The 66,600-nt window shown below is 45.4% G+C and overlaps 6 protein-coding genes, 3 non-coding genes and 1 pseudogene across 12 annotated transcripts; 8 read left to right on the forward strand and 2 right to left on the reverse strand.

Annotated features, from left to right (window-relative positions):
* Positions 1–2,230: 2,230 nt before the first annotated feature.
* On the reverse strand, positions 2,231–2,337 carry LOC135531472 (U6 spliceosomal RNA). Its single transcript, XR_010454008.1, has one exon. It is a non-coding gene; the product is annotated as a U6 spliceosomal RNA (small nuclear RNA).
* Positions 2,338–5,709: 3,372 nt separating this feature from the next.
* LOC135531464 (uncharacterized) lies at positions 5,710–9,282 on the forward strand. Its single transcript, XM_064959499.1, has 10 exons — positions 5,710–5,746; positions 6,456–6,473; positions 6,566–7,028; positions 7,112–7,202; positions 7,301–7,483; positions 7,576–7,682; positions 7,773–7,856; positions 8,337–8,515; positions 8,661–9,111; positions 9,192–9,282. Exons 3-9 carry the CDS (start codon positions 6,566–6,568, stop codon positions 9,102–9,104), a joined length of 1,551 nt encoding a protein of 516 aa, XP_064815571.1. The 5' UTR covers positions 5,710–5,746; positions 6,456–6,473; the 3' UTR covers positions 9,105–9,111; positions 9,192–9,282.
* On the forward strand, positions 9,220–11,161 carry LOC135531468 (uncharacterized). Its single transcript, XM_064959506.1, has 5 exons — positions 9,220–9,513; positions 9,628–9,685; positions 9,733–10,434; positions 10,524–10,736; positions 10,828–11,161. The coding sequence occupies exons 1-5, from the start codon at positions 9,220–9,222 to the stop codon at positions 11,055–11,057; spliced, it is 1,497 nt and encodes a 498-aa protein (XP_064815578.1). The 3' UTR covers positions 11,058–11,161.
* A 273-nt stretch (positions 11,162–11,434) lies between these two features.
* LOC135531465 (uncharacterized) lies at positions 11,435–13,191 on the forward strand. The gene is made up of 2 exons (XM_064959500.1): positions 11,435–12,091; positions 12,183–13,191. The coding sequence occupies exons 1-2, from the start codon at positions 11,478–11,480 to the stop codon at positions 12,694–12,696; spliced, it is 1,128 nt and encodes a 375-aa protein (XP_064815572.1). The 5' UTR covers positions 11,435–11,477; the 3' UTR covers positions 12,697–13,191.
* Positions 13,192–15,568: 2,377 nt separating this feature from the next.
* Positions 15,569–20,344, reverse strand: LOC135531469 (zinc finger matrin-type protein 4-like). The gene is made up of 6 exons (XM_064959507.1): positions 20,316–20,344; positions 17,652–17,713; positions 16,659–16,738; positions 16,470–16,562; positions 15,945–16,110; positions 15,569–15,816 (listed from the first exon to the last, which is right to left on the reverse strand). The coding sequence occupies exons 1-6, from the start codon at positions 20,342–20,344 to the stop codon at positions 15,569–15,571; spliced, it is 678 nt and encodes a 225-aa protein (XP_064815579.1).
* Positions 20,345–35,119: 14,775 nt separating this feature from the next.
* Positions 35,120–35,226, forward strand: LOC135531473 (U6 spliceosomal RNA). Its single transcript, XR_010454009.1, has one exon. It is a non-coding gene; the product is annotated as a U6 spliceosomal RNA (small nuclear RNA).
* Positions 35,227–42,519: 7,293 nt separating this feature from the next.
* Positions 42,520–42,626, forward strand: LOC135531474 (U6 spliceosomal RNA). The gene has a single exon (XR_010454010.1). It is a non-coding gene; the product is annotated as a U6 spliceosomal RNA (small nuclear RNA).
* Positions 42,627–51,582: 8,956 nt separating this feature from the next.
* On the forward strand, positions 51,583–51,646 carry LOC135531475 (U6 spliceosomal RNA; annotated as a pseudogene).
* Positions 51,585–55,458, forward strand: LOC135531467 (uncharacterized). Of its 4 annotated transcripts, none has more exons than XR_010454006.1 (10): positions 51,585–51,907; positions 52,622–52,636; positions 52,729–53,194; positions 53,278–53,368; positions 53,467–53,634; positions 53,724–53,830; positions 53,921–54,004; positions 54,113–54,129; positions 54,467–54,645; positions 54,791–54,925. XR_010454006.1 is itself a non-coding variant. In XM_064959504.1 (10 exons), the coding sequence occupies exons 3-9, from the start codon at positions 52,729–52,731 to the stop codon at positions 55,232–55,234; spliced, it is 1,539 nt and encodes a 512-aa protein (XP_064815576.1). In that variant the 5' UTR covers positions 51,585–51,907; positions 52,619–52,636; the 3' UTR covers positions 55,235–55,241; positions 55,326–55,458. The 4 variants fall into 4 exon arrangements, 3 of the variants coding, with proteins under 3 accessions (XP_064815576.1, XP_064815575.1, XP_064815577.1); XM_064959504.1 differs by lacking the exon at positions 54,113–54,129 and adding an exon at positions 55,326–55,458 and having other exon boundaries at positions 52,619–52,636; positions 54,791–55,241; XM_064959503.1 differs by lacking the exon at positions 54,113–54,129 and adding an exon at positions 55,326–55,458 and having other exon boundaries at positions 54,791–55,241.
* Positions 55,354–59,355, forward strand: LOC135531470 (uncharacterized). The gene is made up of 8 exons (XM_064959508.1): positions 55,354–55,647; positions 55,764–56,225; positions 56,336–56,567; positions 56,658–56,870; positions 56,962–57,299; positions 57,587–57,846; positions 57,987–58,223; positions 58,330–59,355. Exons 1-8 carry the CDS (start codon positions 55,354–55,356, stop codon positions 58,850–58,852), a joined length of 2,559 nt encoding a protein of 852 aa, XP_064815580.1. The 3' UTR covers positions 58,853–59,355.
* Positions 59,356–66,600: the final 7,245 nt, after the last annotated feature.

The following is a 66,600-nucleotide window of genomic DNA, read 5'->3' on the forward strand; positions in this document are numbered from 1 at the left end:
GCAACCTGGCCCAGCCAAAGATACCTATAACCAACTCCCCGTTTAGTAGTGAGAGAAGCAGAATAGAGCGACACAGAAGAGTAGTAGAGACAGAGAGAGGAGAGAGAACTAGAATGAGAGAAACAGAGGGAAATGGTAAGGAGAGCGACAGAGAACTAGAGATTCATATGTGGCCTGGCTGTGGTTGGAAGGGCGGGGTGACTGTTTCAACTTTCATGTTGACACATTGCCAGTGTGGTTCAATAAGAGTTTTTAAAACTGGTGGTGGGGGGAGAATGAGAAAAGGGGAGAGAAAATGGGGAGACAAAAAGAGAAAGAGAGAGTGAGAGACAAAGGAAGGGAAAGAAAATTAGAAAAGGGGAGGGAGAGAGAAAAAGGGGGAGAATGATGAGAGAAAAGGGAGAGGAGAAAGAGAAAAAGAGGGAGAGAGAAGGGGGATGTCATTGGATTGGCTGACTGTTTTTTATTTTATTTTTTATTTCACCTTTATTTAACCAGGTCGGCTGGTTGAGAACAAGTTCTCATTTACAACTGCGACCTGGCCAAGATAAAGCATAGCAATTTGACACAGACAACAACACAGTTACACATGGAATAAACTATAAACAAGTCAATAACACAGTAGAAAAAAAGAGTCTATATACATTGTGTGCAAAAGGCATGAGGAGGTAGGCGAATAATTACAATTTTGCAGATTAACACTGGAGTGATAAATGATCAGATGGTCATGTGTAGGTAGAGATACTGGTGTGCAAAAGAGCAGAAAAGTAAATAAATAAAAACAGTATGGGGATGAGGTAGGTAAATTGGGTGGGCTATTACCGATGGACTATGTACAGCTGCAGCGATCGGTTAGCTGCTCAGATAGCAGATGTTTAAAGTTGGTGAGGGAGATAAAAGTCTAACTTCAGTGATTTTTGCAATTCGTTCCAGTCACAGGCAGCAGAGAACTGAAAGGAAAGGCGGCCAAATGAGGTGTTGGCTTTAGGGATGATCAGTGAGATACACCTGCTGGAGCGCGTGCTACAGGTGGGTGTTGCCATCGTGACCAGTGAACTGAGATAAGGCGGAGCTTTACCTAGCATGGACTTGTAGATGACCTGGAGCCAGTGGGTCTGGCGACGAATATGTAGCGAGGGCCAGCCGACGAGAGCATACAAGTCGCAGTGGTGGGTGGTATAAGGTGCTTTAGTAACAAAACGGATGGCACTGTGATAAACTGCATCCAGTTTGCAGAGTAGAGTATTGGAAGCTATTTTGTAGATGACATCGCCGAAGTCGAGGATCGGTAGGATAGTCAGTTTTACGTTTTACTAGGGTAAGTTTGGCGGCGTGAGTGAAGGAGGCTTTGTTGCGGAATAGAAAGCTGACTCTAGATTTTATTTTAGATTGGAGATGTTTGATATGAGTCTGGAAGGAGAGTTTACAGTCGAGCCAGACACCTAGGTACTTATAGATGTCCACATATTCTAGGTCGGAACCATCCAGGGTGGTGATGCTAGTCGGGCGTGCGGGTGCAGGCAGGGAACGGTTGAAAAGCATGCATTTGGTTTTACTAGCGTTTAAGAGCAGTTGGAGGCCACGGAAGGAGTGTTGTATGGCATTGAAGCTCGTTTGGAGGTTAGATAACACAGTGTCCAAGGAAGGGCCAGAAGTATACAGAATGGTGTTGTCTGCTTAGAGGTGGATCAGGGAATCGCCCGCAGCAAGAGCAACATCATTGATATATACAGAGAAAAGAGTCGGCCTGAGAATTGAACCCTGTGGCACCCCCATAGAGACTGCCAGAGGACCGGACAACATGCCCTCCGATTTGACACAAATCTGGTTAGCTTCTGGAGGTTCTTGAATGTGTTCTAAAATTAAAAATAATAGCGATACCGTATCACATTGGGTGAGGCAGGTTACCGGAAGGTATAATCTAATAAATAATCAAAAGGAGATCGAAAATAAAATTGAAATATATATATATACGAAAAATACAAAAGTACACGAGACGCGAACAAAACACGTCTTCACTGCTACGCCATCTTGGGAAATTATCACTGTTAGTGATAACACCAATGTATGCAATAGCGCTATGTGGCCACCAGATGGAGGTATTGGATCAAAATTAACATGAAGTCACTGTCATTATGGCACAATTTCCAATGGGATTTAAAACATTTTCTTATGGTTAATACTAGGAGGAAGATGGATGTCGCCCCTTATATATAGGGGTAAAAGGGGTCAAAATAAGGAACGCTTCACGAATTTGCGTGTCATCCTTGCGCAGGGGCCATGCTAATCTTCTCTGTATCGTTCCAATTTTAGTATATGTGCTGCCGAAGCGAGCACAATACAGACATCGGAGAGGCCCTCATATATAGAGCACAACCCCCCTGACGTTTCGGATCCTGGTTGGGGTCAAACAGACCTTCAGAGGCTCAAAAACCACCCATAGAAGGTTCCCACAGGATATTGTATAGACATGAAACTGGTAGGGATAATAATGGCTACCTTGTGTGTTGTAATGTTCTAACCTCTGCCTCAGAGTTGCAACGTATGCTGGGTGATATGCGAGTACACTGTCCCGTCTAGGACGTTGATAGGGTAGAACATGATGACGTAACAAAAGCCCTCGCACAAAACCCCACCCACTCACTGAAACCCGACACGCTCTGGGGCTGCATTCACTAAAGGTCCTCATGCATAGACGTAGCAGGAAATGTTGTGAAGCCAACCTCAAAAATACCCTAACATGGGGACTTTAAAATCGTGTACCTTACGTGAATATGTGCTATTTGGTAAGATGGCAGGGTAGCCTAGTGGTTAGAGTGTTGGACTAGTAACCAGAAGGTTGCAAGTTCAAACCCCTGAGCTGACAAGGTACAAATCAGTCGTTCTGCCCCGAACAGGCAGTTAACCCACTGTTCCCAGGCCGTCATTGAAAATAAGAATTTGTTCTTAACTGACTTGCCTGGTTACTTAAAGCTTTAAAAAAGACAGAAAGTGATCAGTGATCAAATGTAAAAACTGCTGTTTTGTGACATTTTGACTTTAGTTATAGATGTAGAGACATTTAATTGATTATTATAAGGAATGATTCTAGACTAAAATGTAGTGTAATAAGCTTTTGGACTCCTCCCCCTGCTGGTTTTAGTTGCTCTTCCCCTGGACTTTGTTCCCCACCCTTCCCCCGCTCTCTGCAACCTGGCCCAGCCAAAGATACTTATAACCAACTCCCCGTTTAGTAGTGAGAGAAGCAGAATAGAGCGACACAGAAGAGTAGTAGAGACAGAGAGAGGAGAGAGAACTAGAATGAGAGAAACAGAGGGAAATGGTAAGGAGAGCGACAGAGAACTAGAGATTCATATGTGGCCTGGCTGTGGTTGGAAGGGCGGGGTGACTGTTTCAACTTTCATGTTGACACATTGCCAGTGTGGTTCAATAAGAGTTTTTAAAACTGGTGGTGGAGGGAGAAAGGGAGAAAGAGACAGAAGGGGGAGAGGGAGAATGAGAAAAGAGGATAGAGAGAAAATGGGGAGACAAGAGAAAGGGAGAGTGAAAGACAAAGGGAAGGAAAGAAAATTAGAAAAGGGGAGGGGGAGAGAAAGAAAGGGGGAGAATGATGAGAGAAAAGGGAGAGGAGAAAGAGAAAAAGAGGGAGAGAGAAGGGGGATGTCATTGGATTGGCTGACTGTTTTTTTAAATATTTTTTATTTCACCTTTATTTAACCAGGTAGGCTAGTTGAGAACAAGTTCTCATTTACAACTGCGGCCTGGCCAAAATAAAGCATAGCAGTGTGAACAGACAACAACACAGAGTTACACATGGAGTAAACCAATAAACAAGTCAATAACACAGTAGAAAAAAAGTCTATATACATTGTGTGCAAAAGGCATGAGGAGGTAGGCGAATAATTACAATTTTGCAGATTAACACTGGAGTGATAAATGATCAGATGGTCATGTGTAGGTAGAGATACTGGTGTGCAAAAGAGCAGAAAAGTAAATAAATAAAAACAGTATGGGGATGAGGTAGGTAAATTGGGTGGGCTATTACCGATGGACTATGTACAGCTGCAGCGATCGGTTAGCTGCTCAGATAGCAGATGTTTAAAGTTGGTGAGGGAGATAAAAGTCTCCAACTTCAGTGATTTTTGCAATTCGTTCCAGTCACAGGCAGCAGAGAACTGAAAGGAAAGGCGGCCAAATGAGGTGTTGGCTTTAGGGATGATCAGTGAGATACACCTGCTGGAGCGCGTGCTACAGGTGGGTGTTGCCATCGTGACCAGTGAACTGAGATAAGGCGGAGCTTTACCTAGCATGGACTTGTGGATGACCTGGAGCCAGTGGGTCTGGCCACGAATATGTAGCGAGGGCCAGCCGACGAGAGCATACAAGTCGCAGTGGTGGGTGGTATAAGGTGCTTTAGTAACAAAACGGATGGCACTGTGATAAACTGCATCCAGTTTGCTGAGTAGAGTATTGGAAGCTATTTTGTAGATGACATCGCCGAAGTCGAGTATTGGTAGGATAGTCAGTTTTACTAGGGTAAGTTTGGCGGCGTGAGTGAAGGAGGCTTTGTTGCGGAATAGAAAGCTGACTCTAGATTTTATTTTAGATTGGAGATGTTTGATATGAGTCTGGAAGGAGAGTTTACAGTCGAGCCAGACACCTAGGTACTTATAGATGTCCACATATTCTAGGTCGGAACCATCCAGGGTGGTGATGCTAGTCTGGCGTGCGGGTGCAGGCAGGGAACGGTTGAAAAGCATGCATTTGGTTTTACTAGCGTCTAAGAGCAGTCGGAGGCCACGGAAGGAGTGTTGTATGGCATTGAAGCTCGTTTGGAGGTTAGATAACAGTGTCCAAGGAAGGGCCAGAAGTATACAGAATGGTGTTGTCTGCGTAGAGGTGGATCAGGGAATCGCCCGCAGCAAGAGCAACATCATTGATATATAGAGAAAAGAGTCGGCCTGAGAATTGAACCCTGTGGCACCCCCATAGAGACTGCCAGAGGACCGGACAACATGCCCTCCGATTTGACACAAATCAGGTTAGCTTCTGGAGGTTCTTGAATGTGTTCTAAAATGAAAGATAATAGCGATACCGTATCACATTGGGTGAGGCAGGTTACCGGAAGGTATAATCGAATAAAAAATCGAAAAGAGATCGAAAATAAAATTGAAATATATATATATATATATACCAAAAATACAAAAGTACACGAGACACCAACAAAACACGTCTTTACTGCTACGCCATCTTGGGAAATTATCACTGTTAGTGATAACACCAATGTATGCAATAGCGCTATGTGCCCACTAGATGGAGGTATTGGAACACAATTAACATGAAGTCACTGCCATTATGGCACAATTTCCAATGGAATTTAAAACATCATTTTATGGGTAATACTAGGAGGAAGATGATGTCCCCCCTTATATATAGGGGTAAAAGGGGTCAAAATAAGGAACGCTTCACGAATTTGCGTGTCATCCTTGCGTATCTGGAGCTCATTCTTCTCTGTTTCAATTGTTTCAAATACCCTCCTCCAATGTTTCAATTGTTTCAAATACCCTCCTCCAATCAGAGCTTTTGCTTGTTTCAAATTGGAGAAAGAGAGCAAAAACCCACCAATGAAAAGTCTAGCTTGTTTCAAATGTTTTTCAGCCAATCATCACTCTCCGAAAGTCCTGGAACGTAACTTGACCACACAAAAAATATTTTCCGGCAGCCTTTGTTTGATCATACCTACCCTGTGAGTATCTGTGGTAATTTCGTTTAATTTGCAAATAAATCCACATCAAGGACTATAAATGTGATGAAATATGACATTAACACCTCTAGCCAACCGCATTTTTTTGACTACAGAGGCTACCCGAACTGTGTAATTTAACAACGTCTGTAGATCGCTAGCTACTGTAGCTCTAGTATAGTGTGCTGCATGCTGTGCGCAGGCAAGTTAGCATTGTCTATCAAATATTTTTCTGACAGAAATTGATAATATCCTATGTGTATATATATATATTGCAAAGAAATTAAAATAATCAACTAGTAAAATGTGATGAAATATGACAATAACACGTCTAGCCAACCGAATTGTTTGACTACAGGAGCTACCCGAACTGTGTAATTTAACATCATCTGTAGATCGCTAGCTACTGTAAACAAGGTTTACAAAAAAAAAAAAAAAACTATAAAACCTTAGCTAACATCTATATCAACTCAAACTTGGAATTGTATACTGTTTAATTGTCTATTTTTCTTCGTTTTTTGATGGCATGCGTTTGAAGTGTATGTAGTTGGATGCATTGTATTGATGGTCATTGGGGGCAAACGTGTCTTTCTATGATTTTAACTAAACTGAATTTAACTGCATATGAGCTAATAATCAACCTAACCCGGCACCCCCCCCTCCACACCACTGATATTGTCCTATACCCCCCTCACTGCTGTCCCCCTCCTAGCAGACCTATCAAGCAAACGTAAGTTCCTTTATATGTATCTAATATGGTTATGCTGTTACTTGTCACTGCACTCCTCAGTCATGATAATAGTATTTTTCTTCCCTCCTAAGATGGAAAATCCTAGTTTCCGGTTCACGCCCTCACAGGAGTTGGTCCTCAAGTCCACACCGCAGGCAGTTAAAGTGGCCGCTGACGGCCCCCCTGCTTCTGCTGCCCAGGGCCCTGTGAGGGCTAAGAAGTGGGAGGAAGTGGAAGCAGAGGCTCGAGCCCGTGTCGTCTCCGAGGGAGGTGACCCCGGTGCAGAGATGGTCGTCCTGAGCCGGTGCGCGGTTCAGTTCGGCAAGTACCGTGGTCAGACCTTCAAGTGGATGATGGAGAACGACGTGGGCTACATGGTGCACCTGGTAACGGTGCATCAGAAGGAGAGGGAGCGAGAGGGCAGTGTTTCCCAGCATCCCCTGATGGCCAACAAGGACGCCTTGACTCGCTATTCGTGCGCCTATCCGGCCTTCTCTGAGATGGTCAGGTTCAACCGGGCGCACGAGGAAGCTGAAGTCCTGTCCTCCCAGCCAGGTGAGTTTGTTTAATTCTCCTCATTGTATGTAAGATGTAACTCTTTTGCTCTGATAGTTAATTGGTTCCCGTGCTTATTTCAGGCCAGGAGGGCAAGGCCCTTGTCGGCATCGGAAAGTACAAGTGGGACACGCTGCAGGACCTGTATGAGGCTACGGGTGCAGACAGGATAAAGTAAGGGGCGAGCGTCTTCTGTGTTTTCTATGTTCATGTCAGTGTTTTTTATGCAACATTTTACATCTGAAATGTTCCCTCTGCTGTGTCTCACACAGATATGTCAGGAGCATGAGGACGCAGACACCCCTTTATCCTGGGAGTGCGATGGCCGCCTTAATTGATTACATTCAGCGCAGAGACCGGGAGGGGGTAGCTGCTGTGGCCAGGCCCGCCGCAGCCAGCACCATCCCCGCCAGTAATACCCCCGTCAGTAACACCCGGCCCAACAGTGCGGCTACGTAAGTGTTACATATCTTTTTAAAGGAAAATATAATTCTACTTGTTCCACACAGTTGGAAATGGTGACATATTTGCTGTTTTGTTTTCAAAGGCCTCTTGGTCCTGCGATCTCTGCGTTCCTTTCAAGGCGCTCTCTCGCCCCAGGCGAACTGCAGGCGAAGATGAATAAACTCATTGCTTCTCAGCCTGCAGTTCAAGGTGAGTGTCTAGTTTCACATGTAAGATAAAAATAAAAATGTTTCGATAAGCTGTGTAGCTCACAATCCTTTCTCTCTCCACGTGATATAGGGGTGTCTTTCCCTCGACCAGCACTGCCACCAACAGATATATCAGACGCAGAGCTGGTCAAAGCAGCTGCTGACACAGACACATGTATGTTTTTACATCACTATTAATTGACATAGTACATTTGATAATTATTCAGTTCAAGTTTTTGCTGACATGTATTAAAGTGTTTTAAATATTTTTCCCTATCATCAGCCCAAGGAAATGTATTGGTAAGAGTCATCTGGGTTTTAGAGGAGAGTCACTGCATGTATGCACTATTAAATATCTTCCCTTGCCACTGTAGCTGTCATCCTGTATGTGGCTGTCATCCTGTATGTCACGTAATCATGACTTTCTATTTTCCATTTTAATCACTAATTTCATGTACGTTTTACACTCAAACTTGACCAACACTCATTTAATTATTTTGTTACATCCTATCACTGATTGATATTCATCTGGGCATGTTGGAATTGTGCTATTAACTTAAGTCACTGCTATCTACATTTACATACATATGTCTGTTCATTCATGGAAGCATTTATTCATTAATTTAACCTATATATTTCTGTATCACTGCAAAAGCCGTTGCCCTACAGCTCCACCCATCGCTCCCTCGGCCTCTGCCTCCAAATGACCGAGCCCCGGTCCCTGCCCTGGTTCCTGACCCGGCCCCTGCTCCTGCCCTACTAGGGCGGAGCGAAGAGGAGGATTTGCCCCGGCAGTCCTTCCTGCCTCCAAGGCCCGCCTCAGAAAGTGCTGAGGTAAATTCATCAACTGTAATTACTCCACATTGTTGAGATATTAAACATTGGACACAGTTGTCTTGTCTCCTGCATACTCTGTCCCTGTCCGTTTCTCTGAAACATTACCATCCCTTCTCCCCCATCACTCTCTCCTCTCACTCAGCTGCTGCTTCCAGAGAGTTGGCGTTCATCTCTCACCAAGGAGCAGCAGCGGTGGATCGGCCGCACGCTGTTCACCAGGGATAGCTTTGGGAGGTCGACACTCACCACTGACCTGGTCACGTGGTGGAACCCTCCCCAACCACGGCCGATCTACAATCAGCCACCCGCATCCCCGAGCCCTTCTTCGCATGTCAGCTGTTCCTTTGGATGCCCGTACGCATGTGGGCATACAAGCTGGCATGCCCCCAGTCTGGGTGCAGAGGCACACTGTGCCAGGCTGGGCTCTACAAGACCATCCGGAGGGTCTTGGACATCGACCGCTGGTATCTCATGGCCACTGAGTACCTGGAATGCGGCCGGTGTAAGAAGAAGGTCGCGGGGTGGTCACGGGACCTTGTCAGTCAGCTGGACGCTCGGCATCGCTGCCAGTTTCCAGCAATATTGACATACAAGTAAGTTCACAAGGTTTTGTTAGTTAGTAATGAAGTTAAATGAATGCATGTCATTCATATGCTTTTCTCTCTCTCTCTAGGCTGTCCTGTGACCTGCGGGTTGTGAGGATGCTGAGGTCGCGCACTTTGGGGAACAGTGCGTCACAGACCTACAGCAAGCTGTGTGAAAGTCACAGCGAGTCCTGGATGCGGTGTTGTATACGGTACCTCGGGGAGTGCAAGCAGTTTCTGGCCTTGGGCATTGGGCGGCAGTTCACTGATCCACCGGAGATGCCCCCGGTGCCCTCACCCGTCTTGCTTCTGACAGTCTACAACCATGACGTGCTATCGCGGCTGGACGAGGTGAAGGCCAGGGTCACCTCCGTCTTTGGGACCATCTTAAAGATGGACTCTACCAAGAAGGTGAGTTTTCACTTAAAAATGTGAAGATGAGTCATCTGATTTTTTTGTATATTTTTTTGATATCTATATGTAAATAATGTCTTTACCTTTCTGTCTTTGTGTATTTGTCTCCAGGTGACTAAAAAGCTTGCGGGTACCGCTGCAGACACGGCCGCCTGGGTTACCAACGTCGGTAACGAGCATGGGCAGGTCCTCGTCAGTGTCCTCACTGCCGCTGAGGGCGAGGGCCTGCTCCCCATGGCGGCTGGTCTCATGGAACGGTACCGGCTGGCCGGGGTGGCGCCCCCCCCCAGCTCATGTACGTGGACCGAGACTGCTGCTCCAGCTTCGGCGGATCAAAGACAGCTGCCATGTTCAATGACTGGGACCAGCTGGTGGTTCGGCTGGACATCTGGCACCTGATGGGGCGGTTCGCGTCAGGCGTCACCACTGAGAGCCACCAGCTCTACGGTCCCTTCATGCGGCAGCTGTCAGCCTGCATCTTTGAGTGGGATGCAGGCGATGTCCGCCGACTGCTGAAGGCCAAGAGGTCTGAGATGGAGAGGAAGCACGGGATGGTCGGCCTCACCGAGGCAGAGGTTTCGAGGAAGATCGGCAGGAAGGAGATGGCACTTCACTGCCGGCGTCGTACGCGTGGAGCTGCGGCGACCGAAGTCCTTCTCCTTGACCTCCTCGAGACCTTCAACAGCGAGAAGGGGGTCGACACCCTGGGCATCCCGTTGCTGGACTCCATCCGCATTCAGGCGATCTGGAAAGAGCAGAGACGCCACCTCCACTGCATACAGGACCCACCCGGTGTACAGCTGTACACCGAGACCGGCAAAATCACCAAGGGCGGCGTGATGTTGCCGGTTTATCGCTGCGCACGGGGCTCCACATCCTTGGAGTCATTCCACCTCCACCTCAACCGGTTCATCCCAGGTAATTGTCATTGTGGAGCTTAAAGTCATGCTTAATGTTTAATGTAACAGCAACAGCTCTCCCACCCTAATCGTGCATTGTTCTCTCAGGTACCAAGGCAAATGCAATGCATTTCCAGGCATTCCTGTTGGATGGACTGGTGAGGTGGAACGAGGACCGTGCGCGGGCGGCAGTGGAGGGAAAGAACAGGAAGCCCCTGCTCTCCTACAGTGGCCACCTGCAGCACATCCTTAACCTTAACAGCCAAATTGTGCTTGGCAAGGAACAGGTTAAGGACTACACCAAGCCTAGCGAGTACACAGGTTAGTCAAGTAAGAGAATGAACATTTACATCGGTTTCATTAATTACATCCCATTAACACTTCTCTACTCTGCTTTTAATTTATTTTATAGGGGAACTCCTCGGAGTGGAGTACCTGTACTCGCAGACTGGCAGAGTGCTGCAGGATGTCAGCGCGGACCCTGACCTTCCGGAAGAGGCAGCCGCCGTCGAGCAGCTCGACGAGGAGGACGAGGGCTTTCAGGAGGAGGATGTAGACCAGACAGTCCACATCCCCCATGTCCCTCCTATGAGCGCCCCGTCCTCCAGCTCAGCGGCACCTCTTGTCAGGGGGACCTGCTGACGCACCCAGGTCTGGGCCATCCAGTCCCACCGCCCCTGAAGACGGAAGCTCTCCTGAGGCCCCTGGTCGACACAGTTCTCCTCACCCTGACCACTCCTCTGATTCAGAGGTAATTATATTTGACCTTTAGTGTTGGTAAAAAAATACATGCTATTGCAACCTCTTTTAAATAAGGAATTGAGACAAACTCAAGACAAGTTTGGGGTGTTTAATAACAAGGATGCCATCAGCTGAGTGCAAACATTTTAGAATGCTCACAACACAAGAGTTTAATTTTAAAAGAATCCATCAGTGTTATTTTCTGTTAGTTACACAATGTAAAATAACATCTATTTCCTTTGTAGAAACATCTTAAGTGTTACCCCTAAATGTAGGACATTATCTCTTTATCTTCAGGAGGAGACTAAAGGTCCTGATGCAATGCCAGGCGACCAGCATGTCCGCAGGCTTGCCAGGGCCTTGGTGGGGGTGAGGAACCGTCAGGGGTTGTCGGACCGCAGGGTAGACGGTCTGGTGGCACTGTGGCTGGTGCTGCCAGACTTCGACAAACAGCGCTTGATCTACCCTGCCCGACACCAGGAGAGGATCGTTCAGGGGCGGTTCAAAACAACGAATGGGAAGTCGTCCATTATCCTAGGAAAAGACTCTCTCCAACGGTATGTTGTTAGTGTTCATGTCCTCCACCTTACTATTTTATTGCCTGCCTCTACATTAAATGCATATGAAGGTCAGGCGATGGCTATCATTTTTCAATGTTCTCTAACTATTTATCTCCTCTGTTTCAGTTGCCTTCTCGGACTCAACTCGGGCCCTGCAAATTGGCCAGGCACCAGCCGTTTGGTGGAGGCCATTTGCAGTCAGCTCTGTCAAATCCATCCCAGCGCCACGCAGTCTGCCGGTGTCAAGAAGAGCAGGTGGGCGCTCATTCTGGCAGACTACGTGGGCATCAGGGAGGCAGTGCTGAACAGCCCGAGGTTGATGGCCCAGACCAACCTTCAGCTCTTTGAGCTGAATCAAAGGACCATTAGTCAGTGGTAAGACATTAACTTATGGACGACTTGTTGGAAGACTTGTGACTAATGACAATCTGAGTGACAGCTTGTTTGTTTTCTCTCCCTGTTTCAGGTATTCCCGGCGTCAGAAGGAGAGGGAGAGGATGGTGCTGCAGCAGGGAATGGGGCTCGCTGCTGCCCCCAGCGTCACCACCCAGCCCCTCCCTGCAGCCAAGCCCCTCCACTTCAAGCAGGAGGGAATCAGGGCACCCTTCCCTTTCCCTACGTCACCCTCCCCCCGGTCCCACGCCAAACCATCCAGCAAGGAGAGCCCGCCCACGCGCCCATTCTGCCAGCCCACCTGGAGCAACAACCCCCCGCACTTCCCGGCCCCTCCCCAGCCCAAGGACCACAGACGGGCTGCTCTTCACCTCCTCCAGTGTCAAGGACAACGGCTTGGAGGAAGAGGATCGCGGCGGACACAGAGGAGGGGACAGCCGGGAAGAGAAGGCAACGTGAGCATTACGTCTGCTCCAAATGCGGATTGCCGAAGCGACGGGAAACGGGCCACAGCCGCTTTGGCGGCGTGGCGTTCTGCTCTGTTGCTGCTGGGGGTAAGGACGTGGCCCAGTGGCTGGCGGAAATGAAGGACGCTAAGGGGCGAGGTGAAGGACACTGAGCCACTAGCTGGGTGGTCGGACATTTTTATTTGTAAATAGTTCACTGTTCCCCTCTACCTGGACCGAGACCTTGAGCGCGGTGTAGAGGCTTGTGTGTGTTGAGGACCCTCAGAGCTATATTGTCTATAAGACTACTGGTAGGGTAACCCATGGCAGTTCTGAGGCGAGACACCAGACTAACATCGGTCCGTTCCCAAACAAAATCCTGTAAAAAAAAATAAGAGGATAGACATTACAATATACAGATATAAATCAAACATGATTTATCAACACATCTTCAGGTGAAAACTCAACTTCTTGGTAGACTAGCTTACCTTTTGCAAACATTTCTGTCCACATTTCACTATAGAGATTGCTTACATTTATTTAATGTTTATTGGATTTACATTGCAATAATTATCTTGCATTTCATCATGTTTCCCTATGTATACTCTGGTTCATCATTAAAACTCCTAGACTGTGCTTCTGTGTCTGTCTTCCTGTTTAGACCTGGTGCTCAAAGCACATCGCTACTTAATATGCATTGTTGACATGCCCCCTGCAAACTCCTCCTCTCACCCAGCAACACCCCCCATTTCCCCTCCTCCTTGGACAGAGAAGAATAGGCAATATATGAGACGGGCATTCTTCTCTGTTCCAAATGTTGGATTTTCCATCTTGAAGGCAAGGAAAATACTATTATCATGACTGAGGAGTGCAGTGACAGCATAACCATATTAGATACATATAAAGGAACTTACGTTTGCTTGGAGGAGGACAGCAGTGAGGGGGGGGGGGGGGGTATAGGACAATATCAGTGGTGTGGAGGGGGGTGCCGGGTTAGGTTGATTATTAGCTCAGATGCAGTTAAATTCAGTTTAGTTAAAATCATAAAAAGCCACGTTTGCCCCAATGACAATCATGTTGTCACATATCATACAATGCATCCAACTACATACACTTCAAACGCATGCCATCAAAAAACGAAGGAAAATAGACAATTAAACAGTATACAATTCCAAGTTTGAGTTGACAGATGTTAGCTAAGGTTTTATAGGGTTGTCAGCAGTCAAATAAACGTTTGCGTTTTTGTAACCCTTGTTTACAGTAGCTAGCGATCTACAGACGTTGTTAAATTACACAGGGCAGCCTCTGTAGTAAAGAAATGCGGTTGGCTAGACGTGTTATTGTCATATTTCATCACATTTATAGTCATTGATGTGGATTTCCTTGCAAATTAAGCAAAATTACCTCAGAAACTCACCGAGTAGCGTCAATGGCTGACAGAAAAAGATTTTGTGATGAAGTGACGTGAGGAAAATTTCAGAGGAAGATGATTGGCTTAACTTTTGGAACAAGCTAGGCTCTTCATTGGTAGATTTGTGCTCTCTTTCTCCAATTTGGAACAAACTGAAGCATCTGATTGGAGGAGAGGACAAATGGAACATTTGGAACAGAGAAGAATGCCCGTCTCAGTCCATCTTGTCTGAGATGTATTTGTCTCTGTCGGCGTGCATCTAGGTCAAATAAATCATCTATATTTAAATATTTTATTTGGTCGGTCAAGGAGGTATGTCAGGGTATGGTAAGGTGGGCCACGCCCCCTAAATCCACCACAACACCGGTCCTGTAATCATACTTTATATAATCTTAGACCCTGAGCCTAGCTACACCTGCCATAACCTTTGACCCTAGTTTGACCTCTAATCTCCCAAACCTCTGACCTCTAACAGCTGACCTCTAACATGTGTTCTGTTTCATATCCAAATGATCAGTCAGTTGTTCCAGAAGTCGTGCCCTGGCTGTATTCCTGACCTCTAACCCCTGACCTCTAATCCTTGACCTCTAACCCCTGACCTCTAACCTGTGTTCCGGTTGCTGTCCAGGTTATCAGCTAGTTGTTCCAGTAGTTGTCTCCTGGCTGTATTCCTGACCTCTAACCTGTGTTCTGGTTGCTGTCCAGGTTATCAGCTAGTTGTTCCAGTAGTTGTCTCCTGGCTGTATTCCTGACCTCTAACCTGTGTTCTGGTTGCTGTCCAGGTTATCAGCTAGTTGTTCCAGTAGTTGTCTCCTGGCTGTATTCCTGACCTCTAACCTGTGTTCTGGTTGCTGTCCACGTTATCAGCTAGTTGTTCCAGTAGTTGTCTCCTGGCTGTATTCCTGACCTCTAACCTGTGTTCTGGTTGCTGTCCAGGTTATCAGCTAGTTGTTCCAGTAGTTGTCTCCTGGCTGTATTCCTGACCTCTAACCTGTGTTCTGGTTGCTGTCCAGGTTATCAGCTAGTTGTTCCAGTAGTTGTCTCCTGGCTGTATTCCTGACCTCTAACCTGTGTTCTGGTTGCTGTTCAGGTTATCAGCTAGTTGTTCCAGTAGTTGTCTCCTGGCTGTATTCCTGACCTCTAACCTGTGTTCTGGTTGCTGTCCAGGTTATCAGCTAGTTGTTCCAGTAGTTGTCTCCTGGCTGTATTCCTGACCTCTAACCTGTGTTCTGGTTGCTGTCCAGGTTATCAGCTAGTTGTTCCAGTAGTTGTCTCCTGGCTGTATTCCTGACCACTAACCTGTGTTCTGGTTGCTGTCCAGGTTATCAGCTAGTTGTTCCAGTAGTTGTCTCCTGGCTGTATTCCTGACCTCTAACCTGTGTTCTGGTTGCTGTCCAGGTTATCAGCTAGTTGTTCCAGTAGTTGTCTCCTGGCTGTATTCCTGACCTCTAACCTGTGTTCTGGTTGCTGTCCAGGTTATCAGCTAGTTGTTCCAGTAGTTGTCTCCTGGCTGTATTCCTGACCTCTAACCTGTGTTCTGGTTGCTGTCCAGGTTATCAGCTAGTTGTTCCAGTAGTTGTCTCCTGGCTGTATTCCTGACCTCTAACCTGTGTTCTGGTTGCTGTCCAGGTTATCAGCTAGTTGTTCCAGTAGTTGTCTCCTGGCTGCGTTCCGCCGGTGCTTCTTCCCCTCGTTGTGCTGCTGGGCCATCGCTGGGTTGTTGAACCATGCCCCACACAGGAAGCACGACCTACACGCTGTGTTGCCATTGGTCACTAGCCAGGTAATGGGAGGGGCTGGGGGAGGCAGGATTGGCAGAGGGTGCGTGTCGGATGAACTGGGGGAGGAGTCTGTGACACAGGAAATAAGGATTCATATAAATTCATATATGTATTCATGAAACATGTTTATTAAGGAAAGTGTGTGTGTGTGTGTGTGTTTATTGGAAAGTGTGTGTGTGTGTGTGTGTGTGTGTTACCTGTGGGAGGGGTAGTAGAAATAGTAGGTGAGGAGCCCAACACTCGTTTGACGCTCTTAGCATGAGTCTTTCCCTGGTAGTGGGACTGGGCCACTATGGCTGAGGTAAAGAACATGTTACACAGACTACAACAATTGTTATCATCCACAGCTGTCTCCTCACTATCCTGGAGGAGACAGAAATAGGAGAGAAAGAGAGAGAGGAGAGAGAGATGTGTGTGTTTGTGTGAGAGAGATTCAACCTCCCCAATTCATTGCAGAGATCAAAGGAAGCTGAGTTTTATCTGCAGACCCACAGGACTGCTGGACCAGTGCCCCCCATGGGGACAGAGCGCTTTGACTGTACACACACACACACACACACACACACACACACACTGCACGTAGACGTACAAAGAGTTGGCCTAGCAGAGGTAACATTCTGTCTGACTGACTGTTAGTTGGCCTGGCAGAGGAAGAGGTAGAGAAACAGAGAGAAGGGATGCGAGAAAGAGACAAACACTGACACACACACACACAGACGTACAGCGTTGTCAGGTCTCAGTCTCTTGGAGGGAGGTCCTCCGTCCTCAGGGTGAAGCATGTAGAAGAGACGGACCTTGTTAGCATGTTTCTTACTCTGGAGGACAAGAGACAAGACAAATGAAACTGTTACAGGGTATTTACAGGTGTGTGTGTGTGCGTGCGTGCGTGCGTGCGTGCGTGTGAGACTAACCTCGTAGTGTGCCTTGCGTTGAGACTCTGAGATGAGTTGAGCATTGCAGATGTTACAGTAGCTCTCTGTGAAGAGACCACCATCAGACAGACAGACAGAAAAAGGAGATGAGAAGATAGATAACAACAACTATTTTATTCCCTTCAACCTGTCTCCTCTTCTCCCCTCTAGTCTGAGTTGTATCCCCTCTTCCCTCTAGTCTGAGTTGTATCCCCTCTTCCCTCTAGTCTGAGTTGGATCCCCTCTTCCCTCTGGTCTGAGTTGTATCCCCTCTTCCCTCTGGTCTGAGTTGTATCCCCTCTAGTCTGAGTTGTATCCCCTCTTCCCTCTAGTCTGAGTTGTATCCCCTCTTCCCTCTAGTTTGAGTTGTATCCCCTCTTCCCTCTGGTCTGAGTTGTAGAGTTGTAGAGAGAGAGGAAGAGAGAGAGAGACGTAGAAAGAGAGAGATAGAGAGAGAGAAATATAGGAAGAGAGAGCATGCAGAGAAAAGGAAGTGCAGAAGAGAGAGAGAGACAGAAACACTGGTTGCATTTCTACATCTAAGTACTGCATATACCACATGATACAACACTGCATATACCACATGATACCACATTGATACACTCAAGTTAACCTTAAATGAGTCCCCCTCTCCCTCCATCTCTTATGATGTACTCACCTTCTGTTCTCTCCAGTCCAAACACCCAATACCGGGGAAGTTTTAGACAAGAAAAACTAAGAAATATAAACGTTTAGATTCCAAAGCTCTGACGATAGCTTCTGGTGTTCTTGTATGTAAAATCAATTGCATTTGGTTGTTGAATTAACAGCCTCTGCTCGCTCGCCTCTCGGTGTGCCGTCATTCGCCGTGAGCCGGAGCGTTTTCAGCCAGCCGTTTTCTCCCCATGGCAGTTAGAAATGCAACGGACCCGGACACGTCACCCACGAGAGACGGTCCTCCGTGTCTGCACAGTAAAGCTGTCCGTTATTACTAACACTGCAGCTACCACGCACCAGCTGACGTGCTCCCGGTATCACAAACAATGCAGATGGTGAGCTGCACGCCATAGACACAGCTGGACACACAGAGACAGAGAGACACAGACACAGAGAGACACAGAGACAGAGAGAGAGACACAGAGAGAGAGAGACACAGAGACATAGAGACACAGAGACAGAGAGACACAGAGACAGAGAGACACAGAGACACAGACAGAGAGACACAGAGACAGAGAGACATAGAGACAGAGACAGAGAGACACAGAGACAGAGAGACAGAGAGACACAGAGACAGAGAGACAGAGAGACACAGAGAGAGAGAAATAAATCATCTGATTTTTCTGTATCTCCTCTCCTGATAAAATCACGATTTGTGAAGACGTTTTCACTCAAGATAAATATTTTAAAAAGGGCAAAGTTATTTGTCTCCTCTTCACACAACCGACCCATTCAAAGCGGCATGTGTGACCCTACTGTGCCTTTGGCCAGCCCAGCAGCACTGCGTGATTCTCAGAGGCGTGCGTGTCCTGTTTGTTCAAAACATTATGAACACTTGCTCTTTCCATGACAAAGACTGACCAGGTGAATGTTAGGGTGGCAAAGTAGCCTAGTGGTTAGAGCGTTGGACTAGTAACTGGAAGGCTGCAGTTCAATCCCCCGAGCTGACAAGGTACAAATCTGTCGTTCTGCCACTGAACAGGCATTAACCCACTGTTCCTAGGCTGTCATTGAAAATAAGAATTTGTTCTTAACTCACTTGCCTGGTTAAATAAAGGTTAATATTTTTTTTGTTTTAAATACTCCCTTATTGATGTCACTTGTTAAATCTACTTCAGTGTAGATGAAGGGGAGGAGTCAGGTTAAAGAAGGATTTTTAAGTCTTGAGTAAATTGAGACATGGATTGTGTATGTGTGTCATTCAGAGGGGGATGGGCAAGACAAAAGATTTAAGTGCCTTTGAACGGGGTATGGTAGTAGGTGCCAGGCACACCGGGTTTGAACTGCAACGCTGCTGGATTTGTCACAGTTTCCCGTGTGTATCGTGCATGGCCCGCCACCCAAAGGACATCCAGACAACTTGACACGACTGCCAAGTTTGTGTATATGCCATATGCTAACCAATATTGGGGCAGGCTGCATTCAGCTATGTAGGTAGTTCATTTACTTTCTCTCTTTCCCCAATCGAACATGCTGCTACATGCTGCCTCACAGCACACGCCCACAAGTGAGTCACAATGGGCGGCCTAAGACAAACGCGGCAATGTACCGCTATTTAGTGTTGGCCAGTCGGATTTTATTGCGGAAGCGATTACTTTTCTCTCGCAGCTGGCAGGCAGGAAGGCATTATTTGCTAAAAACAAATACTTTCCCAAACATTTATACAGTACAGAACATCGTCAACTCAATAACCTCGATTTGAGAAGCGAATACAGTTGATTGACTTCATAACAAGAAGACTGTGAAAACTGTCTGCACGGGTGTGTGTGACGCGTCTCTTCCTCCATTTCAGATCCTATCGTGTTGACGATCGCTAGCTAAGGTTTTTAACACTTTCCCCGCTAGTCAGGTTGGCCTAATGTTGCATTTCTGGCCTTTTTATTATTCATGGGGGGGCATTTCATCAGTACATTGCATTTATGGAAAGCATGCATGCAAAGTTATGTAGCATTTGATGCATGTCAGTGTAACGGATGTGAAACGGCTAGCTTAGTTAGCAGTGCGCGCTAAATAGCGGTTCAATCGGTGACGTCACTTGCTCTGAGACCTTGAAGTAGTAGTTCCCCTTGCAGAGGCTTTTGTGGAGCGATGGGTAACGACGCTTCGAGGGTGACTGTTGTTGATGTGTGCAGAGGGTCCTTGGTTCGCGCCCGGGTATGGGCGAGGGACGGTCTAAAGTTATACTGTTACATCAGATCCACATGGGCAAATTAGATTCAAATAATGCATAATTGCCATCATTGTAAAGTAGTCTTGCATCATTTAAAAAGGGATTGAATACCTATATAACAATGCAATACATTACAGGCCCATATGCATGTGTGGATTGAAATGCAAGAGAAATATCATGATTTTCACATCATTAAACTAACACATGATAGATGTATTATATGATCAACACTGTTTTATTGCAGCCTGGTTGTAAGTCTCTGTAATGTTACAAGGAGTGGAATGTTCGCTAAACAGACTACAGCCCAGACTAGTTCCATTCACGACATAAGCACGATTTTCATAGCTTTGGGTGTCCAAAAGATAATGAGTTCACAACTTTCTCCAAATGCAGATAAATGCTGGCTTCAAGCCAACATCAAGTAAGTTAGGTACCGGTGTTGTGCCGAAAATCCCCCTGCCAGAATCCACCCCCGCCTTCTAATTTCCTTAATTTTGTGGTTTGAGTCAAATGCTTTCGGTGACACACATCAGAGTCAAATAGTTTCTATAGAACAAACTTCACGTCAGAAAAGGCAACCGAAATGAATAATGAATGTATGTGTGTTATATTAAACATAGAGGAGGGAGTAAAATGTTGGCAAGCAATAAACATTTCAGGACAACTATGTCTGAATTATTATCCTTACACTTTAAAAAATACTAGTTGAATAAGACATGGGAGAGATGACGAATTTTGGCGAAGAGATTTATTTATAGACTAATACAACAATCAGTAGCGGATTTAGGTACAGGCGACATGGGCAGCCGCCCAGGGGCATCTTGCCCGGGGCAACACGATGCGGGGCGGGCGCTGAAGGGGGGGTTCGCCCAGGGCGACATACAAGCTAGAACCGCCACATACACTTGAAACAAATAGCCAAACTGAAAACTGCAGACAAAACTGCTTTCTGCTACTAAGATCAGTGAAATGTAGACTAAACTGACTGAGTGAAGAGCAGAAATGTCAGCTAACAAGCAAGTCACAGTAACGAGGAACGCGAAGGGGGGGATTCTGTCAGAGGGGAAATTTTCGACACAATACCTGTGCAGAAGCAAAGGCTACGTATGTATTGCAGGTATAACATATACTTTATTTATAACATATACTTTATTTCACCGAAAATCCCTAATTTATTCTAATGAATTGTTTTAATGTTATTTTGAGATGTGTTACACTACTTTCAAGAGTGAACTATTGTACTGTATTTATTTTCTACATTGTGTTAATGCTGTGAGGTCATCAACGGGAGCCATGCTTTTACTCCTCTGTTTGCTCAGAGCCTGATGAGGACAGGTATGTGTTATGTTCGCTCCGCTCTTTTTAATGCACATGTAAGCAAATGTCCCAAAAAAGACAACCGAAAATTATATCGTCATTGATTTGGTGTTGCGCTACTGTTTTTAGGAATATATATATTAGTGTGAATGGGGATAATGTTTGACTGCAACTTTGCAAGGTTTGCCCAGCCACCGTTACCTTTGCGGGTCTCTCAGGTGCAGACAGACAGCGTGAGTTTTCTGACAGGAATTCTGCACTCTTGTATTTTATCAGGCTAATATAGTTGTGTATGGCAGTCCAGGCGGCAGCATCAAGCTTGGCGTTGTATTTGTATCCATTCCATGCAGGTATGTTGTGAAAAGTGACGATTTGATATGTAATGTTTAATGTGCTAATTAGTTAGCCGTTGTTCATTTTGTTACTTATCTAGGCATGTCAAAATGGCGTTGTTGCCTCATTAGTATACATACCTCGGGTATAATGGTACAATAGTACACTAAGAAATATTTAGCATTTATTAGCTAATTATTCCTGTACAACATTTATAAAATTAAATGTGAGTATTTTTAAAATATGAACACGTACATTTTGTACAATGCATTTTTAGTTGTTGACGTGAGTTAGCTCAGAACGTGAAGAAGAGAGGCTAATATAGTTGTGTTTGGGAGTCCAGACAGCAGCACCAACCTTTGTCTTGTATTTGTATCCATGCAGTCACTAAAAGAGAGACAACCGGCAGACTCGTGTCCAGAGACTTGTCTTCCACCTACACCTCACCAGAACACAACGCAGAAAGGTACAGGACTGTACAGTGCCTTTAACACGTGCATGATAGGGAGATGGGGCCAGAGGTTGCATTGCATTACAACTTCTCTCTTTAACCCCTCTCTTTTCTCTCTTCCCTCTAACCTCTTTCTCCCTCCCTCCCATTTTCCTCTTTTTCTCTCCCTCTCTCTTTTCTCTCCTCTCTTTACTCTCACTTTTCTCTCTCCTTTCTTTCTCTCCTTTCTTTCTCTCTCCTTTCTTTCTCTCTCTCCTTTCTTTCTCTCTCTCCTCTTTCTCTCTCTCCTTTCTTGCTTCTTTTTCTCTCCTTTCTCTCAAATTCATTTTTTCCCAATTCAAGCTGCTTTATTGGTATGAAAATCATTGTCACTTTTGCCAAAGCAACAATGTATATAATATACATTGTAATACAATTATAAAAGATAACAAATAGTAATATAAAATGGTAGTAAATGATAATACAAAATGAAATACAAAAATAACAAGGTAAGACAGTAGTAGAAATATAAAAATAAAAGCTAAGCATGGAAAATGAAACTAAAACTAACTTATTACTAAATAACTAATGTTCACCATTACATCAGTAGTACTACTACCATCATCATTACTACTACTACTACCACCATCACTACTACTACTACCACCATCATTACCACCACTACTACTACTACAACCACCATCATCATTACCACTACTACTACTACTACAACCACCATCATCATTACCACCACTACTACTACTACAACCACTATCATCATTACCACTACTACTACTACCACCATCATCTTCACTACTACTACTACTACTACTACTACCACCATCATCATTACTACTACCACCACCATCATTACTACTACTACTACCACCAACACCATCATTACTACTACTACTACCACCACCACCACCATCACTACTACCACCACTACTACTACCACCACCATCAACATCATCACCTATGAGTATTTGTAATTTTTCCTCTGGGTTTAATTAGTTAATAAATGGGATAAATGTAGTAATTTCTGTGAATAATGAATCTCTTGGTGAGGAACATTTATCACAGTAAAGGAGAAAGTGCATCTCCGTTTCTACCTCCCCTGTTGTGCAGTGACCACATCCACTTTGGGTTGCCATGTCTGTTCATGTCTATTACTACTACTACCACCATGTCTGTTCATGACTACTACTACTACTACTACTACTACTACTACTACCACCATGTCTGTTCATGTCTACTACTACTACTACTACTACTACTACTACTACCACCATGTCTGTTCATGTCTACTACTACTACTACTGCTACTACTACTACCACCATGTCTGTTCATGTCTACTACTACTACTACTACCACCATGTCTGTTCATGTCTACTACTACTACTACTGCTACTACTACTACCACCATGTCTGTTCATGTCTACTACTACTACTACTATCACCATGTCTGTTCATGTCTACTACTACTACTACTACTACTACCACCATGTCTGTTCATGTCTACTACTACTGCTACTACTACTACTACCACCATGTCTGTTCATGTCTACTGCTACTACTACTACTACTACTACTACCACCATGTCTGTTCATGTCTACTACTACTACTACTACTACTACCACCATGTCTGTTCATGTCTACTACTACTACTACTACTACTACCACCATGTCTGTTCATGTCTACTACTACTACTACCACCATGTCTGTTCATGTCTACTACTACTACTACTACTATTACTACTACTACTACTACTACTACCACCACCATGTCTGTTCATGTCTACTACTACTACTACCACCACCATCATCATCACTACTACTACTACCACCATGTCTGTTCATGACTACTACTACTACTACCACCATGTCTTTTCATGACGACTACTACTACCACTACTACTACTACTACCACCATGTCTGTTCATGACTACTACTACTACACCATGTCTTTTCATGTCTACTACTACTACTACTAACACCATGTCTGTTCATGTCTACTACTACTACTACCATCACTACTACTACTACCATCATCATTACCACTACGACTACTACTACTACTACCATCACTACTACTACTACTACCACCACCATCATTACTACTACTACCACTACTACTACTACTACTACCACCATCATCATCACTACTACCATCACCACCACCATCATCATCACTACTACTACTACCACCACCACCATCATCATCACTACTACTACCACCACCACCATCATCACTACTACTACTACCACCACCACCATCATCACTACTACTACTACCACCATCATCACTACTACTACCACCACCACCACCATCATCACTACTACTACCACCACCATCATCACTACTACTACCACCACCATCATCACTACTACTACCACCACCATCATCACTACTACTACTACCACCATCATCACTACTACTACCACCACCACCACCATCATCACTACTACTACCACCACCATCATCACTACTACTACCACCACCATCATCACTACTACTACCACCACCATCATCACTACTACTACCACCACCACCACCATCATCACTACTACTACCACCACCACCACCACCACCATCATCACTACTACTACCACCACCATCATCACTACTACTACCACCACCATCATCACTACTACTACCACCATCATCACTACTACTACCACCACCACCACCATCATCACTACTACTACCACCACCACCACCATCATCACTACTACTACCACCACCATCATCACTACTACTACTACTACTACTACTACTACTACTACTACTACTACTACCACCATGTCTGTTCATGTCTACTACTACTACTACTACCACCATGTCTGTTCATGTCTACTACTACTACTACTACTACTACTACTACTACTACCACCATGTCTGTTCATGTCTGCCGGTTTCTATGTCTATGTCTTTTCTACCACCACCACCATCATCACTACTACTACTACCACCACCACCATCATCACTACTACTACTACCACCATCATCACTACTACTACCACCACCACCACCATCATCACTACTACTACCACCACCATCATCACTACTACTACCACCACCATCATCACTACTACTACCACCACCATCATCACTACTACTACTACCACCATCATCACTACTACTACCACCACCACCACCACCATCATCACTACTACTACCACCACCATCATCACTACTACTACCACCACCATCATCACTACTACTACCACCACCATCATCACTACTACTACCACCACCACCACCATCATCACTACTACTACCACCACCACCACCATCATCACTACTACTACCACCACCATCATCACTACTACTACCACCACCATCATCACTACTACTACCACCACCACCACCATCATCACTACTACTACCACCACCATCATCACTACTACTACTACTACTACTACTACTACTACTACCACCATGTCTGTTCATGTCTACTACTACTACTACTACCACCATGTCTGTTCATGTCTACTACTACTACTACTACTACTACTACTACTACTACCACCATGTCTGTTCATGTCTGCCGGTTTCTATGTCTATGTCTTTTCTGTGTTTTCATTACCACTGAAAAGTGCCCAAGTTCTGCCCTACATGCATTAGTTGGTGTATTTCTCTGGATTTGAAGAATTGTCTGACATAATTCTGCATGTAGGGTTTCAATTGGATGTTTGTCCCACATTTCAAAGTCCAGTTTATTGAGTGGCCCCCAAACCTCACTTCCGTGAAGAACTATTGGTAGGATGACACTGTCTGATATTTTGGTCCAAATTCTAATTGGGATGTTGATTGAGAATAATTTCATTTTTATTGCATACAATTCTCTGCAGGCTTTTTCTTTGAGTGCATTCACTGCCATATTAAGGTTCTGTTGAAGACCTTCTTTGGTTTGTGATTTTGTGAAAATAATTATGTTCTATGTTTTTGATTTTTATTGCACACTTGTTTTCTGTGTCCATACATTTTATTAAGTCAAACGCCTTACCACCAAGCCCACTTTAGAGAATTGTGTAGAATAGCCCTTCGTGCCAAATAGAATCAAACGCTTTTTTTTCAGCATTTAATTTCTGATGTTATCTAGACCACAAGCCTTCTTTGATTTTATAGATTTGAGCTTTTCATTTAGTTATTGTTGGGTTATTGGGCCATTTTTAATGGATTTAGGTTGTTTTTAATGACTGATTCAAGGATGTTCAATTTTTCTTGAATTTCTAATTGGTTCTGTTGTCTTTTTGTGGGTGTTTTTATAAAGATGATCAAAATACGTTTTTCAAATTCCTTCATCTTGTATGGCTAATTCTTGCGGCTTTGTCGTGCTTAAATTGTTCCACATGTTTCAGAACTGATTTTGTTCAATTGCGCTTTCAATTTCGTCGAGAGTGTCTTGTTGGTATAATTCAATTTATTGCGTTTCAGTGTATGTTTCTACGGCTGCAGTTTCAAAGTATTCATAGCGTAGCTCTGGGTTGTTTTGCTGCTTATGCTTTTCATTTGACATTTGTATCAGGTGTTTTCTAATTGTTTTACATTCATTGTAAAACCATTTTTCAGAAACATTTTGTTTTTTGTTTCTGATGTTGCATTTCTTTGGTTTTCTCAAATTTGCTTCTGATGTTGCTTTTTGGACTCTGCAGTGGATGTTTTGAGTAGCTGAATGGACACCTTCTTTATTGTTTTGGTATCGTGAGTTATTGAAGAACTGTGTAGAGTTCAATGTTTCAATGAATCTCTGCACTGTTTTGAGCCCATCTGTACGATTGGTTTATGTTGTAGAGTTTATTGGGCTGTTTTTTTTAATGAATATTGCCGGTTAATTTCTTCAGAAACACGTTGATCCGACAATGGTGTCTGTGGTCTGACAGTGAATGCACTAATGGAGGAGGGGTCAATGTCAGTGATGGCATAATCGACTACACTTGTCCCAAGAGCTGAGCAGTAAGTGAAGGGACCTAAAGAGTCCCCTCTGATTCTACCATTAAGCATGTACAGGCCCAAGGCTCGACAGATGCACTAACTCCTTCCCATTTTTGTTCAGTATTTGGTCAGGACTGTTTCTATTTATAAGAGGGCTACTGTACAAGGAGGGGTGTCCAAATATGTGGTGGTTACCTCCCTCATCAGTGTAGTCAGGCTCAGAACCTGTTCTCGCATTGAAATCTCACTTCTGCCTGAAATGTAATGATTTCTGTCTGGAGATTGTCAAAAAAACTGGTCGTCATCATATGGTGAATCTGAAGGAGGAGCAGAAGCTGCACATATGTACACATCATTGTCACAATAGATTGTACCTTTGTTAAGTTTGAGCCAAATGTGAATGGTACCTTTTTTAATTTCATTCAGTGCTGCTTAAGCCAAATGATGATTCCACCCGAGTCCCGTTTAACATGTTTATGTTTGATTGATGGTAGTAAACTTTCTCTATAGCCTGAGGGACACTGAGTATCTGTGTCTCCACGACACCATGTTTCCAGTAGGATTATGATGTCCTCCTGTCCCTTGATGTTTTTAATCCCTTCTGGATTTGTTGTTTTATAACCAAAATGTGAAGAGTATAGGCCCTGGATATTCCAAGAGCTGATAGTTAATGATCTCATTTATAATAAGTGATATTCACTGGTTTGAGTAAAGTACATTGAAAATAAATCCAAAATAGTTATATATATATATATATATATACCATTACATATAATTATTATAATACCAGTGCCAATAAATAAAGAATAGTTGTAAACAAATGAATAAGAATGGAATAAGATTGTACTTGTTTTTGTGTGCAATTGTTACGGGATTCTTCTGTCGAAAGAGAGGCGGACCAAAACGCAGCGTGGTTATTTATAAACATCTTTAATAAAGATGATAACTGAACAATATACAAAAACAAGAACAGTGAAAAACCAAAACAGCCCTATCTGGTGCAACAAACACAGAGACAGGAACAATCACCCACGAAATACTCAAAGAATATGGCTGCCTAAATATGGTTCCCAATCAGAGACAACGATAAACACCTGCCTCTGATTGAGAACCACTCTAGGCAACCATAGACTTACCTAGAATACTATACTAAACACAACCCCATTAATCTACAAAACCCCTAGACAAGACAAACACATAATCACCCATGTCACACCCTGGCCTAACCACAATAATGAAGAAAACACAAAATACTAGGGCGTGACAGCAATGCAAACTGCAACACTGTGTGTGATTTAAAGGGTCTGTCTTGCCCAGTAGTCTGCATATTAGATGCAGTAGTTGGCACACCTCTCTTCTCTGATTGTTCTGGGTGTCTTTTGCCAGAGGTTACCTCAGCATATATAGGCTGATGATCTGAATGATGCATGGTGTGGACTGCATCATGTGGTGTACTTCTCTGAAGGACAGAGTTCTGCCTGATCCTAGAGTGGTGGTCTGTGCTGTGTTGTGACGGGTCTGGTCCAGTAGAGCTGTGTTGTGATGGGTCTGGTCCAGTAGAGCTGTGTTGTGATGGGTCTGGTCCAGTAGAGCTGAGTTGTGATGGGTTTGGTCCAGTAGAGCTGAGTTGTGATGGGCCTGGTCCAGTAGAGCTGAGTTGTGATGGGTTTGGTCCAGTAGAGCTGTGTTGTGATGGGCCTGGTCCAGTAGAGCTGTGTTGTGATGGGTCTGGTCCAGTAGAGCTGTGTTGTGATGGGTCTGGTCCAGTAGAGCTGTGTTGTGATGGGTCTGGTCCAATAGAGCTGTGTTGTGATGGGTCTGGTCCAATAGAGCTGTGTTGTGATGGGTCTGGTCCAGTAGAGCGGTGTTGTGATGGGTCTGGTCCAATAGAGCTGTGTTGTGATGGGTCTGGTCCAGTAGGGCTGTGTTGTGATGGGTCTGGTCCAGTAGGGCTGTGTTGTGATGGGTCTGGTCCAGTAGGGCTGTGTTGTGATGGGTCTGGTCCAGTAGAGCTGTGTTGTGATGGGTCTGGTCCAGTAGAGCTGTGTTGTGATGGGTCTGGTCCAGTAGGGCTGTGTTGTGATGGGTCTGGTCCAGTAGAGCTGTGTTGTGATGGGTCTGGTCCAGTAGAGCTGTGTTGTGATGGGTCTGGTCCAATAGGGCTGTGTTGTGATGGGTCTGGTCCAGTAGAGCTGTGTTGTGATGAGTCTGGTCCAGTAGAGCTGTGTTGTGATGGGCCTGGTCCAGTAGGGCTGTGTTGTGATGGGTCTGGTCCAGTAGAGCTGTGTTGTGATGGGTCTGGTCCAGTAGAGCTGTGTTGTAATGGGTCTGGTCCAATAGAGCTGTGTTGTGATGGGTCTGGTCCAGTAGAGCTGTGTTGTGATGGGTCTGGTCTAGTAGAGCTGTGTTGTGATGGGTCTGGTCCAGTAGGGCTGTGTTGTGATGGGTCTGGTCCAGTAGGGCTGTGTTGTGATGGGTCTGGTCCAGTAGGGCTGTGTTGTGATGGGTCTGGTCCAGTAGAGCTGTGTTGTGATGGGTCTGGTCCAGTAGGGCTGTGTTGTGATGGGTCTGGTCCAGTAGGGCTGTGTTGTGATGGGTCTGATCCAGTAGGGCTGTGTTGTGATGGGTCTGGTCCAGTAGGGTTGTGATGGGCCTGGTCCAGTAGGGCTGTGTTGTGATGGGTCTGGTCCAGTAGAGCTGTGTTGTGATGGGTCTGGTCCAGTAGAGCTGTGTTGTGATGGGTCTGGTCCAGTAGAGCTGTGTTGTGATGGGTCTGGTCCAGTAGAGCTGTGTTGTGATGGGTCTGGTCCAGTAGGGCTGTGTTGTGATGGGTCTGGTTCAGTAGGGCTGTGTTGTGATGGGTCTGGTTCAGTAGGGCTGTGTTGTGATGGGTCTGGTCCAGTAGAGCTGTGTTGTGATGGGTCTGGTCCATTAGAGCTGTGTTGTGATGGGTCTGGTCCAGTAGAGCTGTGTTGTGATGGGTCTGGTTCAGTAGAGCTGTGTTGTGATGGGTCTGGTTCAGTAGAGCTGTGTTGTGATGGGTCTGGTCCATTAGAGCTGTGTTGTGATGGGTCTGGTCCAGTAGAGCTGTGTTGTGATGGGTCTGGTCCAGTAGAGCTGTGTTGTGATGGGTCTGGTTCAGTAGAGCTGTGTTGTGATGGGTCTGGTTCAGTAGAGCTGTGTTGTAATAAGCCGTATCTGGCTCTTCTCTCCTGGGGGGAAGAGCGGGGGAGAAGAGAGGGGGAGAGGGGGGGTGATGGTGTGTGGGTCACTGCAAGTGTTGCATCCTTTAGGTCCTTGGCAAAGGTTCTGATACTGTCCTGATCAAGATGATCTCTCATTCTCTCTCCCTTTTTATCTCCTTCTCTCTTTCCATCTCTCTCACTTCTCTCTCTCCCTCTCTTTTTTTTCTCTCTCTCCCTTTTCTTTCTCTTTGTCTCTTTCTTTCCCCCTCTTTCTTTCTCCCTATTTTTCTCTCCCCCAGTCTTTTTCTTTTTCTCTCTTCCTTTCTCTCTCCCCATTTTTTCTTTCTCTCTTTTTTGGTCTCTTTCTCCCTTTCTCCTCCTTTTTGTCTTTACTTTTTTTTTCACCCTCCCTTTCCCTTATGTCTCCCTCTTTTTCTCTCACCCCTTTTCTGTCTCTCCATTTTTCTCTCACCACTTTTCTGTCTTTCTCTCATTTTTCTCTGCAAGTGTTTGTGGCTCTCTTCTGCAGTTCCTTGTCACTGCACTGCATTCTCTCTTTTTCTCTCCCTTTTCTCTTTCTCTCCTCCTTTTTGCCTCTCTCTTCCCCTTTTTTTTATCTCACCCTCCTCTCTTTCTCTCCATTTGGCTCCTTTTCTCTCTTTCTCCCCTTTTTGTGTCTCTTCCTTTCTCTCTCCCTCCTTTTCTCATTTTCTCTGCAACAAGTGTTTGTGGCTCTCTCTTTCTCTCCCCCCTCCACATCTTTTTCTTTCTCCCTTTTCTCTCTCTCTCCCTCTTCCCCCTATTTTTCTCTCTCCCCTTTGTCTCTCACTTTTTCTTTCCACCTATTCTCTCTCCCTCACTTTTTATCTCTCCCCCTTATTGTCCCCATCTCTCCCTTTTTTATCTCTCCCCCTTATTGTCCCCCTCTGTCTTTTTTCCTCTCTCCCCCTGTCTTTCTCCCCTTTCTCTCCCCCTGTCTTTCTCCCCATTTCTCTCTCATTTTTCTCTGCAGCAAGTGTTTGTGGCTCTTTCTCTCACTTTTTTCCTCTCCCTCTTTTCTCTTTTTCGCTCCCCTTTTTCTCTGCAACCTGTGTTTGTGGCTCTCTTCTGCAGTTCATTTTCTCACTTTTTTCTCTCTCCCTTTTCATTTTCTATCGCTTTATCTCCCCCCTTTTCACTTTTTCGCTCTTTCTCACTTTTCCTCTTTCCCTTTTTCTCTTGCCCATTTGTCTCTCTTTCTCCATCCCTCTTTTCTCTCCACCATTTTCTCTCGCCTCTTTTCCCCCTTTTCTCTCTGTTTATGGTTCAGTCTCCTTTTTTCTCTCCTGCTTTCTCTCTCTGCCTTTTCACATTCCCTTTCTCTCCTCTCCCCCTCTTTCTCCCTTTTCTCTCTGCGCCCCATCTTTCTCCCTCTTTTTCTCCATCCCCCTTTCTCCTTTTTCCCCTTCCCTTGCTCTTTTTCTTTCCCTCTTTTCTCTTTCTCTCTCCCCTTTCTCTCTTTTTCTATCCCTCTTTTTCTCTCTCACTCCCCATTTTCTCTCTCCCTTTTTTCCCTCACTTTTTCCCTTTTTCTTTCCCTGTTTTTAACTCTTACACTCATTTTTCTCTTTTTGTCTCCCATTTTCCTCTTTCTATCCATCTTTTTTCTCTCCCCTTTCTCTCTCTCTCAAATCAAATCAAATTTATTTATATAGCCCTTCGTACATCAGCTGATATCTTAAAGTGCTGTACAGAAACCCAGCCTAAAACCCCAAACAGCAAGCAATGCAGGTGTAGAAGCACAGTGGCTAGGAAAAACTCCCTAGAAAGGCCAAAACCTAGGAAGAAACCTAGAGAGGAACCAGGCTACGTGGGGTGGCCTGTCCTCTTCTGGCTGTGCCGGGTGGAGATTATAACAGAACATGGCCAAGATGTTCAAATGTTCATAAATGACCAGCATGGTCGAATAATAATAAGGCAGAACAGTTGAAACTGGAGCAGCAGCACAGCCAGGTGGACTGGGGACAGCAAGGAATCATCATGTCAGGTAGACCTGGGGCATGGTCCCAGGGCTCAGGTCCTCCGAAAGAGAGAAAGAAAGAGAGAAGGAGAGAATTAGAGACTTAGATTCACACAGGACACCGAATAGGACAGGAGAAGTACTCCAGATATAACAAACTGACCCTAGCCCCCCGACACATAAACTACTGCAGCATAAATACTGGAGGCTGAGACAGGACGGGTCAGGAGACACTGTGGCCCCATCTGAGGACACCCCCGGACAGGGCCAAACAGGAAGGATATAACCCCACCCACTTTGCCAAAGCACAGCCCCCACACCACTAGAGGGATATCTTCAACCACCAACTTACCATCCTGAGACAATGCTGAGTATAGCCCACAAAGATCTCCTCCATGGCACAACCCAAGGGGGGGCGCCAACCCAGACAGGATGACCACATCAGTGAATCAACCCACTCAGGTGACGCACCCCTTCCAGGGACGGCATGAGAGAGCCCCAGTAAGCCAGTGACTCAGCCCCTGTAATAGGGTTAGAGGCAGAGAATCCCAGTGGAAAGAGGGGAAAGAGGGGAACCGGCCAGGCAGAGACAGCAAGGGCATTTCGTTGCTCCAGAGCCTTTCCGTTCACCTTCCCACTCCTGGGCCAGACTACACTCAATCATATGACCCACTGAAGAGATGAGTCTTCAGTAAAGACTTAAAGGTTGAGACTGAGTTTGCGTTTCTGACATGGGTAGGCACACCATTCCATAAAAATGGAGCTCTATAGGAGAAAGCCCTGCCTCCAGCTGTTTGCTTAGAAATTCTAGGGACAATTAGGGGGCCTGCGTCTTGTGACCGTAGCGTACTGTATACTTCTGGCCCTTCCTTGGACACTGTTATCTAACCTCCAAACGAGCTTCAATGCCATACAACACTCCTTCCGTGGCCTCCGACTGCTCTTAGACGCTAGTAAAACCAAATGCATGCTTTTCAACCGTTCCCTGCCTGCACCCGCACGCCAGACTAGCATCACCACCCTGGATGGTTCCGACCTAGAATATGTGGACATCTATAAGTACCTAGGTGTCTGGCTCGACTGTAAACTCTCCTTCCAGACTCATATCAAACATCTCCAATCTAAAATAAAATCTAGAGTCAGCTTTCTATTCCGCAACAAAGCCTCCTTCACTCACGCCGCCAAACTTACCCTAGTAAAACTGACTATCCTACCAATACTCGACTTCGGCGATGTCATCTACAAAATAGCTTCCAATACTCTACTCAGCAAACTGGATGCAGTTTATCACAGTGCCATCCGTTTTGTTACTAAAGCACCTTATACCACCCACCACTGCGACTTGTATGCTCTCGTCGGCTGGCCCTCGCTACATATTCGTGGCCAGACCCACTGGCTCCAGGTCATCCACAAGTCCATGCTAGGTAAAGCTCCGCCTTATCTCAGTTCACTGGTCACGATGGCAACACCCACCTGTAGCACGCGCTCCAGCAGGTGTATCTCACTGATCATCCCTAAAGCCAACACCTCATTTGGCCGCCTTTCCTTTCAGTTCTCTGCTGCCTGTGACTGGAACGAATTGCAAAAATCACTGAAGTTGGAGACTTTTATCTCCCTCACCAACTTTAAACATCTGCTATCTGAGCAGCTAACCGATCGCTGCAGCTGTACATAGTCCATCGGTAATAGCCCACCCAATTTACCTACCTCATCCCCATACTGTTTTTATTTATTTACTTTTCTGCTCTTTTGCACACCAGTATCTCTACCTACACATGACCATCTGATCATTTATCACTCCAGTGTTAATCTGCAAAATTGTAATTATTCGCCTACCTCCTCATGCCTTTTGCACACAATGTATATAGACTTTTTTTCTACTGTGTTATTGACTTGTTTATTGGTTTACTCCATGTGTAACTCTGTGTTGTTGTCTGTTCACACTGCTATGCTTTATTTTGGCCAGGCCGCAGTTGTAAATGAGAACTTGTTCTCAACTAGCCTACCTGGTTAAATAAAGGTGAAATAAAAAATATTTAAAAAAACAGTCAGCCAATCCAATGACATCCCCCTTCTCTCTCCCTCTTTTTCTCTTTCTCCTCTCCCTTTTCTCTCATCATTCTCCCCCTTTCTTTCTCTCCCCCTCCCCTTTTCTAATTTTCTTTCCTTCCCTTTGTCTTTCACTCTCCCTTTCTCTTGTCTCCCCATTTTCTCTCTATCCTCTTTTCTCATTCTCCCTCTCCCCCTTCTGTCTCTTTCTCCCTTTCTCCCTCCACCACCAGTTTTAAAAACTCTTATTGAACCACACTGGCAATGTGTCAACATGAAAGTTGAAACAGTCACCCCGCCCTTCCAACCACAGCCAGGCCACATATGAATCTCTAGTTCTCTGTCGCTCTCCTTACCATTTCCCTCTGTTTCTCTCATTCTAGTTCTCTCTCCTCTCTCTGTCTCTACTACTCTTCTGTGTCGCTCTATTCTGCTTCTCTCACTACTAAACGGGGAGTTGGTTATAAGTATCTTTGGCTGGGCCAGGTTGCAGAGAGCGGGGGAAGGGTGGGGAACAAAGTCCAGGGGAAGAGCAACTAAAACCAGCAGGGGGAGGAGTCCAAAAGCTTATTACACTACATTTTAGTCTAGAATCATTCCTTATAATAATCAATTAAATGTCTCTACATCTATAACTAAAGTCAAAATGTCACAAAACAGCAGTTTTTACATTTGATCACTGATCACTTTCTGTCTTTTTAAAGCTTTAAGTAACCAGGCAAGTCAGTTAAGAACAAATTCTTATTTTCAATGACGGCCTGGGAACAGTGGGTTAACTGCCTGTTCGGGGCAGAACGACTGATTTGTACCTTGTCAGCTCAGGGGTTTGAACTTGCAACCTTCTGGTTACTAGTCCAACACTCTAACCACTAGGCTACCCTGCCATCTTACCAAATAGCACATATTCACGTAAGGTACACGATTTTAAAGTCCCCATGTTAGGGTATTTTTGAGGTTGGCTTCACAACATTTCCTGCTACGTCTATGCATGAGGACCTTTAGTGAATGCAGCCCCAGAGCGTGTCGGGTTTCAGTGAGTGGGTGGGGTTTTGTGCGAGGGCTTTTGTTACGTCATCATGTTCTACCCTATCAACGTCCTAGACGGGACAGTGTACTCGCATATCACCCAGCATACGTTGCAACTCTGAGGCAGAGGTTAGAACATTACAACACACAAGGTAGCCATTATTATCCCTACCAGTTTCATGTCTATACAATATCCTGTGGGAACCTTCTATGGGTGGTTTTTGAGCCTCTGAAGGTCTGTTTGACCCCAACCAGGATCCGAAACGTCAGGGGGGTTGTGCTCTATATATGAGGGCCTCTCCGATGTCTGTATTGTGCTCGCTTCGGCAGCACATATACTAAAATTGGAACGATACAGAGAAGATTAGCATGGCCCCTGCGCAAGGATGACACGCAAATTCGTGAAGCGTTCCTTATTTTGACCCCTTTTACCCCTATATATAAGGGGCGACATCCATCTTCCTCCTAGTATTAACCATAAGAAAATGTTTTAAATCCCATTGGAAATTGTGCCATAATGACAGTGACTTCATGTTAATTTTGATCCAATACCTCCATCTGGTGGCCACATAGCGCTATTGCATACATTGGTGTTATCACTAACAGTGATAATTTCCCAAGATGGCGTAGCAGTGAAGACGTGTTTTGTTCGCGTCTCGTGTACTTTTGTATTTTTCGTATATATATATATTTCAATTTTATTTTCGATCTCCTTTTGATTATTTATTAGATTATACCTTCCGGTAACCTGCCTCACCCAATGTGATACGGTATCGCTATTATTTTTAATTTTAGAACACATTCAAGAACCTCCAGAAGCTAACCAGATTTGTGTCAAATCGGAGGGCATGTTGTCCGGTCCTCTGGCAGTCTCTATGGGGGTGCCACAGGGTTCAATTCTCAGGCCGACTCTTTTCTCTGTATATATCAATGATGTTGCTCTTGCTGCGGGCGATTCCCTGATCCACCTCTAAGCAGACAACACCATTCTGTATACTTCTGGCCCTTCCTTGGACACTGTGTTATCTAACCTCCAAACGAGCTTCAATGCCATACAACACTCCTTCCGTGGCCTCCAACTGCTCTTAAACGCTAGTAAAACCAAATGCATGCTTTTCAACCGTTCCCTGCCTGCACCCGCACGCCCGACTAGCATCACCACCCTGGATGGTTCCGACCTAGAATATGTGGACATCTATAAGTACCTAGGTGTCTGGCTCGACTGTAAACTCTCCTTCCAGACTCATATCAAACATCTCCAATCTAAAATAAAATCTAGAGTCAGCTTTCTATTCCGCAACAAAGCCTCCTTCACTCACGCCGCCAAACTTACCCTAGTAAAACGTAAAACTGACTATCCTACCGATCCTCGACTTCGGCGATGTCATCTACAAAATAGCTTCCAATACTCTACTCTGCAAACTGGATGCAGTTTATCACAGTGCCATCCGTTTTGTTACTAAAGCACCTTATACCACCCACCACTGCGACTTGTATGCTCTCGTCGGCTGGCCCTCGCTACATATTCGTCGCCAGACCCACTGGCTCCAGGTCATCTACAAGTCCATGCTAGGTAAAGCTCCGCCTTATCTCAGTTCACTGGTCACGATGGCAACACCCACCTGTAGCACGCGCTCCAGCAGGTGTATCTCACTGATCATCCCTAAAGCCAACACCTCATTTGGCCGCCTTTCCTTTCAGTTCTCTGCTGCCTGTGACTGGAACGAATTGCAAAAATCACTGAAGTTAGACTTTTATCTCCCTCACCAACTTTAAACATCTACTATCTGAGCAGCTAACCGATCGCTGCAGCTGTACATAGTCCATCGGTAATAGCCCACCCAATTTACCTACCTCATCCCCATACTGTTTTTATTTATTTACTTTTCTGCTCTTTTGCACACCAGTATCTCTACCTACACATGACCATCTGATCATTTATCACTCCAGTGTTAATCTGCAAAATTGTAATTATTCGCCTACCTCCTCATGCCTTTTGCACAAAATGTATATAGACTCTTTTTTTCTACTGTGTTATTGACTTGTTTATTGTTTGTAACTGTGTAACTGTGTTGTTGTCTGTGTCGAATTGCTATGCTTTATCTTGGCCAGGTCGCAGTTGTAAATGAGAACTTGTTCTCAACTAGCCTACCTGGTTAAATAAAGGTGAAATAAAAAATAAAATAAAAAACAGTCAGCCAATCCAATGACATCCCCCTTCTCTCTCCCTCTTTTTCTCTTTCTCCTCTCCCTTTTCTCTCATCATTCTCCCCCTTTTTCTCTCTCCCCCTCCCCCCTTTTCTAATTTTCTTTCCCTTCCTTTGTCTCTCACTCTCTCTTTCTCTTTTTGTCTCCCCATTTTGTCTCCCCCTTTTCTCATTCTCCCTCTCCCCCTTCTGTCTCTTTCTCCCCCCACCACCAGTTTTAAAAACTCTTATTGAACCACACTGGCAATGTGTCAACATGAAAGTTGAAACAGTCACCTTCCAACCACAGCCAGGCCACATATGAATCTCTAGTTCTCTGTCCCTCTCTTTACCATTTCCCTCTGTTTCTCTCGTTCTAGTTCTCTCTCCTCTCTCTGTCTCTACTACTCTTCTGTGTCGCTCTATTCTGCTTCTCTCACTACTAAACGGGGAGTTGGTTATAAGTATCTTTGGCTGGGCCAGGTTGCAGAGAGCGGGGGAAGGGTGGGGAACAAAGTCCAGGGGAAGAGCAACTAAAACCAGCAGGGGGAGGAGTCCAAAAGCGTATTACACTACATTTTAGTCTAGAATCGTTCCTTATAATAATCAATTAAATGTCTCTACATCTATAACTAAAGTCAAAATGTCACAAAACAGCAGTTTTTACATTTGATCACTGATCATTTTCTGTCTTTTTTTTAACCTTTATTTAACCAGGCAAGTCAGTTAAGAACAAATTCTTATTTTCAATGACGGCCTGGGAACAGTGGGTTAACTGCCTGTTCGGGGCAGAACGACTGATTTGTACCTTGTCAGCTCAGGGGTTTATACTTACATTTACATTTAAGTCATTTAGCAGACGCTCTTATCCAGAGCGACTTACAAATTGGTGAATTCACCTTCTGACATCCAGTGGAACAGCCACTTTACAATAGTGCATCTAAATCATTAAGGGGGAGGGGGGGGGAGAAGGAATACTTATCCTATCCTAGGTATTCCTTGAAGAGGTGGGATTTCAGGTGTCTCCGGAAGGTGGTGATTGACTCCGCTGTCCTGGCGTCGTGAGGGAGTTTGTTCCACCATTGGGGGGCCAGAGCAGCGAACAGTTTTGACTGGGCTGAGCGGGAACTGTACTTCCTCAGTGGTAGGGAGGCGAGCAGGCCAGAGGTGGATGAACGCAGTGCCCTTGCTTGGGTGTAGGGCCTGATCAGAGCCTGGAGGTACTGCGGTGCCGTTCCCCTCACAGCTCCGTAGGCAAGCACCATGGTCTTGTAGCGGATGCGAGCTTCAACTGGAAGCCAGTGGAGAGAGCGGAGGAGCGGGGTGATGTGAGAGAACTTGGGAAGGTTGAACACCAGACGGGCTGCGGCGTTCTGGATGAGTTGTAGGGGTTTAATGGCACAGGCAGGGAGCCCAGCCAACAGCGAGTTGCAGTAATCCAGACGGGAGATGACAAGTGCCTGGATTAGGACCTGCGCCGCTTCCTGTGTGAGGCAGGGTCGTACTCTGCGGATGTTGTAGAGCTCGAACCTACAGGAACGGGCCACCGCCATGATGTTGGTTGAGAACGACAGGGTGTTGTCCAGGATCACGCCAAGGTTCTTAGCGCTCTGGGAGGAGGACACAATGGAGTTGTCAACCGTGATGGCGAGATCATGGAACGGGCAGTCCTTCCCCGGGAGGAAGAGCAGCTCCGTCTTGCCGAGGTTCAGCTTGAGGTGGTGATCCGTCATCCACACTGATATGTCTGCCAGACATGCAGAGATGCGATTCGCCACCTGGTCATCAGAAGGGGGAAAGGAGAAGATTAATTGTGTGTCGTCTGCATAGCAATGATAGGAGAGACCATGTGAGGTTATGACAGAGCCAAGTGACTTGGTGTATAGCGAGAATAGGAGAGGGCCTAGAACAGAGCCCTGGGGGACACCAGTGGTGAGAGCGCGTGGCGAGGAGACAGATTCTCGCCACGCCACCTGGTAGGAGCGACCTGTCAGGTAGGACGCAATCCAAGCGTGGGCCGCGCCGGAGATGCCCAACTCGGAGAGGGTGGAGAGGAGGATCTGATGGTTCACAGTATCGAAGGCAGCCGATAGGTCTAGAAGGCTGAGAGCAGAGGAGAGAGAGTTAGCTTTAGCAGTGCGGAGCGCCTCCGTGATACAGAGAAGAGCAGTCTCAGTTGAATGACTAGTCTTGAAACCTGACTGATTTGGATCAAGAAGGTCATTCTGAGAGAGATAGCGGGAGAGCTGGCCAAGGACGGCACGTTCAAGAGTTTTGGAGAGAAAAGAAAGAAGGGATACTGGTCTGTAGTTGTTGACATCGGAGGGATCGAGTGTAGGTTTTTTCAGAAGGGGTGCAACTCTCGCTCTCTTGAAGGCAGAAGGGACGTAGCCAGCGGTCAGGGATGAGTTGATGAGCGAGGTGAGGTAAGGGAGAAGGTCTCCGGAAATGGTCTGGAGAAGAGAGGAGGGGATAGGGTCAAGCGGGCAGGTTGTTGGGCGGCCGGCCGTCACAAGAAGCGAGATTTCATCTGAAGAGAGAGGGGAGAAAGAGGTCAGAGCACAGGGTAGGGCAGTGTGAGCAGAACCAGCGGTGTCGTTTGACTTAGCAAACGAGGATCGGATGTCGTCGACCTTCTTTTCAAAATGGTTGACGAAGTCATCTGCAGAGAGGGAGGAGGGGGAGGGGGATTCAGGAGGGAGGAGAAGGTGGCAAAGAGCTTCCTAGGGTTAGAGGCAGATGCTTGGAATTTAGAGTGGTAGAAAGTGGCTTTAGCAGCAGAGACAGAGGAGGAAAATGTAGAGAGGAGGGAGTGAAAGGATGCCAGGTCCGCAGGGAGGCGAGTTCTCCTCCATTTCCGCTCGGCTGCCCGGAGCTCTGTTCTGTGAGCTCGCAATGAGTCATCGAGCCACGGAGCGGGAGGGAGGACCGAGCCGGCCTGGAGGATAGGGGACATAGAGAGTCAAAGGATGCAGAAAGGGAAGAGAGGAGGGTTGAGGAGGCAGAATCAGGAGATAGGTTGGAGAAGGTATGAGCAGAGGGAAGAGATGATAGGATGGAAGAGGAGAGAGTAGCGGGGGAGAGAGAGCGAAGGTTGGGACGGCGCGATACCATCCGAGTAGGGGCAGTGTGGGAAGTGTTGGATGAGAGCGAGAGGGAAAAGGATACGAGGTAGTGGTCGGAGACTTGGAGGGGAGTTGCAATGAGGTTAGTGGAAGAACAGCATCTAGTAAAGATGAGGTCGAGCGTATTGCCTGCCTTGTGAGTAGGGGGGAAGGTGAGAGGGTGAGGTCAAAAGAGGAGAGGAGTGGAAAGAAGGAGGCAGAGAGGAATGAGTCAAAGGTAGACGTGGGGAGGTTAAAGTCGCCCAGGACTGTGAGAGGTGAGCCGTCCTCAGGAAAGGAGCTTATCAAGGCATCAAGCTCATTGATGAACTCTCCGAGGGAACCTGGAGGGCGATAAATGATAAGGATGTTAAGCTTGAAAGGGCTGGTAACTGTGACAGCATGGAATTCAAAGGAGGCGATAGACAGATGGGTAAGGGGAGAGAGAGAGAATGACCACTTGGGAGAGATGAGGATCCCGGTGCCACCACCCCGCTGACCAGAAGCTCCCGGGGTGTGCGAGAACACGTGGGCGGACGAAGAGAGCAGTAGGAGTAGCAGTGTTATCTGTGGTGATCCATGTTTCCGTCAGTGCCAAGAAGTCGAGGGACTGGAGGGAGGCATAGGCTGAGATGAACTCTGCCTTGTTGGCCGCAGATCGGCAGTTCCAGAGGCTACCGGAGACCTGGAACTCCACGTGGGTCGTGCGCGCTGGGACCACCAGATTAGGGTGGCCGCGGCCACGCGGTGTGGAGCGTTTGTATGGTCTGTGCAGAGAGGAGAGAACAGGGATAGATAGACACATAGTTGACAGGCTACAGAAGAGGCTACGCTAATGCAAAGGAGATTGGAATGACAAGTGGACTACACGTCTCGAATGTTCAGAAAGTTAAGCTTACGTAGCAAGAATCTTATTGACTAAAATGATTGAAATGATACAGTACTGCTGGAGTAGGCTAGCTGGCAGTGGCTGCGTTGTTGACTTTGTAGGCTAGCTGGTAGTGGCTGCGATGTTGACACTACACTAATCAAGTCGTTCCGTCGAGTGTAATAGTTTCTACAGTGCTGCTATTCGGGGCTAGCTGGCCAGCTAGCAGGTTGATTGCGTTACGTTACCTTAAAAGAACGACAATAGCTGGCTAGCTAACCTAGAAAATCGCTCTAGGCTACACAATTGTCTTAGATACAAAGACGGCTATGTAGCTAGCTAGCTACGATCAAACAAATCAAACCGTTGTACTGTAATAGTTTCTACAGTGCTGCTATTCGGGGCTAGCTGGCTAGCTACGTTAAAAGAACGACAATAGCTGGCCAGCTAACCTAGAAAATCGCTCTAGACTACACAATTGTCTTAGATACAAAGACGGCTATGTAGCTGGCTAGCTACGATCAAACAAATCAAACCGTTGTACTGTAATGAAGTGAAATGAAAATGTGATACTACCTGTGGAGCGACGCGGAATGTTGACCGGGTAGTTGAAGTTCAATTCGGTAGAGGTTGGCTAGCTGTTGGCTAGCTAGCTAGCAGCATCTCCTACGTTAAGGACGACAAATAGCTGGCTAGCTAACCTCGGTAAATTAAGATAATCACTCTAAGTCTACACACTCTAAACTACACAATTATCTTGGATACGAAGACAGCGAAGACAACTATGTAGCTAGCTGATACTACGCTAATCGAGTCGTTCAGTTGAGTGTAATAGTTTCTACAGTGCTGGTGGACAGTGGATGTTAGCTAGCTGCTTAGCTAGCTGCTGGGCAGATACGTTAGGACGACGAAATACGATAATTATGCAATTATCTTTGCAATTATCTTTGCAATTATCTTTGATACAAAGACGGCTATGTAGCTAGCTAGCTAAGAAGAAATTGCTAAGATTAGACAAATCAAACCGTTGTACTATAATGAAATGTAATGAAAACCTTCTGGTTACTAGTCCAACGCTCTAATCACTAGGCTACCCTGCCATCTTACCAAATAGCACATATTCACGTAAGGTACACGATTTTAAAAGCCCCATGTTAGGGTATTTTTGAGGTTGTCTTCACAACATTTCCTGCTACGTCTATGCATGAGGACCTTTAGTGAATGCAGCCCCAGAGCGTGTCGGGTTTCAGTGAGTGGGTGGGGTTTTGTGCGAGGGCTTTTGTTACGTCATCATGTTCTACCCTATCAACGTCCTAGACGGGACAGTGTACTCGCATATCACCCAGCATACGTTGCAACTCTGAGGCAGAGGTTAGAACATTACAACACACAAGGTAGCCATTATTATCCCTACCAGTTTCATGTCTATACAATATCCTGTGGGAACCTTCTATGGGTGGTTTTTGAGCCTCTGAAGGTCTGTTTGACCCCAACCAGGATCCGAAACGTTAGGGGGGTTGTGCTCTATATATGAGGGCCTCTCCAATGTCTGTATTGTGCTCGCTTCGGCAGCACATATACTAAAATTGGAACGATACAGAGAAGATTAGCATGGCCCCTGCGCAAGGATGACACGCAAATTCGTGAAGCGTTCCTTATTTTGACCCCTTTGACCCCTATATATAAGGGGCGACATCCATCTTCCTCCTAGTATTAACCATAAGAAAATGTTTTAAATCCCATTGGAAATTGTGCCATAATGACAGTGACTTCATGTTAATTTTGTTCCAATACCTCCATCTGGTGGCCACATAGCGCTATTGCATACATTGGTGTTATCACTAACAGTGATAATTTCCCAAGATGGCGTAGCAGTGAAGACGTGTTTTGTTCGCGTCTCGTGTACTTTTGTATTTTTCGTATATATATATATATTTCAATTTTATTTTCGATCTCCTTTTGATTATTTATTAGATTATACCTTCCGGTAACCTGCCTCACCCAATGTGATACGGTATCGCTATTATTTTTAATTTTAGAACACATTCAAGAACCTCCAGAAGCTAACCAGATTTGTGTCAAATCGGAGGGCATGTTGTCCGGTCCTCTGGCAGTCTCTATGGGGGTGCCACAGGGTTCAATTCTCAGGCCGACTCTTTTCTCGGTATATATCAATGATGTTGCTCTTGCTGCGGGCGATTCCCTGATCCACCTCTACGCAGACGACACCATTCTGTATACTTCTGGCCCTTCCTTGGACACTGTGCTATCTAACCTCCAAATGAGCTTCAATGCCATACAACACTCCTTCCGTGTCCTCCAACTGCTCTTAAACGCTAGTAAAATCAAATGCATGCTTTTCAACCGTTCCCTGCCTGCACCCGCACGCCCGACTAGCATCACCACCATGGATGGTTCCAACCTAGAATATGTGGACATCTATAAGTACCTAGGTGTCTGGCTAGACTGTAAACTCTCCTTCCAGACTCAAATCAAACATCTCCAATCTAAAATCAAATCTAGAGTCGGCTTTCTATTCCGCAACAAAGCCTACTTCACTCACGCCGCCAAACTTACCCTAGTAAAACTGACTATCCTACCGATCCTCGACTTCGGCGATTGTCATCTACAAAATAGCTTCCAATACTCTACTCAGCAAACTGGATGCAGTTTTTCACAGTGCCATCCGTTTTGTTACTAAAACACCTTATACCACCCACCTCTGTGACTTGTACCCACTGGCTCCAGGTCATCTACAAGTCCATGCTAGGTAAAGCTCCGCCTTATCTCAGTTCACAGGTCACGATGGCAACACCCACCTGTAGCACGCGCTCCAGCAGGTGTATCTCACTGATCATCCCTAAAGCCAACACCTCATTTGGCCACCTTTCCTTCCAGTTCTCTGCTGCCTGTGACTGGAACGAATTGCAAAAATCGCTGAAGTTGGGAGACTTTTATCTCCCTCACCAACTTCAAACATCTGCTATCTGAGCAGCTAACCGATCACTGCAGCTGTACATAGTCCATCGGAAAATAGCCCACCCAATTTACCTACCTCACCCCCATACTGTTTTTATTTATTTACTTTTCTGCTCTTTTGCACACCAGTATCTCTACCTGCACATGACCATCTGATCATTTATCACTCCAGTGTTAATTTGCAAAACTGTAATTATTCACCTACCTCCTCATGCCTTTTGCACAAAATGTATATAGACTCTTTTTTTCTACTGTGTTATTGACTTGTTTATTGTTTGTAACTGTGTAACTGTGTTGTTGTCTGTGTCGAATTGCTATGCTTTATCTTGGCCAGGTCGCAGTTGTAAATGAGAACTTGTTCTCAACTAGCCTACCTGGTTAAATAAAGGTGAAATAAAAAATAAAATAAAAAACAGTCAGCCAATCCAATGACATCCCCCTTCTCTCTCCCTCTTTTTCTCTTTCTCCTCTCCCTTTTCTCTCATCATTCTCCCCCTTTTTCTCTCTCCCCCTCCCCTTTTCTAATTTTCTTTCCCTTCCTTTGTCTCTCACTCTCTCTTTCTCTTTTTGTCTCCCCATTTTCTCTCCTCTTTTCTCATTCTCCCTCTCCCCCTTCTGTCTCTTTCTCCCCCCACCACCAGTTTTAAAAACTCTTATTGAACCACACTGGCAATGTGTCAACATGAAAGTTGAAACAGTCACCTTCCAACCACAGCCAGGCCACATATGAATCTCTAGTTCTCTGTCGCTCTCTTTACCATTTCCCTCTGTTTCTCTCGTTCTAGTTCTCTCTCCTCTCTCTGTCTCTACTACTCTTCTATGTCGCTCTATTCTGCTTCTCTCACTACTAAACGGGGAGTTGGTTATAAGTATCTTTGGCTGGGCCAGGTTGCAGAGAGCGGGGGAAGGGTGGGGAACAAAGTCCAGGGGAAGAGCAACTAAAACCAGCAGGGGGAGGAGTCCAAAAGCTTATTACACTACATTTTAGTCTAGAATCGTTCCTTATAATAATCAATTAAATGTCTCCACATCTATAACTAGTCAAAATGTCACAAAACAGCAGTTTTTACATTTGATCACTGATCACTTTGTCTTTTTTTTTTAAGCTTTAAGTAACCAGGCAAGTCAGTTAAGAACAAATTCTTATTTTCAATGACAGCCTAGGAACAGTGGGTTAACTGCCTGTTCGGGGCAGAACGACTGATTTGTACCTTGTCAGCTCAGGGGTTTGAACTTGCAACCTTCTGGTTACTAGTCCAACGCTCTAATCACTAGGCTACCCTGCCATCTTACCAAATAGCACATATTCACGTAAGGTACACGATTTTAAAAGCCCCATGTTAGGGTATTTTTGAGGTTGTCTTCACAACATTTCCTGCTACGTCTATGCATGAGGACCTTTAGTGAATGCAGCCCCAGAGCGTGTCGGGTTTCAGTGAGTGGGTGGGGTTTTGTGCGAGGGCTTTTGTTACGTCATCATGTTCTACCCTATCAACGTCCTAGACGGGACAGTGTACTCGCATATCACCCAGCATACGTTGCAACTCTGAGGCAGAGGTTAGAACATTACAACACACAAGGTAGCCATTATTATCTCCCGACGGGAGACGGGCCACAGCCGCTTCGGCGGCGTGGCGTTCTGCTCTGTTGCTGCTGGGGGTAAGGACGTGGCCCAGTGGCTGGCGGAAATGAAGGACGCTAAGGGGCGAGGTGAAGGACACTGAGCCACTGGCTGGGTGGTCGGACGTTTTTATTTGTAAATAGTTCACCGTTCCCCTCTACCTGGACCGAGACCTTGAGCGCGGTGTAGAGGCTTGTGTGTGTTGAGGACCCTCAGAGCTATATTGTCTGTAGTCTATAAGACTACTGGTAGGGTAACCCATGGCAGTTCTGAGGCGAGACACCAGACTAACATCGGTCCGTTCCCAAACAAAATCCTGTAAAAAATAAATAAGAGGATAGACATTACAATATACAAATATAAATCAAACATGATTTATCAACACATCTTCAGGTGAAAACTCAACTTCTTGGTAGACTAGCTTACCTTTTGCAAACATTTCTGTCCACATTTCACTATAGAGATTGCTTACATTTATTTAATGTTTATTGGATTTACATTGCAATAATTATCTTGCATTTCATCCTGTTTCCCTATGTATACTCTGGTTCATCATTAAAACTCCTAGACTGTGCTTCTGTGTCTGTCTTCCTGTTTAGACCTGGTGCTCAAAGCACATCGCTACTTAATATGCATTGTTGACATGCCCCCTGCAAACTCCTCCTCTCACCCAGCAACACCCCCCATTTCCCCTCCTCCTTGGACAGAGAAGAATAGGCAATATATGAGACGGGCATTCTTCTCTGTTCCAAATGTTGGATTTTCCATCTTGAAGGCAAGGAAAATACTATTATCATGACTGAGGAGTGCAGTGACAAGTGACAGCATAACCATATTAGATACATATAAAGGAACTTACGTTTGCTTGGAGGAGGACAGCAGTGAGGGGGGGGGGGGGGGGGTATAGGACAATATCAGTGGTGTGGAGGGGGGTGCCGGGTTAGGTTGATTATTAGCTCAGATGCAGTTAAATTCAGTTTAGTTAAAATCATAAAAAGCCACGTTTGCCCCAATGACAATCATGTTGTCACATATCATACAATGCATCCAACTACATACACTTCAAACGCATGCCATCAAAAAACGAAGGAAAATAGACAATTAAACAGTATACAATTCCAAGTTTGAGTTGACAGATGTTAGCTAAGGTTTTATAGGGTTGTCAGCAGTCAAACTTTTGCGTTTTTGTAACCCTTGTTTACAGTAGCTAGCGATCTACAGACGTTGTTAAATTACACAGGGCAGCCTCTGTAGTAAAGAAATGCGGTTGGCTAGACGTGTTATTGTCATATTTCATCACATTTATAGTCATTGATGTGGATTTCCAAAATTACCTCAGAAACTCACCGAGTAGCGTCAATGGCTGACAGAAAAAGATTTTGTGATGAAGTGACGTGAGGAAAATGATTGGCTTAACTTTTGGAACAAGCTAGGCTCTTCATTGGTAGATTTGTGCTCTCTTTCTCCAATTTGGAACAAACTGAAGCATCTGATTGGAGGAGAGGACAAATGGAACAATATGGGAATTTGGAACAGAGAAGAATGCCCGTCTCAGTCCATCTAGTAGGCTGGCCCCTGGGGGCCTCCACGGGGCACTTGGAGCACCTAAACAGGGCCCCCAAAGATAGCTGAAATGTACTTGATGTGAACATGTCAAGGTATTGAATTAATTCAGCCATATTCATGTCAAAACATGTGAAATAGGCACACTGGGCCTTTAAGAAAGTCATAACAAAGTAGGTGTCCCTACAGGTGTATATTAAGTAGCCATGTGCTTCCCAAAATTCAAAAACAGAATAACTAATGAGCCATTTGACACACGATCTCTACTTTATTTATCAAGCAAGAAAGCAGAAAAAAACATTCTTAATTTAACTATTTACATAAACATAACTATTAAACATATTACATACTGTTTGACACAACTAACTTGACATTTTTCTAGACACTCACCTTGAACTGCAGGCTGAGAAGCAATGAGCGCCTTGAAAGGAATGCAGAGATCACAGGACCAAGAGGCCTTTGAAAAAACCCCAGCAAATATGTCATAATTTCCAACTGTGTGAAACAAGTAGAATTATATTTTCCTTTAAGATATGTAACACTTACGTAGCCGCACTGTTGGGCCGGGTGTTACTGACGGGGGTGTTGCTGGCGGGGGTGTTGCTGACGGGGGTGTTGCTGGCTGCAGGTTATCTCAGTTCACTGGTCACGATGGCAACACCCACCTGTAGCACGCGCTCCAGCAGGTGTATCTCACTGATCATCCCTAAAGCCAACACCTCATTTGGCCACCTTTCCTTCCAGTTCTCTGCTGCCTGTGACTGGAACGAATTGCAAAATTCGCTGAAGTTGGAGACTTTTATCTCCCTCACCAACTTTCAACATCTGCTATCTGAGCAGCTAACTGATCGCTGCAGCTGTACATAGTCTATCGGTAAATAGCCCACCCAATTTACCTACCTCATCCCCATACTGTTTTTATTTATTTACTTTTCTGCTCTTTTGCACACCAGTATCTCTACCTACACATGACCATCTGATCATTTATCACTCCAGTGTTAAACTTGGAATTGTCCTTGATGTGGATTTATTTGCAAATTAAACGAAATTACCACAGATACTCACAGGGTAGGTATGATCAAACAACGGCTGCCGGAAAATATTTTTTGTGTGGTCAAGTTACGTGGTCAAGTTACGTTCCAGGACTTTCGGAGAGTGATGATTGGCTGAAAAACATTTGAAACAAGCTAGACTTTTCATTGGTGGGTTTTTGCTCTCTTATTCCAATTTGAAACAAGCAAAAGCTCTGATTGGAGGAGGGTATATTTGAAACAATTGAAACAATTGAAACAGAGAAGAATGAGCTCCAGATAGCGCAAAGGATGACACGCAAATTCGTGAAGCGTTCCTTATTTTGACCCCTTTATATAAGGGAGGACATCCATCTTCCTCCTAGTAATACCCATAAGAAAATGTTTTACATCCCATTGGAAATTGTGCCATAATGGCAGTGACTTCATGTTAATTTTGTTCCAATACCTCCATCTGGTGGCCACATATTGCTATTGCATACATTGGTGTTATCACTAACAGTGATAATTTCCCAAGATGGCGTAGCAGTGAAGACGTGTTTTGTTCGCGTCTCGTGTACTTTCGTATTTTTCGTATATATATATTTAAATTTTATTTTCGATCTCTTTTCGATTATTTATTCGATTATACCTTCCGGTAACCTGCCTCACCCAATGTGATACGGTATCGCTATTATTTTTAATTTTAGAACACATTCAAGAACCTCCAGAAGCTAACCAGATTTGTGTCAAATCGGAGGGCATGTTGTTCGGTCCTCTGGCAGTCTCTATGGGGGTGCCACAGGGTTCAATTCTCAGGCCGACTCTTTTCTCTGTATATATCAATGATGTTGCTCTTGCTGCGGGCGATTCCCTGATCCACCTCTACGCAGACAACACCATTCTGTATACTTCTGGCCCTTCCTTGGACACTGTTATCTAACCTCCAAATGAGCTTCAATGCCATACAACACTCCTTCCGTGGCCTCCAACTGCTCTTAAACGCTAGTAAAACCAAATGCATGCTTTTCAACCGTTCCCTGCCTGCACCCGCACGCCCGACTAGCATCACCACCCTGGATGGTTCCGACCTAGAATATGTGGACATCTATAAGTACCTAGGTGTCTGGCTCGACTGTAGACTCTCCTTCCAGACTCATATCAAACATCTCCAATCTAAAATAAAATCTAGAGTCAGCTTTCTATTCCGCAACAAAGCCTCCTTCACTCACGCCGCCAAACTTACCCTAGTAAAACTGACTATCCTACCAATCCTCGACTTCGGCGATGTCATCACAAAATAGCTTCCAATACTCTACTCAGCAAACTGGATGCAGTATATCACAGTGCCATCCGTTTTGTTACTAAAGCACCTTATATCACCCACCACTGCGACTTGTATGCTCTCGTCAGCTGGCCCTCGCTACATATTCGTCGCCAGACCCACTGGCTCCAGGTCATCTACAAGTCCATGCTAGGTAAAGCTCCGCCTTATCTCAGTTCACTGGTCACGATGGCAACACCCACCTGTAGCACGCGCTCCAGCAGGTGTATCTCATTGATCATCCCTAAAGCCAACACCTCATTTGGCCGCCTTTCCTTCCAGTTCTCTGCTGCCTGTGACTGGAACGAATTGCAAAAATCGCTGAAGTTGGAGACTTTTATCTCCCTCACCAACTTCAAACATCTGCTATCTGAGCAGCTAACCGATCGCTGCAGCTGTACATAGTCCATCGGTAATAGCCCACCCAATTTACCTACCTCATCCCCATACTGTTTTTATTTATTTACTTTTCTGCTCTTTTGCACACCAGTATCTCTACCTACACATGACCATCTGATCATTTATCACTCCAGTGTTAATCTGCAAAATTGTAATTATTCGCCTACCTCCTCATGCCTTTTGCACACAATGTATATAGACTTTTTTTCTACTGTGTTATTGACTTGTTTATTGGTTTACTCCATGTGTAACTCTGTGTTGTTGTCTGTTCACACTGCTATGCTTTATCTTGGCCAGGCCGCAGTTGTAAATGAGAACTTGTTCTCAACTAGCCTACCTGGTTAAATAAAGGTGAAATAAAAAATATTTAAAAAAACAGTCAGCCAATCCAATGACATCCCCCTTCTCTCTCCCTCTTTTTCTCTTTCTCCTCTCCCTTTTCTCTCATCATTCTCCCCCTTTCTTTCTCTCCCCCTCCCCTTTTCTAATTTTCTTTCCTTCCCTTTGTCTCTCACTCTCCCTTTCTCTTGTCTCCCCATTTTCTCTCTCTCCTCTTTTCTCATTCTCCCTCACCCCCTTCTGTCTCTTTCTCCCTTTCTCCCACCACCACCAGTTTTAAAAACTCTTATTGAACCACACTGGCAATGTGTCAACATGAAAGTTGAAACAGTCACCCCGCCCTTCCAACCACAGCCAGGCCACATATGAATCTCTAGTTCTCTGTCGCTCTCTTTACCATTTCCCTCTGTTTCTCTCGTTCTAGTTCTCTCTCCTCTCTCTGTCTCTACTACTCTTCTATGTCGCTCTATTCTGCTTCTCTCACTACTAAACGGGGAGTTGGTTATAAGTATCTTTGGCTGGGCCAGGTTGCAGAGAGCGGGGGAAGGGTGGGGAACAAAGTCCAGGGGAAGAGCAACTAAAACCAGCAGGGGGAGGAGTCCAAAAGCTTATTACACTACATTTTAGTCTAGAATCATTCCTTATAATAATCAATTAAATGTCTCTACATCTATAACTAAAGTCAAAATGTCACAAAACAGCAGTTTTTACATTCGATCACTGATCATTTTCTGTCTTTTTTTTTAACCTTTATTTAACCAGGCAAGTCAGTTAAGAACAAATTCTTATTTTCAATGACGGCCTGGGAACAGTGGGTTAACTGCCTGTTCGGGGCAGAACAACTGATTTGTACCTTGTCAGCTCAGGGGTTTGAACTTGCAACCTTCTGGTTACTAGTCCAACACTCTAACCACTAGGCTACCCTGCCATCTCACCGACTAGCACATATTCACGTAAGGTACACGATTTTAAAGTCCCCATGTTAGGGTATTTTTGAGGTTGGCTTCACAACATTTCCTGCTACGTCTATGCATGAGGACCTTTAGTGAATGCAGCCCCAGAGCGTGTCGGGTTTCAGTGAGTGGGTGGGGTTTTGTGCGAGGGCTTTTGTTACGTCATCATGTTCTACCCTATCAACGTCCTAGACGGGACAGTGTACTCGCATATCACCCAGCATACGTTGCAACTCTGAGGCAGAGGTTAGAACATTACAACACACAAGGTAGCCATTATTATCCCTACCAGTTTCATGTCTAGACAATATCCTGTGGGAACCTTCTATGGGTGGTTTTTGAGCCTCTGAAGGTCTGTTTGACCCCAACCAGGATCCGAAACGTCAGGGGGGTTGTGCTCTATATATGAGGGCCTCTCCGATGTCTGTATTGTGCTCGCTTCGGCAGCACATATACTAAAATTGGAACAATACAGAGAAGATTAGCATGGCCCCTCTTGCGTATCTGGAGCTCATTCTTCTCTGTTTCAATTGTTTCAAATACCCTCCTCCAATGTTTCAATTGTTTCAAATACCCTCCTCCAATCAGAGCTTTTGCTTGTTTCAAATTGGAGAAAGAGAGCAAAAACCCACCAATGAAAAGTCTAGCTTGTTTCAAATGTTTTTCAGCCAATCATCACTCTCCGAAAGTCCTGGAACGTAACTTCACCACACAAAAAATATTTTCCGGCAGCCGTTGTTTGATCATACCTACCCTGTGAGTATCTGTGGTAATTTCGTTTAATTTGCAAATAAATCCACATCAAGGACTATAAATGTGATGAAATATGACATTAACACCTCTAGCCAACCGCATTTTTTTGACTACAGAGGCTACCCGAACTGTGTAATTTAACAACGTCTGTAGATCGCTAGCTACTGTAGCTCTAGTATAGTGTGCTGCATGCTGTGCGCAGGCAAGTTAGCATTGTCTATCAAATATTTTTCTGACAGAAATTGATAATATCCTATGTGTATATATATATTGCAAAGAAATGAAAATAATCAACTAGTAAAATGTGATGAAATATGACAATAACACGTCTAGCCAACCGAATTGTTTGACTACAGGAGCTACCCGAACTGTGTAATTTAACAACATCTGTAGATCGCTAGCTACTGTAAACAAGGTTTACAAAAAAAAAAAAAACTATAAAACCTTAGCTAACATCTATATCAACTCAAACTTGGAATTGTATACGGTTTAATTGTCTATTTTTCTTCGTTTTTTGATGGCATGCGGTTGAAGTGTATGTAGTTGGATGCATTGTATTGATGGTCATTGGGGGCAAACGTGTCTTTCTATGATTTTAACTAAACTGAATTTAACTGCATATGAGCTAATAATCAACCTAACCCGGCACCCCCCTCCACACCACTGATATTGTCCTATACCCCCCTCCCCCCCTCACTGCTGTCCCCCTCCTAGCAGACCTATCAAGCAAACGTAAGTTCCTTTATATGTATCTAATATGGTTATGCTGTTACTTGTCACTGCACTCCTCAGTCATGATAATAGTATTTTTCTTCCCTCCTAAGATGGAAAATCCTAGTTTCCGGTTCACGCCCTCACAGGAGTTGGTCCTCAAGGCCACACCGCAGGCAGTTAAAGTGGCCGCTGACGGCCCCCCTGCTTCTGGTGCCCAGGGCCCTCCTGTGAGGGCTAAGAAGTGGGAGGAAGTGGAAGCAGAGGCTCGAGCCCGTGTCGTCTCCGAGGGAGGTGACCCCGGTGCAGAGATGGTCGTCCTGAGCCGGTGCGCGGTTCAGTTCGGCAAGTACCGTGGTCAGACCTTCAAGTGGATGATGGAGAACGACGTGGGCTACATGGTGCACCTGGTAACGGTGCATCAGAAGGAGAGAGAGCGAGAGGGCAGTGTTTCCCAGCATCCCCTGATGGCCAACAAGGACGCCTTGACTCGCTATTCGTGCGCCTATCCGGCCTTCTCTGAGATGGTCAGGTTCAACCGGGCGCACGAGGAAGCTGAAGTCCTGTCCTCCCAGCCAGGTGAGTTTGTTTAATTCTCCTCATTGTATGTAAGATGTAACTCTTTTGCTCTGATAGTTAATTGGTTCCCGTGCTTATTTCAGGCCAGGAGGGCAAGGCCCTTGTCGGCATCGGAAAGTACAAGTGGGACACGCTGCAGGACCTGTATGAGGCTACGGGTGCAGACAGGATAAAGTAAGGGGCGAGCGTCTTCTGTGTTTTCTATGTTCATGTCAGTGTTTTTTATGCAACATTTTACATCTGAAATGTTCCCTCTGCTGTGTCTCACACAGATATGTCAGGAGCATGAGGACGCAGACACCCCGTTATCCTGGGAGTGCGATGGCCGCCTTAATTGATTACATTCAGCGCAGAGACCGGGAGGGGGTAGCTGCTGTGGCCAGGCCCGCCGCAGCCAGCACCATCCCCGCCAGTAACACCCGGCCCAACAGTGCGGCTACGTAAGTGTTACATATCTTAAAGGAAAATATAATTCTACTTGTTCCACACAGTTGGAAATGGTGACATATTTGCTGTTTTGTTTTCAAAGGCCTCTTGGTCCTGCGATCTCTGCGTTCCTTTCAAGGCGCTCTCTCGCCCCAGGCGAACTGCAGGCGAAGATGAATAAACTCATTGCTTCTCAGCCTGCAGTTCAAGGTGAGTGTCTAGTTTCACATGTAAGATAAAAATAAAAATGTTTCGATAAGCTGTGTAGCTCACAATCCTTTCTCTCTCCACGTGATATAGGGGTGTCTTTCCCTCGACCAGCACTGCCACCAACAGATATATCAGACGCAGAGCTGGTCAAAGCAGCTGCTGACATAGACACATGTATGTTTTTACATCACTATTAATTGACATAGTACATTTGATAATTATTCAGTTCAAGTTTTTGCTGACATGTATTAAAGTGTTTTAAATATTTTTCCCTATCATCAGCCCAAGGAAATGTATTGGTAAGAGTCATCTGGGTTTTAGAGGAGAGTCACTGCATGTATGCACTATTAAATATCTTCCCTTGCCACTGTAGCTGTCATCCTGTATGTCACGTAATCATGACTTTCTATTTTCCATTTTAATCACTAATTTCATGTACGTTTTACACTCAAACTTGACCAACACTCATTTAATTATTTTGTTACATCCTATCACTGATTGATATTCATCTGGGCATGTTGGAATTGTGCTATTAACTTAAGTCACTGCTATCTACATTTACATACATATGTCTGTTCATTCATGGAAGCATTTATTCATTAATTTAACCTATATATTTCTGTGTCACTGCAAAAGCCGTTGCCCTACAGCTCCACCCATCGCTCCCTCGGCCTCTGCCTCCAAATGACCGAGCCCCGGTCCCTGCCCTGGTTCCTGACCCGGCCCCTGCTCCTGCCCTACTAGGGCGGAGCGAAGAGGAGGATTTGCCCCGGCAGTCCTTCCTGCCTCCAAGGCCCGCCTCAGAAAGTGCTGAGGTAAATTCATCAACTGTAATTACTCCACATTGTTGAGATATTAAACATTGGACACAGTTGTCTTGTCTCCTGCATACTCTGTCCCTGTCCGTTTCTCTGAAACATTACCATCCCTTCTCCCCCATCACTCTCTCCTCTCACTCAGCTGCTGCTTCCAGAGAGTTGGCGTTCATCTCTCACCAAGGAGCAGCAGCGGTGGATCGGCCGCACGCTGTTCACCAGGGATAGCTTTGGGAGGTCGACACTCACCACTGACCTGGTCACGTGGTGGAACCCTCCCCAACCACGGCCGATCTACAATCAGCCACCCGCATCCCCGAGCCCTTCTTCGCATGTCAGCTGTTCCTTTGGATGCCCGTACGCATGTGGGCATACAAGCTGGCATGCCCCCAGTCTGGGTGCAGAGGCACACTGTGCCAGGCTGGGCTCTACAAGACCATCCGGAGGGTCTTGGACATCGACCGCTGGTATCTCATGGCCACTGAGTACCTGGAATGCGGCCGGTGTAAGAAGAAGGTCGCGGGGTGGTCACGGGACCTTGTCAGTCAGCTGGACGCTCGGCATCGCTGCCAGTTTCCAGCAATATTGACATACAAGTAAGTTCACAAGGTTTTGTTAGTTAGTAATGAAGTTAAATGAATGCATGTCATTCATATGCTTTTCTCTCTCTCTCTCTCTAGGCTGTCCTGTGACCTGCGGGTTGTGAGGATGCTGAGGTCGCGCACTTTGGGGAACAGTGCGTCACAGACCTACAGCAAGCTGTGTGAAAGTCACAGCGAGTCCTGGATGCGGTGTTGTATACGGTACCTCGGGGAGTGCAAGCAGTTTCTGGCCTTGGGCATTGGGCGGCAGTTCACTGATCCACCGGAGATGCCCCCGGTGCCCTCACCCGTCTTGCTTCTGACAGTCTACAACCATGACGTGCTATCGCGGCTGGACGAGGTGAAGGCCAGGGTCACCTCCGTCTTTGGGACCATCTTAAAGATGGACTCTACCAAGAAGGTGAGTTTTCACTTAAAAATGTGAAGATGAGTCATGTATGATTTTTTTGTATATTTTTTTGATATCTATATGTAAATAATGTCTTTACCTTTCTGTCTTTGTGTATTTGTCTCCAGGTGACTAAAAAGCTTGCGGGTACCGCTGCAGACACGGCCGCCTGGGTTACCAACGTCGGTAACGAGCATGGGCAGGTCCTCGTCAGTGTCCTCACTGCCGCTGAGGGCGAGGGCCTACTCCCCATGGCGGCTGGTCTCATGGAACGGTACCGGCTGGCCGGGGTGGCGCCCCCCCAGCTCATGTACGTGGACCGAGACTGCTGCTCCAGCTTCGGCGGATCAAAGACAGCTGCCATGTTCAATGACTGGGACCAGCTGGTGGTTCGGCTGGACATCTGGCACCTGATGGGGCGGTTCGCGTCAGGCGTCACCACTGAGAGCCACCAGCTCTACGGTCCCTTCATGCGGCAGCTGTCAGCCTGCATCTTTGAGTGGGATGCAGGCGATGTCCGCCGACTGCTGAAGGCCAAGAGGTCTGAGATGGAGAGGAAGCACGGGATGGTCGGCCTCACCGAGGCAGAGGTTTCGAGGAAGATCGGCAGGAAGGAGATGGCACTTCACTGCCGGCGTCGTACGCGTGGAGCTGCGGCGACCGAAGTCCTTCTCCTTGACCTCCTCGAGACCTTCAACAGCGAGAAGGGGTTGACACCCTGGGCATCCCGTTGCTGGACTCCATCCGCATTCAGGCGATCTGGAAAGAGCAGAGGCGCCACCTCCACTGCATACAGGACCCACCCGGTGTACAGCTGTACACCGAGACCGGCAAAATCACCAAGGGCGGCGTGATGTTGCCGGTTTATCGCTGCGCACGGGGCTCCACATCCTTGGAGTCATTCCACCTCCACCTCAACCGGTTCATCCCAGGTAATTGTCATTGTGGAGCTTAAAGTCATGCTTAATGTTTAATGTTAACAGCAACAGCTCTCCCACCCTAATCGTGCATTGTTCTCTCAGGTACCAGGGCAAATGCAATGCATTTCCAGGCATTCCTGTTGGATGGACTGGTGAGGTGGAACGAGGACCGTGCGCGGGCAGCAGTGGAGGGAAAGAACAGGAAGCCCCTGCTCTCCTACAGTGGCCACCTGCAGCACATCCTTAACCTTAACAGCCAAATTGTGCTTGGCAAGGAACAGGTTAAGGACTACTCCAAGCCTAGCGAGTACACAGGTTAGTCAAGTAAGAGAATGAACATTTACATCGGTTTCATTAATTACATCCCATTAACACTTCTCTACTCTGCTTTTAATTTATTTTATAGGGGAACTCCTCGGAGTGGAGTACCTGTACTCGCAGACTGGCAGAGTGCTGCAGGATGTCAGCGCGGACCCTGACCTTCCGGAAGAGGCAGCCGCCGTCGAGCAGCTCGACGAGGAGGACGAGGGCTTTCAGGAGGAGGATGTGGACCCGACAGTCCACATCCCCCATGTCCCTCCTATGAGCGCCCCGTCCTCCAGCTCAGCGGCACCTCTGTCAGGGGAACCTGCTGACGCACCCAGGTCTGGGCCATCCAGTCCCACCGCCCCTGAAGACGGAAGCTCTCCTGAGGCCCCTGGTCGACACAGTTCTCCTCACCCTGACCACTCCTCTGATTCAGAGGTAATTATATTTGACCTTTAGTGTTGGTAAAAAAATACATGCTATTGCAACCTCTTTTAAATAAGGAATTGAGACAAACTCAAGACAAGTTTGGGGTGTTTAATAACAAGGATGCCATCAGCTGAGTGCAAACATTTTAGAAAGCTCACAACACAAGAGTTTCATTTTAAAAGAATCCATCAGTGTTATTTTCTGTTAGTTACACAATGTAAAATAACATCTATTTCCTTTGTAGAAACATCTTAAGTGTTACCCCTAAATGTAGGACATTATCTCTTTATCTTCAGGAGGAGACTAAAGGTCCTGATGCAATGCCAGGCGACCAGCATGTCCGCAGGCTTGCCAGGGCCTTGGTGGGGGTGAGGAACCGTCAGGGGTTGTCGGACCGCAGGGTAGACGGTCTGGTGGCACTGTGGCTGGTGCTGCCAGACTTCGACAAACAGCGCTTGATCTACCCTGCCCGACACCAGGAGAGGATCGTTCAGGGGCGGTTCAAAACAACGAAGGGGAAGTCGTCCATTATCCTAGGAAAAGACTCTCTCCAACGGTATGTTGTTAGTGTTCATGTCCTCCACCTAACTATTTTATTGCCTGCCTCTACATTAAATGCATATGAAGGTCAGGCGATGGCTATCATTTTTCAATGTTCTCTAACTATTTATCTCCTCTGTTTCACTGCCTTCTCAGACTCAACTCGGGCCCTGCAAATTGGCCGGGCACCAGCCGTTTGGTGGAGGCCATTTGCAGTCAGCTCTGTCAAATCCATCCCAGCGCCACGCAGTCTGCCGGTGTCAAGAAGAGCAGGTGGGCGCTCATTCTGGCAGACTACGTGGGCATCAGGGAGGCAGTGCTGAACAGCCCGAGGTTGATGGCCCAGACCAACCTTCAGCTCTTTGAGCTGAATCAAAGGACCATTAGTCAGTGGTAAGACATTAACTTATGGACGACTTGTTGGAAGACTTGTTACATAAAGCCTTGTGACTAATGACAATCTGAGTGACCGCTTGTTTGTTTTCTCTCCCTGTTTCAGGTATTCCCGGCGTCAGAAGGAGAGGGAGAGGATGGTGCTGCAGCAGGGAATGGGGCTCGCTGCTGCCCCCAGCGTCACCACCCAGCCCCTCCCTGCAGCCAAGCCCCTCCACTTCAAGCAGGAGGGAATCAGGGCACCCTTCCCTTTCCCTACGTCACCCTCCCCCCCCCGGTCCCACGCCAAACCATCCAGCAAGGAGAGCCCGCCCACGTGCCCATTCTGCCAGCCCACCTGGAGCAACAACCCCCCGCACTTCCCGGCCCCTCCCCAGCCCAAGGACCACAGACGGGCTGCTCTTCACCTCCTCCAGTGTCAAGGACAACGGCTTGGAGGAGGAGGAAGAGGATCGCGGCGGACACAGAGGAGGGGACAGCCGGGAAGAGAAGGCAACGTGAGCATTACGTCTGCTCCAAATGCGGATTGCCGAAGCGACGGGAGACGGGCCACAGCCGCTTCGGCGGCGTGGCGTTCTGCTCTGTTGCTGCTGGGGGTAAGGACGTGGCCCAGTGGCTGGCGGAAATGAAGGACGCTAAGGGGCGAGGTGAAGGACACTGAGCCACTGGCTGGGTGGTCGGACGTTTTTATTTGTAAATAGTTCACCGTTCCCCTCTACCTGGACCGAGACCTTGAGCGCGGTGTAGAGGCTTGTGTGTGTTGATGACCCTCAGAGCTATATTGTCTGTAGTCTATAAGACTACTGGTAGGGTAACCCATGGCAGTTCTGAGGCGAGACACCAGACTAACATCGGTCCGTTCCCAAACAAAATCCTGTAAAAAATAAATAAGAGGATAGACATTACAATATACAAATATAAATCAAACATGATTTATCAACACATCTTCAGGTGAAAACTCAACTTCTTGGTAGACTAGCTTACCTTTTGCAAACATTTCTGTCCACATTTCACTATAGAGATTGCTTACATTTATTTAATGTTTATTGGATTTACATTGCAATAATTATCTTGCATTTCATCATGTTTCCCTATGTATACTCTGGTTCATCATTAAAACTCCTAGACTGGGCTTCTGTGTCTGTCTTCCTGTTTAGACCTGGTGCTCAAAGCACATCGCTACTTAATATGCATTGTTGACATGCCCCAGCAAACTCCTCCTCTCACCCAGCAAAACCCCCCATTTCCCCTCCTCCTTGGACAGAGAAGAATAGGCAATATATGAGACGGGCATTCTTCTCTGTTCCAAATGTTGGATTTTCCATCTTGAAGGCAAGGAAAATACTATTATCATGACTGAGGAGTGCAGTGACAGCATAACCATATTAGATACATATAAAGGAACTTACGTTTGCTTGGAGGAGGACAGCAGTGAGGGGGGGGGGGGGGGGGGGGGGGGGGTATAGGACAAAAACAGTGGTGTGGAGGGGGTGCCGGGTTAGGTTGATTATTAGCTCAGATGCAGTTAAATTCAGTTTAGTTAAAATCATAAAAAGCCACGTTTGCCCCAATGACAATCATGTTGTCACATATCATACAATGCATCCAACTACATACACTTCAAACGCATGCCATCAAAAAACGAAGGAAAATAGACAATTAAACAGTATACAATTCCAAGTTTGAGTTGACAGATGTTAGCTAAGGTTTTATAGGGTTGTCAGCAGTCAAATAAACTTTTGCGTTTTTGTAACCCTTGTTTACAGTAGCTAGCGATCTACAGACGTTAAATTACACAGGGCAGCCTCTGTAGTAAAGAAATGCGGTTGGCTAGACGTGTTATTGTCATATTTCATCACATTTATAGTCATTGATGTGGATTTCCTTGCAAATTAAGCAAAATTACCTCAGAAACTCACCGAGTAGCGTCAATGGCTGACAGAAAAAGATTTTGTGATGAAGTGACGTGAGGAAAATTTCAGAGGAAGATGATTGGCTTAACTTTTGGAACAAGCTAGGCTCTTCATTGGTAGATTTGTGCTCTCTTTCTCCAATTTGGAACAAACTGAAGCATCTGATTGGAGGAGAGGACAAATGGAACAATATGGGAATTTGGAACATTTGGAACAGAGAAGATTGCCCGTCTCAGTCCATCTAGTAGGCTGGCCCCTGGGGGCCTCCACGGGGCACTTGGAGCACCTAAACAGACTTTACAGGGCCCCCAAAGATGGCTGAAATGTACTTGATGAGAACATGTCAAGGTATTGAATTAATTCAGCCATATTCATGTCAAAACATGTGAAATAGGCACACTGGGCCTTTAAGAAAGTCATAACAAAGTAGGTGTCCCTACAGGTGTATATTAAGTAGCCATGTGCTTCCCAAAATTCAAAAACAGAATAACTAATGAGCCATTTGACACATGATCGTTTTAGGCTCTCAAGCCAAGCTCTACTTTATTTATCAAGCAAGAAAGCAGAAAAAAACAAATTCTTAATTTAACTATTTACATAAACATAACTATTAAACATATTACATACTGTTTGACACAACTAACTTGACATTTTTCTAGACACTCATCTTGAACTGCAGGCTGAGAAGCAATGAGTTTTTTCATCTTCACCTGGGGCGAGAGAGCGCCTTGAAAGGAATGCAGAGATCACAGGACCAAGAGGCCTTTGAAAAACCCCCAGCAAATATGTCATAATTTCCAACTGTGTGAAACAAGTAGAATTATATTTTCCTTTAAGATATGTAACACTTACGTAGCCGCACTGTTGGGCCGGGTGTTACTGACGGGGGTGTTACTGGTGGGGGTGTTGCTGGCTGCAGGTTATCTCAGTTCACTGGTCACGATGGCAACACCCACCTGTAGCACGCGCTCCAGCAGGTGTATCTCACTGATCATCCCTAAAGCCAACACCTCATTTGGCCACCTTTCCTTCCAGTTCTCTGCTGCCTGTGACTGGAACGAATTGCAAAATTCGCTGAAGTTGGAGACTTATCTCCCTCACCAACTTTCAACATCTGCTATCTGAGCAGCTAACTGATCGCTGCAGCTGTACATAGTCTATCGGTAAATAGCCCACCCAATTTACCTACCTCATCCCCATACTGTTTTTATTTATTTACTTTTCTGCTCTTTTGCACACCAGTATCTCTACCTACACATGACCATCTGATCATTTATCACTCCAGTGTTAAACTTGGAATTGTCCTTGATGTGGATTTACTTGCAAATTAAACAAAATTACCACAGATACTCACAGGGTAGGTATGATCAAATAACGGCTGCCGGAAAATATTTTTTTGTGTGGTCAAGTTACGTGGTCAAGTTACGTTCCAGGACTTTCGGAGAGTGATGATTGGCTGAAAAACATTTGAAACAAGCTAGACTTTTCATTGGTGGGTTTTTGCTCTCTTATTCCAATTTGAAACAAGCAAAAGCTCTGATTGGAGGAGGGTATATTTGAAACAATTGAAACAATTGAAACAGAGAAGAATGAGCTCCAGATAGCGCAAAGGATGACATGCAAATTCGTGAAGCGTTCCTTATTTTGACCCCTTTGACCCCTATATATAAGGGAGGACATCCATCTTCCTCCTAGTAATACCCATAAGAAAAGGTTTTACATCCCATTGGAAATTGTGCCATAATGGCAGTGACTTCATGTTAATTTTGTTCCAATACCTCCATCTGGTGGCCACATATTGCTATTGCATACATTGGTGTTATCACTAACAGTGATAATTTCCCAAGATGGCGTAGCAGTGAAGACGTGTTTTGTTCGCGTCTCGTGTACTTTCGTATTTTTCGTATATATATATTTCAATTTTATTTTCGATCTCTTTTTGATTATTTATTCGATTATACCTTCCGGTAACCTGCCTCACCCAATGTGATATACGGTATCGCTATTATTTTTAATTTTAGAACACATTCAAGAACCTCCAGAAGCTAACCAGATTTGTGTCAAATCGGAGGGCATGTTGTTCGGTCCTCTGGCAGTCTCTATGGGGGTGCCACAGGGTTCAATTCTCAGGCCGACTCTTTTCTCTGTATATATCAATGATGTTGCTCTTGCTGCGGGCGATTCCCTGATCCACCTCTACGCAGACAACACCATTCTGTATACTCCTGGCCCTTCCTTGGACACTGTGTTATCTAACCTCCAAACGAGCTTCAATGCCATACAACACTCCTTCCGTGGCCTCCAACTGCTCTTAAACGCTAGTAAAACCAAATGCATGCTTTTCAACCGTTCCATGCCTGCACCCGCACGCCGACTTGCATCACCACCCGGGATGGTTCCGACCTAGAATATGTGGACATCTATAAGTACCTAGGTGTCTGGCTCGACTGTAAACTCTCCTTCCAGACTCATATCAAACATCTCCAATCTAAAATAAAATCTAGAGTCAGCTTTCTATTCCGCAACAAAGCCTCCTTCACTCACGCCGCCAAACTTACTCTAGTAAAACTGACTATCCTACCAATCCTCGACTTTGGCGATGTCATCACAAAATAGCTTCCAATACTCTACTCAGCAAACTGGATGCAGTATATCACAGTGCCATCCGTTTTGTTACTCAAGCACCTTATACCACCCACCACTGCGACTTGTATGCTCTCGTCAGCTGGCCCTCGCTACATATTCGTCACCATACCCACTGGCTCCAGGTCATCTACAAGTCCATGCTAGGTAAAGCTCCGCCTTATCTCAGTTCACTGGTCACGATGGCAACACCCACCTGTAGCACGCGCTCCAGCAGGTGTATCTCACTGATCATCCCTAAAGCCAACACCTCATTTGGCCGCCTTTCCTTCCAGTTCTCTGCTGCCTGTGACTGGAACGAATTGCAAAAATCACTGAAGTTGGAGACTTTTATCTCCCTCACCAACTTTCAACATCTACTATCTGAGCAGCTAACCGATCGCTGCAGCTGTACATAGTCCATCGGTAATAGCCCACCCAATTTACCTACCTTATCCCCATACTGTTTTTATTTATTTACTTTTCTGCTCTTTTGCACACCAGTATCTCTACCTACACATGTCCATCTGATCATTTATCACTCCAGTGTTAATCTGCAAAATTGTAATTATTCGCCTACCTCCTCATGCCTTTTGCACACAATGTATATAGACTCTTTTTTTCTACTGTGTTATTGACTTGTTTATTGGTTTACTCCATGTGTAACTCTGTGTTGTTGTCTGTTCACACTGCTATGCTTTATCTTGGCCAGGCCGCAGTTGTAAATGAGAACTTGTTCTCAACTAGCCTACCTGGTTAAATAAAGGTGAAATAAAAAATAAAATAAAAAAACAGTCAGCCAATCCAATGACACCCCCCTTCTCTCTCCCTCCTTTTTCTCTTTCTCCTCTCCCTTTTCTCTCATCATTCTCCCCCTCCCCTTTTCTAATTTTCTTTCCCTCCCTTTGTCAATTCAATTCAATTCAAGGGGCTTTATTGGCATGGGAAACATGTGTCAACATTGCCAAAGCAGGTAAGGTATATAATATATAAAGTGAAATAAACAATAAAAATTAACAGTAGACATCACACATACAGAAGTTTCAAAACAATAAAGACATTACAAATGTCATATTATATATATATACAGTGTTTTTACAATGTGCAAATGGTAAAGGACACAAGATAAAATAAATAAGCATAGATATGTGTAGTATTTACAATGGTGCGTGTTCTTCACTGGTTGCCCTTTTCTCGTGGCAACAGGTCACAAATCTTGCTGCTCTGATGGCACACTGTGGAATTTCACCCAGTAGATATGGGAGTTTTTCAAAATTGGATTTGTTTTCGAATTCTTTGTGGATCTGTGTAATCTGAGGGAAATATGTCTCTCTAATATGGTCATACATTGGGCAGGAGGTTAGGAAGTGCAGCTCAGTTTCCACCTCATTTTGTGGGCAGTGAGCACATAGCCTGTCTTCTCTTGAGAGCCATGTCTGCCTACGGCGGCCTTTCTCAATAGCAAGGCTATGCTCGCTGAGTCTGTACATAGTCAAAGCTTTCCTTAATTTTGGGTCAGTCACAGTGGTCAGGTATTCTGCCGCTGTGTACTCTCTGTGTAGGGCCAAATAGCATTCTAGTTTGCTCTGTTTTTTTGTTAATTCTTTCCAATGTGTCAAGTAATTATCTTTTTGTTTTCTCATGATTTGGTTGGGTCTAATTGTGCTGCTGTCATGGGGCTCTGTAGGGTGTGTTTGTGAACAGAGCCCCAGGACCAGCTTGCTTAGGGACTCTTCTCCAGGTTCATCTCTCTGTAGGTGATGGCTTTGTTGTGGAAGGTTTGGGAATCGCTTCCTTTTAGGTGGTTATAGAATTTAACTGCTCTTTTCTGGATTTTGATAATTAGTGGGTATTGGCCTAATTCTGCTCTGCATGCATTATTTGGTGTTCTACGTTGTACACTGAGGATATTTTTGCAGAATTCTGCGTGCAGAGTCTCAATTTGGTGTTTGTCCCATTTTGTGAAGTCTTGGTTGGTGAGCGGACCCCAGACCTCACAACCATAAAGGGCAATGGGCTCTATGACTGATTCAAGTATTTTTAGCCAAATCCTAATTGGTATGTTGAAATTTATGTTCCTTTTGATGGCATAGAATGCCCTTCTTGCCTTGTCTCTCAGATCGTTCACAGCTTTGTGGAAGTTACCTGTGGCGCTGATGTTTAGGCCAAGGTATGTATAGTTTTTTGTGTGCTCTAGGGCAACAGTGTCTAGATGGAATTTGTATTTGTGGTCCTGGTGACTGGACCTTTTTTGGAACACCATTATTTTGGTCTTACTGAGATTTACTGTCAGGGCCCAGGTCTGACAGAATCTGTGCATAAGATCTAGGTGCTGCTGTAGGCCCTCCTTGGTTGGTGACAGAAGCACCAGATCATCAGCAAACAGCAGACATTTGACTTCAGATTCTAGTAGGGTGAGGCCGGGTGCTGCAGATTTTTCTAGTGCCCGCGCCAGTTCGTTGATATATATGTTGAAGAGGGTGGGGCTTAAGCTGCATCCCTGTCTAACCCCACGACCCTGTGTGAAGAAATGTGTGTGTTTTTTGCCAATTTTAACCGCACACTTGTTGTTTGTGTACATGGATTTTATGATGTCGTATGTTTTACCCCCAACACCACTTTCCATCAGTTTGTATAGCAGACCCTCATGCCAAATTGAGTCGAAGGCTTTTTTTGAAATCAACAAAGCATGAGAAGACTTTGCCTTTGTTTTGGTTTGTTTGGTTGTCAATTAGGGTGTGCAGGGTGAATACATGGTCTGTTGTACGGTAATTTGGTAAAAAGCCAATTTGACATTTGCTCAGTACATTGTTATCATTGAGGAAGTGTACGAGTCTGCTGTTAATGATAATGCAGAGGATTTTCCCAAGGTTACTGTTGACGCATATTCCACGGTAGTTATTGGGGTCAAATTTGTCTCCATTTTTGTGGATTGGGGTGATCAGTCCTTGGTTCCAAATATTGGGGAAGATGCCAGAGCTAAGGATGATGTTAAAGAGTTTTAGTATAGCCAATTGGAATTTGTTGTCTGTATATTTGATCATTTCATTGAGGATACCATCAACACCACAGGCCTTTTTGGGTTTGAGGGTTTTTATTTTGTCCTGTAACTCATTCAATGTTATTGGAGAATCCAGTGGGTTCTGGTAGTCTTTAATAGTTGATTCTAAGATCTGTATTTGATCATGTATATGTTTTTGCTCTTTATTCTTTGTTATAGAGCCAAAAAGATTGGAGAAGTGGTTTACCCATACATCTCCATTTTGGATAGATAATTCTTTGTGTTGTTGTTTGTTTAGTGTTTTCCAATTTTCCCAGAAGTGGTTAGAGTCTATGGATTCTTCAATTACATTGAGCTGATTTCTGACATGCTGTTCCTTCTTTTTCCGTAGTGTATTTCTGTATTGTTTTAGTGATTCACCATAGTGAAGGCGTAGACTCAGGTTTTCCGGGTCTCTATGTTTTTGGTTGGACAGGTTTCTCAATTTCTTTCTTAGAATTTTGCATTCTTCATCAAACCATTTGTCATTGTTGTTAATTTTCTTCGGTTTTCTATTTGAGATTTTTAGATTTGATAGGGAAGCTGAGAGGTCAAATATACTGTTAAGATTTTCTACTGCCAAGTTTACACCTTCACTATTACAGTGGAACGTTTTACCCAGGAAATTGTCTAAAAGGGATTGAATTTGTTGTTGCCTAATTGTTTTTTGGTAGGTTTCCAAACTGCATTCCTTCCATCTATAGCATTTCTTAATGTTACTCAGTTCCTTTGGCTTTGATGCCTCATGATTGAGTATTGCTCTGTTTAGGTAGACTGTGATTTTGCTGTGGTCTGATAGGGG

This window comes from Oncorhynchus masou, unplaced genomic scaffold (assembly GCF_036934945.1).
Source record: "Oncorhynchus masou masou isolate Uvic2021 unplaced genomic scaffold, UVic_Omas_1.1 unplaced_scaffold_1594, whole genome shotgun sequence".
In the NCBI taxonomy this organism is placed as follows: domain Eukaryota; kingdom Metazoa; phylum Chordata; class Actinopteri; order Salmoniformes; family Salmonidae; genus Oncorhynchus; species Oncorhynchus masou.

Bases quoted from the DNA above. Each gene is read 5' to 3' on its own strand.
- LOC135531464 (XM_064959499.1), top strand. From the start codon at position 6,566: ATGGAAAATCCTAGTTTCCGGTTCACGCCCTCACAGGAGTTGGTCCTC. The intron at 7,683-7,772 runs GTGAGTGTCTAG...CACGTGATATAG, and splicing joins TTCTCAGCCTGCAGTTCAAG to GGGTGTCTTTCCCTCGACCA. The intron at 7,857-8,336 runs GTATGTTTTTAC...TCACTGCAAAAG, and splicing joins AGCTGCTGACACAGACACAT to CCGTTGCCCTACAGCTCCAC.
- LOC135531468 (XM_064959506.1), top strand. From the start codon at position 9,220: ATGCTGAGGTCGCGCACTTTGGGGAACAGTGCGTCACAGACCTACAGC. The intron at 10,435-10,523 runs GTAATTGTCATT...TTGTTCTCTCAG, and splicing joins CCTCAACCGGTTCATCCCAG to GTACCAAGGCAAATGCAATG. The intron at 10,737-10,827 runs GTTAGTCAAGTA...TTTATTTTATAG, and splicing joins CAAGCCTAGCGAGTACACAG to GGGAACTCCTCGGAGTGGAG.
- LOC135531465 (XM_064959500.1), top strand. From the start codon at position 11,478: ATGCCAGGCGACCAGCATGTCCGCAGGCTTGCCAGGGCCTTGGTGGGG. The intron at 12,092-12,182 runs GTAAGACATTAA...TCCCTGTTTCAG, and splicing joins CAAAGGACCATTAGTCAGTG to GTATTCCCGGCGTCAGAAGG.
- LOC135531469 (XM_064959507.1), bottom strand. From the start codon at position 20,344: ATGCCCCTGGGCGGCTGCCCATGTCGCCT. The intron at 16,563-16,658 runs GTTAGTCTCACA...CTTGTCCTCCAG, and splicing joins AACGCAAGGCACACTACGAG to AGTAAGAAACATGCTAACAA. The intron at 15,817-15,944 runs GTAACACACACA...CCTGTGTCACAG, and splicing joins TTCTACTACCCCTCCCACAG to ACTCCTCCCCCAGTTCATCC.
- LOC135531467 (XM_064959504.1), top strand. From the start codon at position 52,729: ATGGAAAATCCTAGTTTCCGGTTCACGCCCTCACAGGAGTTGGTCCTC. The intron at 53,195-53,277 runs GTGAGTTTGTTT...TGCTTATTTCAG, and splicing joins AGTCCTGTCCTCCCAGCCAG to GCCAGGAGGGCAAGGCCCTT. The intron at 54,005-54,466 runs GTATGTTTTTAC...TCACTGCAAAAG, and splicing joins AGCTGCTGACATAGACACAT to CCGTTGCCCTACAGCTCCAC.
- LOC135531470 (XM_064959508.1), top strand. From the start codon at position 55,354: ATGCTGAGGTCGCGCACTTTGGGGAACAGTGCGTCACAGACCTACAGC. The intron at 55,648-55,763 runs GTGAGTTTTCAC...ATTTGTCTCCAG, and splicing joins AGATGGACTCTACCAAGAAG to GTGACTAAAAAGCTTGCGGG. The intron at 56,568-56,657 runs GTAATTGTCATT...TTGTTCTCTCAG, and splicing joins CCTCAACCGGTTCATCCCAG to GTACCAGGGCAAATGCAATG.